The sequence below is a fragment of the Peromyscus maniculatus genome, chromosome 10 (genome assembly GCF_049852395.1).
Source record: "Peromyscus maniculatus bairdii isolate BWxNUB_F1_BW_parent chromosome 10, HU_Pman_BW_mat_3.1, whole genome shotgun sequence".
NCBI classification, from domain to species: Eukaryota; Metazoa; Chordata; class Mammalia; order Rodentia; family Cricetidae; genus Peromyscus; species Peromyscus maniculatus.
The window spans coordinates 24,835,598-24,907,445 of record NC_134861.1 but is presented as its reverse complement, the minus strand read 5'-3'; the positions used below and the strand labels follow the sequence as shown (position 1 = coordinate 24,907,445).

Sequence of the window (71,848 nt, the reverse complement as noted above, 5' to 3'; positions counted from 1 at the left end):
ATATCCATGGATTCTAGCTGTGGACCCAAAATGTTTTTAAAATTCAGTGTCTGAACTGAACATGTAAGACTTTATTCTTTTGTTCTTAGATTTATTTTATGTGTGTGAGTATTTTGTCTTCATGTCTGTCTGTGTATCATGTGCATCCTGAGAATGGAGGTTTGGATGGTTGTGAGCCACCATGGGGGTGCTTCAAATTGAACCCCGGTCCTCTGCAAGAACAAGTGCTCTTAACTACTGAGCAGTCCCTCCAAGGCTTTATTCTTATTTCTTAATTATGCAGTATAGAAACTTTACAGTACATGTATATTGTGTTAGAAATAATTATTGGGCACAATTCAAAGCATGTGAGAGGATTTTATAGATTATGCATAATGTTATGACTTATGATTAATTTTGTTGTTTCTGTTCTTTAGATTTTTGGGGGGACAGGATCTCACTATGTCACCCAGCCTGGCTGGATCTCAGACAGGAGAGAAGGACAGAGAATTAGGTCTGGAAGATTTTATACAAAGGCTGAAAATTATCAAGTGAGAAAAACCTGTTGGCAAACAGGAAGGCTAGGCACTTCCTACTGCTAGACACACACACACACACACACACACACACACACACACACACACATACACACAGACACACACACACACACACCCCTAGAACTGCCTGGAGCCACTGTGGCCCATTGACGCTCAACAGTGTTGGGAAATGACCTGTAACTCGTTGTAAAATACACACACCCCTGGGTAGTGATTTAAGATAGTAATGAGACATGAACGACATATAACAGACAGTGCATATGCAGAAAAGCCTGCACTATGCAAAGGACTCCCAAAGCCCCCAGATGTAACGTAAAAGCCACAGCTCATACAGCATCTGCTGTTTACTCAGGCAGGTTTCCTCCTTCGGAAGTGTGTCTCTGTTTCCTGACAAACTGCCCGTGTTTCTGTTATTCTCCACATGTTTCTGTTAGTCTCTACATATTTCTGTCCAAATCCTGTTCTGGGACATAAGAAACTGTCAGTCCCAGATGATTCCCACTGAGCCCTGATCTGCCCAGTGTCTTCAGGATCCCCCTGCCTCAGCCTGCTGAGAACGTCAGTTACCAGTATGCACCAACCACCACGTCCAGTTAGACCTTCTTTTCCTCACTTCAGCACCCAGGGCCTCAGTGCATGAAGAGACACTCTACCTTGCTGCCTGTTCATGTAAGGAACGTGAACATCCCTGCATTTTCACATCTTTGGGGGGCCTGGTGAGCTCTGTGCAGATGTCATCCAGGTCTTCTGTCGTGGACCAAAGGCACGGGCATTAACGCAGTGGTACGACACACTTGTAATCCCAGCACTGAGAGGTTGACGCAGAGGGATCACAAACTCACCCGGAGCCCGGATGACACAGCCAGACCCTGTCTCACAACAAACAACACAATATGAACAACAACACAGACCACACAGGTCACCTGGGGCTGAAGAGCAGTCTGCCCCAACTGTGTGACCCTAGGTCAGGCTCTTTGACCTCTCTAGGCCTGGCCTGTTCCTTGAGCTGAGTTGGAGAATAATTATAGCTAAATCATCATAGGCTCTATCAAGAATTAAGTGTACTGAAATATGTGTGTTGGGTAGGGTTTTTTCCTCCCAACTTGACACAGGCTGGAGGAGTTGTCTGGGAAGAGGGAGCCTCAACTGAGAAAAGGCCTTCATTGTTTTTATCTGTAGGCAAGCCTGGGGCCATTTCCTTGATTAAATACCCTGGGCAGGTGGTCCTGGGGTGTATAAGAAAGCAAATAGAGCAAGCCAGTAAGCAGCATCCCTCCATGGTCTCTGCTTCAGCTCCAGCTTCCGGGTTCCTGCCGGACTTCCCTTCATGACAGACTACAACTGTGAGCGAAAATAAACGCTTTGCTCTCTGAGTTGCTTTGGTCATGGTCACAATGGAGAGCGAACTAGGACAGAAATGTATGTGTAAGGGGTTTTGATTTGGGAGTTTGGGGGTATTTTGTTTTTGAGACAGAATTTTATGAAGCCCAGGCTAGCCTTGAACTTACTATGTAGTCATCAACGATCTTGAACCCTTGCTCCATTTTCTAAGTGTTGAGATATCAGCTGTGTCCTACCATGCCTGGCTCCAATATACGCCTGTAAGTTGACTTTAACAAGGCTCCTGTATTCCTTCATCTCCTTGTAATTCTGTGCTGTAGTTTAAGATTTTTCTTCCACCAATTGCCCAGATTGCTCATCCATGTTTCTCCTTTGTACATGAGCTCTGGGACACTTGATTTTGATTGTCAACTTAACTGGATTAAAAGCTACCAAGGGTCGGTAAGAATGTACCTCTGAGTGTATTTGTGGGATAACCTGTGGGGAGAGGCCTACTATGAATGTGGGTGGCATTGTCCAGTGGACTGGGAGTGGGGTGGAGGGACACATTTCTGCCCAGGAAGTGAGTCCATCACTGTTGCCATGGTCAACAGATGTTCAACTCCACCCTTTCGGGCTCAGCACCACCTACTCCCCGGGGAGCTTCCGGCCACCAGTGTTGTAGAGGGACTCCAAGGTGTTCTGCTGTTGTTGTTTTTTACTCTTTTGACTCTTTGGGGGCCTGTTACCCAGCTCCCAAATAAATCCACACAGAGGCTTATTCTTATTTATTAATGCCCAGCCTGAAACAGCTTGGTTTGTTTCTAGCCAGCTTTTCTTAACTTAACTTATCCTGTCTACCTTTTGTCTACCTCTGAGATTTTACCTTTTTCTACTTCTCTATGTCTTTTCTTTACTTCTTACTCCATGTCTGGCTGGGTGGCTGGTCCCTGGTGTCTTCCTCCTTCTTCTCTTGCTCCTCAATCTCCTCTCTTACGTTCTTCTCCTTCTATTTATTCTCTCTGCCTGCCAGCTCCACCCCATCCTTTCTCTGTCCCGCTATTGACTGATCAGCTCTTTATTAGACCATCAGGTATTTTAGACAGGCAAAGTAACACAGCTTCACAGAGTTAAACAAATGTAACATAAAAGAATGTAACACATCTTTGCATCATTAAACAAATGTTCCACAGCATAAACGAATGTAACACACCTTAAAATACTATTCTCCAACAGTGTTCAGCTTCTTGGACTGACCAGCTACGGGTTCTTTATCTCTCCAGCATGCACACTGTCCTTGTAGGACTATCCCACCCATATTGTGTAAGCCAATCCAATAAGGCTTTTTATAATATTCTACTCAATCTATTCCTCTAGAGAACTCTAATACAAGTTCTTTGAACTAATCTAAGTTTTTAAAATTAGATATCATGGTTTTGGTTCCAGGAAGAAAAAGGAAGCGTGGTTCTGGGATAAAAGCGGTCCTTCATGTATGCTTGGCAAGCTTTCTACCACAAACCACATCCCCAGCCTTAAACGTAATGGTTGTGAGGTGAACTTTAACATTGTCACCAATTACAAGAATTAGTCCTCAAGTCCTGTATGAGGAAAGTGCAGGACAGAACCAAACCCGAGATGTGCCTGAGAAATAAAGCTTGGCTTTTATAAGCACTGAACTTCAAGGGTTGGACTTGGACGTCACACAGTCCGAGGGAGCCAAGGGTGTAGCTCAGTTGGTAGACAGCTGGCCTAGTGTGCTTAAAGCCCTGGGTTCAGTCCACAGCTCTCCATAAAAGGGGTGCCACTGGGTCTGTGACCTGCAGCAGGCAGGAGGATCAGAAAGTTATCCTCGGGTGCTGTGGTGGTTTAAATAAAAATAACTCCCATAGGTTAATAGATTTGAATGTTTGGTCATCAGGAGTGGCGACACTTGAGGGATTAGGAGGGGCAGCCTTGACGGAGTAGGTGTGGCCAGGTTGCAGTAGGTGTGGCCTTATCGGAGGAAGTGTGTCACTGGGGTGGACTTGGGGGGCGGGTACAGCAACCTCAGCCACAACTCCAAACTCTCAAACCAAATCGTTTTTGTTGTTTGTTGTGAGACAGGGTCTGGCTGTGTCATCCGGGCTCATGATGAACTTGTGATCCCTCTGCTTCAGCCCCCAAGTGCTGGGATTACAAGTGCCCTACCACAGCTGGCTCCACTTTTCCTACTTGTCTCTTATTGACTTGGATTTTATGTATATGACTGTTTTGCCTGCATATATATATATATCACATCTGGCCTTTAGAGGCCGAAAGAGGACATAGGATTTCCTGAAACTGGAGGGGACAGACAGCTGTGGGACACCACGTGGATGCTGGGAGCCTAACCCTGGTCCTCTGGAAGGGCAGCAGGTGCTCTTAACCACTAGGCCATCTCTCCAGTCCCCCAATTTTTACTTTTTAATTCTTATGCCACTGTGCCCTGATGGAAGACCTAGAGGACAGGTCTGAGCACCTGGAGAGAGCAGGAATTCAAAAGGAAAAGAATGGTTAGGAAAGGGTAGAAATTCAATGGTCAAAGAAAATGGCTCTAAGGTTAAGAAGAATTTGCATCTGAAACTGACTCACTGAGTTCCAGGCCAGACAAGCAGAAAGGCCCACATCCAGGAGTACCCTATAAAAATCCTCAGCTGTCAGGCTAAAGAGAAATTTGTACAAGCTTCCAGACAAAAAGAACAGATGAATTATGCAGGCGCATTAGACAGCCACCCACCTTTGTAGAGGCTGCTGACCCCTCTCCCAAACCTAGCCAGGTCAGGTGGGAGAGGGATTGTGTGTGGATATGATATGGTTCTGGGAGTGCAGCGCACACTGTACAGGAAGGGCCTCCACCCGAGCAACAACATGAAGTGAGAGAAATCCTTATTTTTTTGTTTTGAGACAATGTTTCACTGTGTAGCCTTGGCTGGCCTGCAGCTCGTTATGTAGACCAGGCTGGCCTTGGCCTCACAGAGATCTGCCTGCCCTTGCCCTGTAAGGGCTGGGATTAAAGGCGAGCACTATGGCACCGAGCTAGAAAAATCTTAAGAGAGCAAAGAAGACGGAAAAGACTCAATGTGAGTGATAAGACTCTTTATACACCTGGATCTCAAGTGCTCTGATGGTAGACCCAGATCTAGCAGACAAAAAAAACATGTGATTTTCTTTTTCTTCTTCTTTTTTAACATGCTGAAAGTTAAGAAACTCAACCTTTTGTCAACAGGCTCGATAACAGTAACCCAACCAGGCGCCCTCTGGATAGAGACGGTAAGGAGCCTGTTCTTCCTGCAGGGGAAGATGGGCTCTACCATTTCACCGACACCAGGACCACCGCCCCGAAAACATTCTGCAGCCAGCTCACTGTCCTCCACATCAAGATGAACAGTAGCTCCCCTAGTCTGGAGCGCTGTCCCGGGTTTAAAATCCTTCTGAGTCTCGGGGAATTCTTTATACTGTGGCTATCACCTGATGTGCAAAGAGGGCAAGGTGGTGCCGTGGAGGGTGGGGTTTGAGGTGAGTTCTCAGCCGTGCCTGCTGCCGCGCCCCCCACTTTGACGGTGATGGATGCATAACTCTGGACCTGTCAGCCCCCAAAATAAAAAACCTTCCTTCTCTAAGTTCACAGCAAAAACAAAAACAAACAAACAAAAACCAAACCAAACCAAACAAACAAACAAACAAAAAACCCCTCAAACTACTCCCGGGGTGAAGACAAAGGGAGATGTAGTGAAGTGCATGGCCCAGGGTGTTCCTCCCTGGGAACCCTTCCTTCCCATTCTCAGGAGGAGTTCTTCCTCATTTTCCCGTAACAGAGCAGCATTCTCTTTGTCTGAAGCAGACAGACTGCCGAGGGGCACTGTGGGCAAATTCCCAGAGAGGGACGAGTGGCTGATGAAGACCAAAGCCTTCGACAGCAGTTGAGGGAAACGTTATTTGGTCCCATTGTGTGGGCCATTTCAGGGTGGGCAGATGTCTATCCACATCTGGATAGACAGGTGGATGCTCACTATGTTGTCAAGCAGTGCGTTTTACACTGCAGGGTTAGGATCCAGGCTTCCAGATGTTCCTGCCAAGATACCGTCTGTCACTAAGGGTCAAGCTCCAAGTAGCCACGGCATAGTTGTTAAAACGTGGGCATTCTGTTGTATTTTTGTCCTTTTGTCTCTACAGACCCTTCCCCCCCCCAATGGGGGGGAGTTTCCTCATTAATTCTGTTCTGAGAAGAGGGCTTTCGTTGTTGCTGTTTTTTGCTTTGTTTTTCTCTTTTGAGACAGAATCTTGCTATGTAGCCTAGTCCAGTCTCGAACTACGTGGTCCAGGCTAGCCTTAAACTCATGATGATTCTCCTGCCTCAGCCTTTTAAATGCTGTAGCTGAGGAGAGCTTTAAAAACTCTGAATTCAAGGAAAGGGTACTTGAGAACATGAGAAAGGTGATATGCCAGTCAGCTTCCTGTCACTATAATAAAATATCTAACATAATTAACATATGAAGAGAAAAGGCTTACTTTGAAAATTTTTAGTTTGTGTGTGTGTGTGTGTGTGTGTGTGCGCGCGCGCGCTCACATGAGCTCATGCCACAGTGTGCTTTTGGAGGTCAGAGGACAACTTTCGGGAGTCAGTTCTCCCCCTGTGGGCTCTAGGATCAGACTCAGGCTGCTCAGGTTGGCACAGCCATGTCTCAGCGGCCGAGGGGCTTGCTGTCACTCACAGGCTGTTGATTCAGTCTGAGGTCAGTTGGCCCCGATGCTATGGCTTGTGCTAAGGCAGCCGCGCTCCACAGCGGGCACGGGCCAGGAACCGCTCACCTCAGGGCAGCCGCAGAGAGCAAATGGGGGGTCCAGAGTCCTTAGTCCTCCTAGGGACCTCTGCCCTGGTGAGCGCTAACACAGGGCTGGTGAGGGGGGGGCATTGGCCCAAACCTCAGAGGGCGGGTCTAGAACCTAGAGATGTTAGAATGGGAGGTTCTTGCCCACCTCCGATTACTCGTCTCCTCTCAGGCTGGGGTACAAATCTGTGGCCCTTCTCTCCTCTCCCACCCTTTCCCATCACTTCTCCACTTCTCTTAAATTGTGCCGCTGTTGAGTGATGGCACGAAGAACCCGTGTCCTGGCAGCCTCACACTGAGGGCGGGGGGCTTCTGCAGCTCGGCCAACACCTCCAGCTTAGAGCATAATTAAGTGTGACTTTTAGCTCTGAAAAAGAGTCTGAATTTTAACAGTGAGCTTCTGAGTGAACAGTGTCCTTGACATTTGAGGGCTCAAACCTTATCTTGACACAGCCCTTGGGAGGCTGGTGGAAATGGTGAGAGCCATTTTGGAATCTACGTTCGTCTTATTTCTCATTCCTGCTTCTCTATTACACAGAAGCACAAAATGCAATTAGCATATAAGGTTGGTTTTTTGTTTTTAATCCAGAGAACCAAACTGAAGCTCAGGCAGCCACATTTTGCAGAGAGCACAGCAAAGTAACTCTTGTCCCACTCTTCTTGTGTTCATTTTCCCTTCCCTTTATTGATCAGCTGGAAACACAGCGAGGTAAAGCCTCCGTGCCCTCTGTCTTGCCTCACAGCTCCTCTGCCCTGCTGTGACCTTGAGGGCCTGCTTTTGCTGAGCTGGGTCTGCTTCTAGTCCTGCTGCACCCGTATTCTTTACAAGAGTGACCTCACCGTGAAGGGCAGTATTCTTTCCATTATAAAAATTATATAAATTCCAATAAAAATTTTTCCATTATAAAATTCCTCCAGGACTAGTGGGATGCCCAGAGGGTAGAGGCACTTGCTGCCAAGCCTGATTGATGGCTTGTGTTAGGTGCTTGGGAACCCACCCACCCCCATCATGGAAGGAAGGAACCAAATCCACAAGTCATCCTTTGTCATCTGCGCGTGTAGGTGACACTGCATGTGTGTGCATGCACACTAAAATAAACAAATAAAATAATTAAAAAATTACTCAGTTTTGGCACATTTACATAGACATTCTGTTTTTATTATAACTCACAGGTGCAAAGGTACCAGGTAAATATTTTACACACATTTCACCCTGTCCTTACACAATCATGTAATTATGATATTAAGTTTCTCAGATGGCACTCTGGTTACCTATTGCTGTGTAACAAGTCACCCTCAAACTTGGGTGGCTGAAAACAAGCATAATAATGCCGAGAGGTAGGTCAGTGGGCGAGGCTCTGAGCTCAGTCCTCAGCACCGCAACAGCTATGCTGACATCATGTTTCAGGTGTGGAAACTGGAACGGGGGAGGGCAGCCCAGCATCTGGATGACACAGCCCCAGCAGTATGTGTCCTCATATCCCAAGACACTGTGACTTACATCTGCTGCATCCCACTGGTTACTGTCTGCAGCCAATGTAATGGAGGAAGGAACTAGGAAAGGGATGTGAATGCTGGTGACAAGGCTGTGGGAGAGAGGTGGACAGCTTTGTAAGGTAGCATTCCAAGTAAGAAAATTGAGGTCCTAACAGCTTGCAGTGTGTCCAAGATTACACCGGCAAAAAGGCTGTATGTTTTATTATTTATTTATTTTTTAATTATGAGACAAGGAGGTCTCACTCTGTAGTCCATGATGACCTGGAAATCCTGATGTAGCTCAGACTGACCTTAAACTCAGAGATCTCCTGCCCTAACCTCCCAAGTGCTGGTATTTCAGATGTGAGCCACCACTCCCCAAAGAGCAAGTGGGTATATTGAGATATGAATGCAGGAAGTCTGTCTGTCTATCCCATCAAAGCTATGTTTTTTTTTCCTACGGACCATTTGGCTTCTTGTGATTGGTGATTTGGTTTACTTAGTTTCTGAAATATTACCTCTAAAATTTCCTTTTATATGGAAGCCCACAGAGGCTTCCTAGTAAGACCTTACTCAAGGTCAGAGAATCAGAGCTTGCTTTACCCAGCAGGGCAAGATAACTCCATGGGTGAAGGTGTCCACTACCAAGCCTGACGGCCTGAGTTCAATCCCTGAGATCCACCTGGTGAAAGGGGAGAACTGTGATTGTCCTCTGACCTCCACATGCACCCCCCTCAAAAAATGCAATGCTTTGGGGGGGGGCTACTTTGAGTCTATGAGAAAGCAATTAGCTAAAATGGCTGGTACACCCACCTAGACCTCTCCTTTGAGGCCACGATTGTAGAATGAGACAGGTGAGTCTCCTTCAAAGTTAAGGACACCTTATTAGCGGACACCTGCCTAATGGATACCAAGGGTCTCCTCTTTCATTTTGCCCCTTGACCATCCCTGAGGCAGATCACTAAATCCTGGTGAGCTGTCACCCGCTGAGACAATACTCAAGAGTACACAGGAGAGCCCAGTAAGGGATGGTATTAGTCAGGGTTCTCTAGAGTAACAGAACTTATAGAATAAATCTCTATATATGTATAAAAAGTGGATTTATTAGAATGACTTACAGACTATGGTCCAGCTGACTATGAATTAAAATTAAAAGAATCCAGAAGTTTAGTCTATAAGGCCAGATGTCTCAGCTGGCCTTCAGTGTACACTGGAATCCTGAAGAACTAGGCTCTGATGCCAGTGAAGGAATGGATTTGCTAGCAAGGTGAGGGAAAGCAGGCAGAGAGCAGAAGCTTCCTTCTTCCATGTCCTTATGTATGCTTCCACCAGAAGGTGGGGCCCAGATTAAAGCTGTGTCTTCCTACCTCAAAGATCTGGATTAGAAGTGGTTCTTCCTACTTCAAATAAAGCCAAAATCCCCCAACGGTGTGCCCTCTAATTTTGGATTTTAGTTAGTTCCAGATGTAGTCAAGTTAACAACCACAGGGACAGATCTGCATCTTTTGCTTGTGTCCTATAACCCAGGAGAGGCTGGGTCATCCTGAAGGAAAAAATAATCTCATGACCTTAAACTAAAATTCCCTTCTCATTCATAGGTCACGTTCACTGCAGAGTCACAGAGTGAACAAGGTATTTTGTAGCTGGACAAATGTACCAGACTTTCTTTTAGGCCACCAACCAGCTCCCAAATCATGACACAGAGACATCTTATTGGTTTTGAATGCTCAGCCTTAGCTTAGGCTTGTTTCTGGCTAACTCTTATAACGTAACCTGTTTCTCTTCGTCTACAGTTTGCCTCGGGGCTCCTTACCTCTCTTTCCTTCTGTGTGTGCTACTTTCACTGCTTCTCTGGCTGGCTGGCGGCTGCCTGGCTTCTGGCCCCAGGCATGTCCCTCTCTTTCTTCCTCTCTTTCTTCCTTGTTCCCTCCTCTCAGTCTTCTGGAGCCTAGATTGCTCCTCCTATTTATTCTCTCTGCCCTCCAGCCCTGCCTGTTCCTCTCCTGCCTAGCTATTGGCTGTTCAGCTTTTTACTACATCAATCAGGTGCCTTAGGCAGCAAGGTGAAACAAATGCAACACATCTTGACATCATTAACAAAGGCAGCAGAAACAAATGTAACTCATCTGTACATCATTAACAAAGGCAGCAGAAACAAACGTAACACACCTTCACACAGTTAAATATTCCACAGCATAAACAAATGTAACACATCCTTGCCTTGCTAAAATAATATTTCACATCAGACAAACATGAATGCACAGAGCGCCTCTAGGGCTTAGTTGTAGCATGTCCTTAAGCCGCATTTAGTACATGTGCCTGCTCCTGGCAAGGGTACATGCCCACTGCTGGCTCTAGGGAGGATCAGTATCATAAGTAGGGACTACCTGGATGCTAGTATTAGTCAATGATGTTTCCTATGAATCTATGTCTAAATTAAATCCAGCGGAGCATGAAATAGCCTCAGCCGGGAAGTGTGATCGCTGAGTCGAGGCAGGAATTCAAAGGCAGCTGTGTCATACTCTGGGGTAACTCCCTTTCAAGACGGGAAGCTTGAGGAAGCTGTGCCCAGTTTTTTCCATGTCCACATCTTGCTTCACCCAGGCCTTTCTTAGCTTTCTCAGCTTGGCCAAGTCTATCCCTGCTTTCTGCTCTGGGCAAGCCTACGGGCTTTTCCAGCTGCATACAGCTGCCTCTTTGATTCAGCTGTATGCAAAAACCCTGCCTTCCCCTTCAGTTGTATGTAAATAAACACTCTGAGTGGGGAGATGTAGCCAAAAGTTTCTCCAGTCCTACCCCCCCCCCCAGTTGGGACAAACCTCTCCCACCCGCATCCTGCAGCCACTTGGTCACAAGTAAACACACAGAGGTTTATATTATTGCAAACTGTATGGCCTATGGGTCAGGCTTCTTGTTAGCTAGCTCTTATAACTTAACTCAACCCATTTCTATTAACCTATATGTTGCCACATGGCATCTTCTTGCTCCATCGGTCGGTGGGCTGCCCTCTCCCCAGCTCCACCCTTTTTCCTCTCATCTTCAGTTTGAATGTCCTGTCTAACCTTATCCTGCCCTGCCATAGGCCAGTGCAGCTTTATCTATCAACCAATCAGAGCAACACACATTCACAGCCTACAGAAAGACATCCCACAGCAGAGAGGGGGTGGTGTGGGAGTTCAGGTTCCTCCACCAGGGAACCAGTCCACACAATCCCAGCTCTCTGTATATGTGCCTCTGTGTGTCTGTCTTTTCTTCATTCTCTCAATGCTCCAATCAGGTCAATCACTGGAGCCATGCAGGTTGTGGGACAACATCTGGTAATATTGGGGGAGGGGGGTCAGAATCTCACGGGGCTGAAACCGAGGTGCCGGCAGGACCGTGTCCTTCAGGAGGCTCATGCGTGTTCAGCTTCTGGATACCACAAACCTTGGCTGATCCAGTCCACTTCACACCTCATCCCTGGACACCCCTCCCCTTTCTGTTCTGCACTTAAGGACTCTAGTGATTACAGGATAATCCAGGATAATCTCCTATTTTAAGGTCAGTTGATTAGCAGTCTTAATTCTCAGGCAACCTTAATTCCCCTTGCTGTATTGTAACGCATTCACGGGTTCTCAGTTAGGACTTAGGCATTTGGGGTCAGGGGCTATTGTTCTGCTGGTTATGGACTTGAAGGCTATGGCGTGATAGCTGTGACCAGCGGCAATGAGGATCATAGCTAGGTGAGTCTTGCATAAACTTGCTTAAAGCTACAGGTCAGGGCCAGAGAGGTAGCTCCGTGAGTAAAACTGTGAAAGCCCAGGGACTGGCGTTCCACCCTGAAATTCATGGTGCAAGGCAAGAGTGGACTCCCAAAGTTGCCATCTGACCTCCACATGTTTACCATGGCATGCCTGCCTGCACTCACATATACATATCACACACAACAAACAACAACAAAAGTCAGATCTCTATGAGGTTAAGGCCACCCTGATCCATATGGCAAGCTGCAGGACAGCCAGGGCTACATAAAAGAGAGACTCGTTTCCAAGAAAATGAATTAAATTAAAAAATTTAAAGTTACGGGGTTTGCACCTTCCTAATTTTCTCTTTTAAAATTTGTTTTATCATTTTATTTGTATGAATGTTTTCCTGCATGCATGTCTGTGTATCATGTGTGTTTAGTGCCCATGGAGGCCAGAAGAGGGCATTTGATCTCCAGGACCTGGAGTTAAGTACCATTGTGAGCTGCCATGTGGGTGCTGGGAATTGAACCTGGTTCCTCTGGAAGAGCAGCCAGTGCTCTTAAATACTTAGGCATCTCTTCAGCCCCTGTTCACTTAAATATTCAAAGAAAACAGCCTGCCCTGAGCTCAGAAGTTTCAGCCTTTCTCAGATTTTACCAAGGAATCCTGGCGCATGTCCACCCCCATTGCTATGGTTTGAATGTGTCTCCCAGAAAGCATTTGTTGGAAACTTAATCCCCTGAGGACGGAATGGATGAATATGGGTTGTAAAAGGCCATGGGGCTGCTGATTCAGTCTTCGGGGCTGCTCTCTCTCTTCCCCTGACACTACTGCTATGTGGTGCCTTTGCTATGCCATGACACAGAAGGAACGTCCTGAGGGGTTGTGGCCTTTCACCTAGGACTTCTGTGGACTTTCAGCCTCCGGGGTCAAAAGCCAACTAGACTTCTCTTGATCATAAATAAGCCAGTCTCGGTACTGTTACAGCCAGGAAGAAAAGGGTGGCCCCGGCTAGGGGACGGTTCAGTGAAGAGTACTTGGTGTGCAAGGGTGAACACCTGATTGTGAATCCCTAGCACACACAGAAAAGCCGGGGAGTAGTGTCACACAAATAAAAAGTGGGTGTGAGTCGGAGAGTAGTGTCACATGCTTTAATTCTAGCACTTGGAGACAGAGGTGAGCAGATCTCTTTGAGTTTAACGACAACCTGATCTACATAGCAGTTCCTGGCCAGGCAGTGCTCCATAGTAAGACCATGTTTCTAAACAAACCAAAAACTAACTAACAAAAGGTCAACCATAACCCTGTGTGCCTTTAATGCCAGCATTACCGAAGCAGGTTGGGTGGGGGTGGGGATCTGGGGTGGAGACAGGTGAGTCCTGAGAACTCGCTGGCCAGCCAGCCCACCAAAAATGACGATCCTCCGCTTTAGTGGAGGACCCTATTCTCAAGGCAGTAAAGGAGAGATTGCCAGAGGAAGAAACCCCAGTGTTCTGCTCTAGCCTCTATATGTGCACGCACAGATACTTACTTACACTTGCACACTCACTTGAACATGTCACAAGCATATTACATACCAAACACCCCCCAATACAACCACACAAACAGACCCCCAAGCCCCCCAAAACAAAAGGCTCCCGTGAGTGGACATTTGAGTCTGCGCAGCAAACCTTGCCGTGTTCACCGTGAGCCCCTGGGTCTCCTTCACAACCCTGTCTCTTGAACACCCGAGATCCTTGTTTCCTGGAGGTGCTGTGGAAGCAGAAGTCCCAGCCTCTCCATTCTTTTCTAAACGTTTCCCATGTACTCTGCATCTTCTTTCGTCTTCGTTATTAACTTTTACCATGATCTACTAAGGAAAATCGAGAAAGAACTAAAATTTGAGATCATCTTTCCATAGAGCTCAGGCTGGCCTTGAACTTGGGATCCTTGTATCTCAGCATCCCGAGAGCAGGAATTGTAGACCTAAACTACCACATTAGACATGAGTGTGTGTAGTGATCACTGCCTGGGTGGGTGACCTGTAACTATAGTCACGTCTACCCTGGAGGCAAAAGCAAGAGAAGGCTTGAGCTTAGAAGATGGACAGCCTGAATAATAGGCTTGAAGTTGTAAAAAAAAAAAAAAAAAAGCGTGTGTTTGTGTGTGTGTGTCTGTGTGTGTCTGTCTCTGTGTCTGTGTGTCTGTGTGTCTGTGTGTGTCTGTGTGTGTGTGTATGATCCCAGCACTGGGGTGACAGAGGTAGGCAGATCTCTGAGAGTATGAGGCCCACCTGGTCTACACAGTGAGTTCCAGGACAGCCAGGACTACATAGACTCTATTTCAAAACAATAATAACAAAATAACAAAATAAATAAATAAATAAATAAACCACCCCCTCCAAAAAAGGTATATATATAGGTGTGTGTGTGTGTGTGTGTGTGTGTGTGTGTGTGTGTGTGTGTATGTGGGGGTGTGAGTGAGCCAGAAGTCAGCCTCAGGTGTTTTTCCTCAGGTGTCCTCCTCTTTTGCTATTCGCTTTGCTATACAGCCTCTCACTGGCCTGAAATTCAAATGATCTGGGCTGGCTGGCCGGTGAACCCCAAGGATCCTGTCTCCACCCTCTCCACATTCCCCAGGACTGGGGCCACAAGTGTATACCACCATGCCTGACTTAATTTCTTCTTCTTCTTCTTTTAATCTAGAAACTTCTGGGTTATTCTGTTGTTGTTGTTGTTTTTCTTAGGACTGGGGACCCAGCTGAGACCAGTACAGGCGTTGGTTTTGCCTTTTTTCTTTTCCTTCCCTGTGCCCACTGACGTTCCTCACCCACTCATGGCTGCTGCTGCTGGCTGGTGAGCTGCACCCCGAAAACACGGCCCTATGCGGAACACCTGGTCTCTTTCCTATGGGCCTAAGATGAGTATTTATTTGTGTAATGCCTTAATGCCTGCAAAGCAGGTTTGAAAGCATTCATTATCCTGCTTAATCCTTATGCAATCCCCAAATGGAAGTACGGACTGCCTCTCTATGGAAGGGTGAAGGCCTTTAGGAAATGCCATCCCCAAATATGCCGGTCTGGTGTGCTGAGTCCCTTGAACTGGGGCATTTAGGAGTCAGGATGCAGGCAGGGACTTTGTGTGAGCCGCTCTTATCTGCCTAGAGAGGGAGCCACCACAAGGAAGACTGTTGTGAATCCCCTCCTGGGACTCTTCACCACCAAGGAAGATTAACTAGGACAACAGGAGAGGGGACCTGAACTTGACACCAGCCCAGACAATTAATCACCCATTCTGAGAGCTACTGGAGATACCTTTTATTGCCAGCGATAACAAGACAACCTTTATACATGACAGAGTTCCTCCTCTCCTCCCTTAGTCTGGGTCATTGCCTTGGTTTGGCTCAGGAGGCTGTGTAAATTTCAGGCAACCCTTCTGTGAGTCCCGTATTTTGTGGGACTCCTGTGCATATAAGCATAATGAAATACACGGTTTCCCTTGTCAGTCTGTTTTGTGTTCATTTAATTTGCAGCCGGGGTAAAAAACCTGGGAGAGGGGAAGGACACCACTCTGCACCCTGCTCTCTGGGAAAACAAAGTGCCAGTGTAGAGTGGCTGGGTCCACCGTGTAGGCAGGAAGGGAAGAAAGAGACGGGGTGCAGACCCCCGAATTGAAACACAGGGCACTTTGACCAGAACCTGGCCCCTAGCCCCACATTGTCAACACCCTCTCTGCTACAGGCTAGCTTAATCAAGATGAAGTGAGCTCTTCTTGTGTCTTCTGGATTAATGTGCTCATAAATTCTTAGCATTCTTCCCTATGTGGAATGGCTGTCTCCACTCTTTTCCAGCACACGTGGCTTGGTGGAGGCGAAAAAGTCTTTGTGTTGCCATAATTTTTGGGTTATTTGTTATCTCAGACAGAACTAGCAAGCTAGGATTGACCACTTTGTGGGACCTTGCCGGAGTCCAGCTCCAACCTGTAGAAGGGCTCTTGGGGGAGGAGAGAGGAATGAGGAAGTATTAGATAGAAATAGAGACAGAGAGAAAGATAAAAACACAGGACAGCTTCCAGAGGGCCCTGGGTCAATACCCAGTCGCCTGGAGATTCATTCCAAAGGACTTTTTATATACTAGCAAGGGGAGAGGCAAAAGACCTCCCCCTTTCAAGATCAAAGCACAATGTACAGCCAAGTGTAGACCCTTCAAAACACCTGGTAGCCACGCCTTTGGCCAAATCATCCCATTATGCAGCACTGCTGGGTAAAGCAAGCTCAGACTTTCTGACCTTGAGTAAGGCCTTACTGGGGAGTCCCTGTGGGCCCCACACCACTTGTCTCCAATAAGTCAACTAAAGACACTAGTAAAAGTGAAACTCAGAGAAGGGGATTTATTCATGGCGGCCACCCTGGGAAGAAGACCCAAGAAGGGGGTCCAGTGATCCCACAGTCTCATGTTCGGGGGCTAACAAAGATTCAGACTTAAACAGAGGGCAAGAAGTATGCATCACTGAGGAGTCCTGGCCAACAAGTGGTTCCATTCATCACTGACCCATCACTGTCTTGGCTCCAGTCTCTCTTGCAAGGTGGTCTGATAAGTTGGACCTGTAAAATTTCTTCCCGGGTGTTATGAGCGACTGTCCTCCCAGCCAAGCAGCCAACGTCTTGGGGGAGTTCAACTTCAATTCTTTGCCAAATCATCCCAGCTGGGCTTGTTGACTGTTTACACCTCCTCTCAGAAGGGTGGGGAGGGTCAGGGGACCCTCACCTGAGTGTCCATCCATTCTCTACCCGTTGTGTGAAAGTCTGCCTTTACTGCATGTCGCCCTGGGGAGGGCAAGAGTATATCGGCTGGGGGATTCTAGGGAGGGGACCCCTGTGCGGCTATGGAGGCCTCATCCCTGCTGGTTTAGGCTTCTCAGCTTCAGCCTATTGTGGGAGGTGCACCCACACCTGAGTTCTGTAAAGAAGCCCAATAAACTCATTGGTTCTCCAGAGTGAACTTTGCTTTGTTGTTGGGACCTTAGGAGAAGGGGTAGACATGGCTTACATGTCACCCCAGGGAGGAATTTTAGCAAACAGAGGGAGGCAGGTTCCTCCTCGGCCTGGCCCCACGATTCAGCCATTTCCTTCTTCAGCATGAGATTCCTGGGGAAATCTTAATTGCTTTGGGGCCCGCTGTTTCAATAGTCTGGTGGCCAAAGGGGAGGACACGCCTGTCTCTATCCTGTCTCTTCTCTCCCAGTCAGTCAGTCCTGTTTGCAAGGTCCAAGGTGCATCTGCTAGGAGGGCTGGCGGAGCTGGGTAGATCATTAGCAGGTACCTGATGCACCTGTGCACAAGACCAGAAGTCCCATGTGCTGCTTTTAGTCTTCACGGTGTTGGCCTGGGTGTTGGATGCCGCCTCTAGCTGGGAAGGTGGGCCCTGCCCTGGGCTGAAGGTAGAAGAGGCTTGGCTTATGTTGTCTTATGAAGCAAAGCATCATAAACTGAGTGGCTTATAAACAACAGAAGTATATTTCTTACAGTAATGGAGGCTGAGCAGTGTAAGATCAGGGTTGGGGCAGAACCAGTGTGTGGTGGGAGACCGCTTCCTGGTCTGTGGATGATCCTCCCTGCTGTGTTCTCACGGGTTGGAAGGGGCAAGCTACTTGATGAGACCCCTTTCATTAGAACACTAATCTCAGTCACCACGGCTCTGTCATCGCCATGACTGTCCTGATGAGAGTGAACTCCCCAAAGCCTGGTTCTTACAGTTAGTCCTCCTGCCCACTATCAGGCTGCTGGAACAGTGGACCCCCAGATCCTGAGAAGGAAAAGGCTGAGGTCCTGGCATAAGCCACAGGGGGAGCTTGTCTCTCAGGAAGAGAGTCCACACAGCTCTGACTTGTCAGGCCAAATTACAGGAGAGACTGGAGCTAAAGGAAGGGTCAGGGAGAGGCAGGACCACCCCTCGACAGGACTGCCTGGTTATGCGTACCTCTTGCCCTCTATTTAAACCTCCAATACCCTGAAGATGGCCGTGGAGGGTGTGATGGTTCCATATTGATTGTAAACGTCATGAGATGTAGACTCAGGCAGGAGACAGGCCCGTGGGCATGCCGGTGAGGGATTATCTTGACTGTTCACTGAGGTGAGACGACCCACTCAACTGTGGACATCACCATCCGGTGGACCGGAGTCCTGGACTGAATAAAAAGCAGTAAGAGAACATTGCTAAACTCATCACTCTCTGCTTCCTCACTGTGGATGCACCCCGACTCGCTGCCTCTAGCTCCACCATCATGGGTTGTACCCTGAACTGTGAAGCAAAATAAACCTTTGTCCTCTCAAGTTCTTTTTGTCAGGGTATTATGTCTCAGTAATGGGAAAAGTAACTAAAACAGGGTCCCTGAACCTCTAGTTCCTCTTTCTACTGTGGTCACATTGAATAAACCTCTCCTTCCACTTTACTAGTCTATTGAGGATGAGTGGACCAGCCTGGCTTGTTAGAACACCAGGGCTCAGGCTTTGATTCTAACAAACTCAGTGACATCACCTTCCAAAGGTCCCATCTCATAACACCTTTGCCTTGGGGATTGTATTTCATAGGGGTGGTCTTTGACTCTATAAGAAAGCAGGCTGAGCAATCCATGAGGAGCAAGCCAGGAAGCAGCTCCCTCCACGGCCTCTACATCAGCTCCCTCCATGACCTCTGCATCAGCTCCTTCCATGACCTCTGCATCAGCTCCTCCATAACCTCTGCATCAGCTCCTCCATGACCTCTGCATCAGCTCTCTCCATGACCTCTGCATCAGCTCCCTCCATGACCTCTGCATCAGCTCCCTTCACGACCTCTGCGTCAGCTCCCTCCATGACCTCTGCATCAGCTCCCCCATGACCTCTGCATCAGCTCCCTCCATGACCTCTGCATCAGCTCCCTCCATGACCTCTGCATCAGCTCCTTCCATGACCTCTGCATCAGCTCCCTCCATGACCTCTGCATCAGCTCCCTCCATGACCTCTGCATCAGCTCCCTCCATGACCTCTGCATCAGCTCCTTCCATGACCTCTGCATCAGCTCCCTCCATGACCTCTGCATCAGCTCCCTCCATGACCTCTGCATCAGCTCCTCCATGACCTCTGCATCAGCTCCCTCTATGACCTCTGCATCAGCTCCTCCATGACCTCTGCATCAGCTCCCTCCATGACCTCTGCATCAGCTCCCTCCATGACCTCTGCATCAGCTCCTCCATGACCTCTGCATCAGCTCCCTCCATGACCTCTGCATCAGCTCCCTCCATGACCTCTGCATCAGCTCCTCCATGACCTCTGCATCAGCTCCCTCTATGACCTCTGCATCAGCTCCTTCCATGACCTCTGCATCAGCTCCCTCCATGACCTCTGCATCAGCTCCCTCCATGACTTCTGCATCAGCTCCCTCCATGACCTCTGCATCAGCTCCCTCCATGACCTCTGCATCAGCTCCCTCCATGACCTCTGCATCAGCTCCCTCCACAGCCTCTGCATCAGCTCCTCCATGACCTCTGCATCAGCTCCCCTCTGTGACCTCTGCTCCTGACTCCTGGTTCCTGTCCTGTTTGACTTCTCTCAGTGATGACTAGTGATGACCAAGCATAAGGCAAATACACCCCTTTCTCCCCAAATGGCTTTGGTCATGGTGTTTTGTCACAGCAATGGCAACCCTGACTATGAGATTCTATTATGTTTTACTAAGTTTAGCAGAGACTATGTTCTTTTTTTGTTGTTGTTGTTGTTGTTGTTGTTTTGTTTTTTCGAGACAGGGTTTCTCTGTGTCGTTTTGGTGCCTGTCCTGGATCTCACTCTGTAGACCAGGCTGGCCTCGAACTCACAGAGATCCGCCTGGCTCTGCCTCCCGAGTGCTGGGATTAAAGGCGTGCGCTGCTGCTGCTGCTGCTGCTGCTGCTGCCGCCGCCGCCGCCGCCGCCGCCGCCGCCGCCGCCGCCACCACCACCACCACCACCTGAGACTATGTTCTTAACACTAGATTTGGGTAAATATTGACCAAAAAGTAAATACTGAAACAGGGATTCTTTAATAACAAGGCTGTGAGATTAAAACAATAACAACAGCAACAGGCAATCTTATAAAATTTTATTAGTAACTATATAATAACATGTTAATAACAAAAACTAGAAATAGAAGACCATCAGTAAACAAGGTTATATTACATTTATTTTAGACCAGCAACATAGGTTAACTCAAGTAACACAATTTTAAGGGGTTGCTTAATACATATTCTGATTTATATTCTGAAAACCAGGAAATTATTTTAATAATTTTCATGTATTTATATGATACTTTCAAAACTAATTGGCTCTTTAGTAATTAGGTTACAAAAAAACAAATTACAAAAGGAATAGAGACATCATTCTCTACTCATAATCTAATAGAAAGCTTGGTAGAGCAGTTATAACTCTCTCTTACTATTGAACTAGGCAGGAAGAGGAAAAGCAGGGTAGAGTATATGAGTGAAAAGAAACAGAACATGCTGTTCCCAATCATTCCACTTTGGATTAAGGAATTTTAAAATTTAATTTTATCTATTAGTGTGTGTAGGGGGCATGGGGGTTTTATCACAGCGCATGGATGGAGGTCAGAGGATGACTTGTGGGAGTCTGTCCTTCCACTGTGGGCTCCAGGGGTCTAGTGCAGGCTTGCTTGTACTTGCTGGGTCATCTCATGTGCCTAAGGATTAAGGAAAGTCTCTCCCAGGGATGGACTGACCTGAAATCGTGCCACAGGCTCATGTTTTGGACATTGGTTCGAAGCTTCGGGCACATTTGAAGGCCTTGGAGCTTGGCTAAAGGAAGATCTTACTTGGGGCCGGCCTGCTTCTGGTCTCAGCCTGCATTCTTTGCATCCCAGGTCAATATTGGTTCAGCCCAGAGGTCTCTTGATCAGGTTTGTTTCCTGCAAATTAAAGAATTAAAAGGCAGCAGTGGTGGAATCTCAAACCCTGAAAAGGGGAACAGACAGAATCAGCAATGGAAGAGAGGCATTTATCAGGGATGAGGAAAACACACATGCAGAGACGAGGGGAAGCCAACAATTCAGTCTCTTCTCACACTTTCCTGAAGACCTTTCCGTCTCCTAATATAGGGCCAGTCAGTTTGAAGAGCAATAGGATGGTTGATCGGCCCACAGTTATTGTATAACATGTTGTGATGGTTTGAAAGAAAATGGCCCCCAGAGGGAGTGGCACTATTAGGAGGTGTGGCTTTGTTAGGGTAGGTGTGGTCTTGTTGGAGGAAGTGTGTCACTGTGGGGGCGGGCTTTGAGGTCTTCTGTGCTCAAGTTATACCCAGTGTCACAGACTCCTGCTGCCTTCAAATCAAGTTGTAGAACTCTCAGCTCCTTCTCCAGCACCAAGTCTGCCTGCACACCTCCATGTCCCACCATGATGATAATGGACTGAACCTCTGAAACTGTAAGCCACCCCAGTTAAATGTTTTTCTTTATAAGAGTTGCAATGGTCATGGTGTCTCATCACAGCAATAGAAACCCTAACTAAGGCACATATCCGATCCAGGCTCAGAAGGGACATACCGGCAGGAGAAAGAAACCCCACAGGGCCTTTGTTTTAAGCTAGCTGCCAGGCTTTTTGCCTCATGTCAGGAGGATGAGGAAGGAGCTGGCCGTCTTGGAAGTTTGGTACCTTCTTTACTCGGCATGGCCCTTTTTCCTGTCTGTCTGCCCTTCTTTGTCAGGTATTCTGTCATGGTTTGGAACTAACTTTTGAAGACACGGGGATAAGGAAACAGGTGCCTACAGTGTTGTTATGTTTCCTGTCAGAACAAAATACTTGACAGAAGAGAGCCTGGGAAGATTGCCTAGGCTCGCAGGTTCACAGTGGGAAAGGCATGTCCATGATCATGGCAGCAGCAGATGCTCCTGTCTGCAGCTGGACTCCCAGCTATTCAGACCAAGAACGGGAAAGTTCAGGCCAGAACAGGGTTGAGCTGTGATACTCTTGGCCATGTCTTTCTGGTCTTGCATCTGCCAGTGAGGCCACATATCCAAAATGGCACCACTAGCCAGAGACAAACTGTTTAAAATATGTGAGCCTGTGGAGGACATGAGATATTCAAACAATAACATCCTGTGTTCTGCAGGACTGGCTGAGTCCAACACCAGCCATCTTGAGGAGTTCATCTGTGTCTGCTTGCAAATGGTCATTCCATCTGTGCTTATCAACTGCCAGCATCCCCTCACAGAGGGGTGTAGGGGGAAGTTTCTTGGTCCTGGCTTACCCCACAGTCCGGACAAATCTCTCCCATCTGAGCTGTCACAGCCACTTATAAAATAATCACTCAGAGGCTTATATTAATTACAAACTGTATGGCCTATGGCTCAGGATGCTTGCTAGCTAGCTCTTATGCTACATGCCATAGAAATATGAAGCAGGAATTCAGCTGATTATAGAAAAAGCTAATACCTCAATATAAGCCAAGCCTCAATATAAAGAACTTATAACAGTATATTTTATCTGAGTTACCTCTTAAACATCCAAAGACAAACAGCAGACAGAATAAACATTCCAGATCACCTGCTAATCTGAAATTAAGGTAAATATCTATACGGAGACACCACCTAGGCCAGGCAGATGTTAGGTACATAGCTTTGTATCTTGTGCAAATTAAGCTCAGGCCCTCCTTTCTTCCTCTGGCCAACAATTAGCTCAGAATAAAGGGGCTTTTTCCTTACCAGGTGCATTCAAGCTATGACACAGGTTTCTGAGTTACTGGGCAGACTCACTCCACCCGACCAGAAAGTGGAGGGCATTGCTTTGCTGATGGTGTGTGTGTTGACACGGGTCACAGGAAGAAGAGAGAAAGGAACGAAGATGATGGAGATGAGAACGAGATGGAAAGAACTTAGAACTGTGAGAGGACAGGCGGAGAAGGGCAGAGAGGAGCTAAGTATGAGAACAGAATTGAAGCTGTGTAGATAGAATTTTGTCTTAGAAGAATAAGGTGACTGGACTAAAGAGTTCATGTAAGTAGATTCATTTGATGTCCCTCAGATTAGTATCCCTGCTGCTTATAGAGTCTTCCCCAGGACTCTGGGAGAAATCTCCTCAGGGCAGGCACCTGAGGGGGTTTTGATACTCTTATATCTTAACTCAACCCATTCCTACTAATCTGTGTATTGCCATGTTGCTGTGGCAATACTGGTCTGCTGGCATCTTGCTTCTTGGGTGGCTGGATGGTGTCTACCTCGACTCTGCCCTTCTTTCTCCCTGTATTCAGTTTGGCCTTCCCATCTAGCTATATTCTGCTCTGCCATAGGCCAAAGCAACTTTATTCATCAACCAATAAAAGCAACCCATGTTCACAGTGTACAGAGGGACATCCCACATCAGAGGGGCAGGGAGGGTCACAGCACACTTACCTGAGTATCCAGGCATCCCATGTTACCTGCTGTGTGCAGTTCTGCCCTGACTGAATGTGGCCTTGGGGAAAAGAGGACTAAGGGAATGTGTGGAAAAGGGATATGAGGCTGGCTTCTCCGTGTTGGAATCCTAGTTAGCTAATAAATTGGATGAATGAAAAGGGTAAACAGAGGTGGTGGCCTGCCTTTTTTCTGTTGCTAGGGGACCAAAATAGGGAGAGGGCCTGTAAGACTCAAAAGTTAACCTATAAGTCCCACCTGCCCAAGGACCAGGTAACTTCCTGGGATGTTGGGAGTTGTAGTTTTTGGAAAATAATAGCCAAGCTACATGGGAAAATGCAGTGGCCATATGGGTTTGTCTTTAAAAGTCTCTACAATACATATCTCAGGGCCACTCAGCTTGGAATTCCAGCACATGGTTCTGGCCAAAGTCCATTCTGGTCAGTATTCAATTAAAGCTTGTTTCAAATTTGGCTCAAAATTGTGGAACTGGTTTTTCTCTTGCAAATTTCAGGATTAACATTTGGAGGCCCCAGTGAGATAAGAAAGGCCATTCCACCCCAAAATTCTGGAGCTAGACTCTTCACTCCAGCTCTGCCTGCCCCGCCCCCACAGTGAACAGCCATTCTTGAAAAGAGAGATAGCACACATTTTTTAGTGAAGCTTCTCTTTGGTAAATCATGGAAACCTTTTAAAGCTAACTTCCTATGACACTTTCTGCCTGGTTTCTGGATTCTGGTGATGGGGTGCCCTTACTGGGGTTGGGGAGGATCTGATGAGGTCTGTGCACCCTGCTCAGGGCAAAAGGAGATGTCCCATGGCCCACTGGTTATTTCTGGTTAGTTGGGAGATCAGCCAGAGATACCTGCCTTGGAACTCTGAGGACACTCTAGTGACACTCGGGAGCTATGTTAAGAAAAAAACCACCAAAAAACCAAAACCCCAAAACCTCACAGAGACCCGGTGCCTTGGCACCTGTCATCAGCAGGTGTCAACTGTGTCAACACCTGCACAACAAAGCCATAACAAACCCAGGACACTGAAGACCATACGGAGAGGCTCAGTGTAGGGACATCAGGTGGTCCAGGGGTCGTGCAAGGAGATACCTAAAACAGCCCCCTGTCAAATTCTCCTGGTCAGACTGGCGAAACCTCTGTGTGATACCAACTGCTACCGTCGCTGTCTCTTTTTTCATTTTACTTTTATTTTGTCATTTTTATTTTTGCTCTGTGTCTTGTCTTGTATCTGGTCTGTCTTTGTGAGTTGTGACTTGGGGTGACTGAGGGAGATGAACCGAAAGACAAGACTGAGAAGCTGGCACCACTTTTGGAGAGGTCCCTCCTGAAACAGGGCAGATTTGGGGGCGTGGGATTCGATGGTACCATGTGTCGGGTGCAGAATGCAATGCTTGGGCTGTTGGGCAGCTTTGAAGGAAAGCCCCCAGCAGCACCAATGTGCATGTGTGCCTGGGGTTGCAGCTGCAGCACCAATGTGCATGTGTGCCTGGGGCTGCAGCTGCAGCACCAATGTGCATGTGTGCCTGGGGCTGCAGCTGCAGCACCAATGTGCATGTGTGCCTGGGGCTGCAGCATCACTTCCTGTAACCCCTTCTATGGCAGCTACCGGGGCAGCTCTCCCTTGACATCACAGCATTGGAGGAGCTAAGGAAAGTTTTGTCTGTCTCTTTTGTAATGTATGAATGCATGGTGGCCACTGCATGTTTGTTTCTGGTCTTGAGTGTGTAAGCTTGATGTGCTGTTTGTGTGAAGGCAATACAGACCCCATCTTAGGGTAGGGCCACCATCCTAGACCACCTGCTGTACTCAGTTCCAAGAAGGACCTAAGGAGTGTGCCATGACAAGTCGAACAGTATGCTCCTGCAGACATCCTCTCTGTGGTTTATGGCCCTTGAAGATATCTAGATAATCCTGCTGAGCAGCCAGATAATCCTGTTCAGTGAGTTGTGGTTCCCTACCAAAAGTCTAACCCAATGGTTTCAAATGTGGTTTTGCACCAAAAGTCTAGACCAATAGTTTCAAAATATCACCTTGCCCCATATCCCTTCTACCCAATTCCAAGCATGTAATTCCCGGCTTGTGGTTTTTCCCTATAAAAACTTTCTACACCTGGGCTCGTGGCTGCTGCCACATTTCCTTCCATCTGCCGTGCGGTGGCCCAGGTTGAACCTGAATAAAAGGACCCTTATGTGCTTGCATCGGAAACCGGCTCCTTGGTGGTCTCTGGGGGTTTTGAGAACCGGGTACAACAGTTTCTCCTGCCACCAGCCACCCAGGCTCAGGGGTTATCTCTGGGCTTTCTGGCCACTGGACGTAATGTAATAGGGATTCAAATGTCATTTGGGTATGGATAATATTAAAGTTGTTTTATGTTATTCTACTGTATTAAAAAGCTAGCTCTGAAATTGGGTTATGACTCACCCTTTTTAAGACCCAGGCATACTTTTAAAGTCTCTATGTCTGAAGTAAAAAACTGACAGGGAGAAAAAAAAAGCAGAACAGCTAAAGGAAGTTTATTGGGTATGGTTAAAACTCCGTGCTATCTATAACAAAAAGTTAATTTAAAACTCATAACATGGGGTTGACAGCTAAAAGTCTCTGCATAGGCCATCTTAAAGGAACCATGTGGCATGATTCTACTTTGGGATACAAGCAACACAGGACTTCCTACCAACTTTAGGCAGCCACCTGTCTGGCAGCCACCTTTGCTGGGGTTGGAGAGGGTGGATGTCATGTGACTTCACCACCGTCTTTGGGCAGCCATGTGTCTGGCAGACATCTTTGCTAGGGTTGGAGAAGATGGATGTTATGTGGCTTCACTGCCATCATGGTTAAGGGCACCCATGTGGTATAGGACAGTCAAAGGAGACAATAGGGTCTCCAAAGACACTTTTAAATTGGAATGGACTTCTGTAGGATAAGTCCTGTCCTGTGTTGAAAGGAAAATTGGTAAAGGATGGGATTCAAATACAATGCTCGTTTAATGAGGTATTAAAGCTGCACCTTCATGCATTCATATACAAGGATGTACCTTGCTGGCAGCCAAACTTTATACTGTAAGAGTCACCCAGATGGTATTGGTTTTAGAGCCATTGAATTGTTTGCACTGTTGGAACTTGGTTTTGCCTTCTGCAAATTATGGTTGTGACCTGTGTCTTCACTCTTAAAATAAAAAGTTACTTTATTTTGATATTGCAGGGACACACAGTTAAAAGATTTTAAGTGTCTTTAAAAGGAAATTTTGGAGTTTTACAGAAAAATTAAATTAAAAAAAGGATTTTTTTTAAGAAACAGCTTTTAAAATGTTTAAGTTTATAAGGCTATGGGGCATTTTACATTTATAAAATATTTTATTATAATGTCTTTATCAATATGTGATCCTGACAAATAGGTAAATAAAAGGCTAAAAATTAGGGCCACAGCTATGAGCAGCAGACATTAAACACCAGAGACACAGGTATTCCTATATTATGATGAAGCAAAACAGTGACCTGAAAGTCCTTACCTAAAGTCTATTCAGGCTAACAAAGACTGATTTAAGAATGGATGTATAACCTCCTTGTTTTTGCTAACATTGTTAAGCTATAGCTATTTTGGTAAACTTAGTCATAAAAACTGTTATATTCTATAATGATACACTATGGACCAGGAAAATAAAGTTGCCAATCTCTATGGACTGCATTCATGAGAAGAGCTTTCAAAACAGTTAAAGATGATTAATCTTTAATATGTTCAGAACTATACTTGTAGTCATGCTAAGTACTAATGTAGCTAAGTACAGGAAAAAGATTTGTTTAGCCTCCTGTATATGTTTTTAGGGTATAGCCTAAACAAGTAACTAAAAAGAAGCAGGGATTGTTTATCTCAGATATACTAAATAGATAATGTTCCTCTGAGATTTGCTGAATATGGCATTCAAGATGTTTAAGCTTTCTATGACCGAGAGGCCCCAGCTCCTAGTAGTAGTGATCCCCCAGGGTCTCCAAGAAGATAATGAGGCATAACAATGACTCCACCTGGGTAAAAATGCCGCACCTGCTGCCAGGACCCAGCCCAAATTGTGGACAAGCAGGACACTGGAGAGCTGATTGTCCTACTTTGCCTAGACAGAGTAAGGTCAGTCCCCCATGTTCCTCCACAGGAAAGCCTCTCGTCTTCTGGGCCTGGCAGCTGAAGACGAATGCCATGCTGGTACCTCTGCCCACAATGCAACAGAGATGTGGAGCCTGGGATGACCCTCTGGGTAATGGACTGGTCTCTGTCACTTTAATTGATACATGGGCCATTTAGATTATACTTCCTATTATAATTTGTCCTTCTCAGATCTCTGATGGTATTGATGGCTAGACTAACTGTAGCTTTGTCAGCTTGGCAGCAGCAGGCAACCAGCTCCTTACCCCGAGGCTAAGTCACCTTATTAGTTCATCTAAAGCTACTAGGTCTCACCTTATTAGGTCATCTAAAGCTACTAGGTCTCTTGTTAAGAAAAGGCAGACATGTTTGCCTTACAAACAGGCCTCATATTAAAGGACAAACAGGTTTCTGTTGTGGGATGGTCTGTATGGCAAATTGCTCTGATTGGTCAATAAATAAAGCACTGATTGGCCAGTGGCCAGGCAGGAAGTAGGTGGGACAAGGAGAGAGGAGAATTCTGGGAAGCGGAAGGCTGAGGGGGGGAGACACAGCCAGCCGCCGCCATGACCAGCAGCATGTGAAGACGCCGGTAAGCCACCAGCCACGTGGCAAGGTATAGATTTATAGAAATGGGTTGATTTAAGATAAAAGAACAGTTAGCAAGAAGTCTGCCACGGCCATACAGTTTATAAGTGATATAAGCGTCTGAGTGATTATTCTATACGTGGATTGTGGGACTGCGGGGCTTGGGGAACCTGGAGAGAAGCCCTCCGGCAACAGGTTTCAGCTGTAACTTTCCACTAATGGCACATACTTTGCAAGCGCTGGCCTCAGTAATAATTACTTATGCTTCTGGTAAATGATTAGATGGGAAAAAAGGTTTAAAGTCCATACAAGTTCTGAGAGTCTAAGAAAATGTTCTAAGATATATAAAGGTCTGATGATATAAAAGCTTAAGTTCTGAGAGTCTCAGAAAATTATTTAATATATATAAATGTAAGTTGTAAATGTAAAAAAAATGATTTTAAGAATATAAAAATGAAAAAATGTTTTAGATTTCTCCCCTTCTGTGCTATTATTACACGGATATTTCAAAGGTTCAGAGTTTTAACATAGATCAGTGGAGTTCTGATAAGCTGGTGGAGCATTGACTGCTCAAGATTTTAAATTTCCTTTGGTTGTATTCTAAATGTAAACTTAAAGATATTTCTCATTGGTCTAAAAACATAATCCAGCTCTCTGGACAGAGGAAAAATGTTCATGCTTTTAACCCAAAGCTACAGTTTTTGATGGTACTCACAGATATGAGTCTACCCCAGCCATTTTACAGTGTAGATTTCAATCCAATTAACGCTAATCTATCTGGATATTTTACCTCTTTTTGTAAACTAAAAATTTATGTAAGCTTCAGTGAGTCAAAGAAGTCATAAGACTTGGATCCACCTGTCATAGGCCAGACTCCAGATAAGTACAGCCTAAGTTTCCCCACCCACCTTCCTAAAAATGGGGTCTCTCCCCTGGTCTTGAGGCTCCTCCCCTTCCCCAATTACTAGACTGTGGGCCTGAAAGTTCTAAATGTGAGATTTTCCTTTAAGTTCCTACATTTTAACTTCTGCCCCTAGTCTATATTTGTCTCAGCAGATATCCACTTGGCTGACAGACACCATCCAGGGATTATCGAAGGAAGTGAGGCAGGATAAAACAGGACAGGCACCTGGAGGCAGGAGCTGATGCAGAGGCTGTGGAGGGGTGTTGCTTACTGGCTTGCTCAGTCTGATTTCTTATAGAACCCAGGACCACCAGCCCAGGGACGGCCCCACCTATAATGGGCTGGGCCTTCTCACATCAACCACTAATTAAGGAAATGCCCTGCAGGCCTGCCTGCAGCCCAGTCTTATGGAGGCATTTTCTCTACTGAGGCTCCCCGCTCTGCAACGACTCAAGCTCATGTCAAGTTGACATAAAACCGGCCAGCTCAGATGGAAAGGCACAAGAGGCCTTTGAATAAGCCAAGGTACTCATAGAACAAGCTAAACAGCTGTGTGCCCCAGGACCCCAGGGTCCCTTGCTACTGGAAGTCATAAGAAAACCTGAGGATGATGGTTGGGGCCAAGGACAATGACAACTGGCAGAGAGAGTCATGATAGGGTTTTGGTCCAGGTCATGGAAGGGTGTGGAATCAAGAAGAGCTGCTGGCTTTATAGAAGACACTAGGACAGAAGGAGTCCATTACTGTCCCCACACCAGTTTCCACGAGACCGTGTGCCCCACAAAGGGAGTGGGCCAAAGGCCGTTGGGCCAACCCTCATTCTGGGGTGGTACAAACCCAAATGCTACCAAAGTGGCATGTGTATTTACAGCGGGGTGGGGGCGGGGGCGGGGGCGGGGGCGGGGGATGGTGTCAACAGGCTCTGTCCCCAGTGCCATGCAGAAGTCCTAGAGCCAATGTCATTCCAGGCCACAGAGCCTCTCCTTTCTCCTCCTGTAACTGATCCGTCAGCCAAACCTGGCTGTGGTGGTTTGAATGAGAATAACCCCCGCACCCCCACGCTCATAGACATGAATGTTTGGTTCCCAGTTGGTGGACTGTTTAGGAAGGATTAGGAGGTGTGGCCTTGTTGGAGGGGGTGTGTCACTGGAGTGGGCTTGGAGGTTTCACTAGTCCACACTAGACCTTCTGCAGATACCTCTATCAACCATCCTGCAGGCCAGGACGTGAGCTCTCAGCCACTTCCCAGTGTCATGCCTGCTCGCCTGCCACTGTGCTGCCCACCGTGGTAATCCTGGACTAACCCTCTGAAACTGTAAGCAAGCCCCCAGTTAAATGCATGGAAGGCCCCTTGGCATTAAATGCTTTCTTCTGTACGAAGCCTCAGTCAAAATGCCTCTTCACAGCAAGAGAACAGTAACTAAGATACTAAGTGCAAGAAGGGATGCCCCCAATCCCTGCTGGGACCACACACAAGGGTATGTGGATGGTACCAGCAGGGCCACCAAACAAGAACAGGTCATGGAGCCAGGAGTGGTGGTGCCAGTGTTCCATCCCAGCACTCGGGAGGCAGGGGCAGGTGGATTTCTGAGTTCGCGGCCAGCCTGGTCTACAGAATAATTCCAGCACAGCCAGGGCTACACAGAAAACCTGTGTCAAAAAAGAAAGAAAGAAAAAGAATAAAAAGAATGGGTAATGGTGGCAATATGAATGAACAAGGACACTGTGCAGCTGGAAAGAGAAGGAGACTGTAGACAGTGGGCGGAGTTAAGAGCTGAATGGATAATAGCACAGAGCCTTGGCTCATGACAATTGATACCGACAGCTGGGTGGTATTCAAGGTCCTGACTTTGTGGCTGGCCCAGTGGAATAAGGAAAGTTGTCAGGTGATGGGAGAGGCACTGTGGGACAACGGACATGGAAGAAGAAAATATACAGCAAGGTAGAGCAGGAACCTGAAGTTTGCCATGTGGCAGCCTGCCTGCCTTCTGAGACCCACAGGGGAATCAGGAAGTGGATGCCTTCATTAAGGTAAGGGCCATCTGCCTGCCCCCAAATGTCCCCAAAGCGGCTTGCTGGCTTTATATAAATGTGGCCACAGCTTGAAAAGTCAGCATAAAAAATAGTAAAAGCTACTGGTGTTCCAGCAAATACTCTGGCGGATGCTGTCCAGCCCATGGACCTCTTGCTGGCTACATCCTCAATGGGTGGATACTATGATGGGACACGTGCCTAAGTCAACCTCTGCCTGGTAGGGGACAGGCAAGTAGATTATATAGAGAGCCCTACCAGTCAGTGAAGTGGGACAGTGTGCTCTCACTTGAACAGAGGCCAGGCTGTCATCGAGGGTCTTACCCAATTCAGGGTCATGCGTGGTGGCCCACAGAGAACTGGCAGCGATAGGACACTCTTCCAGGGCACTGATGTGCAAACCCGGGCAGAGGGCAGCCAGGCACACAGCCTGAGGGGATGGGGTTAACTGAGAGAAAGTGGGTTGTTGGCGCCACAGTTGAAAGCCTTGAGTGTAGATGAACCCTGTGTGGGTGGAAGAAGGCCCTCCTAGAAGCCATACAGTTGCTAAATGAGAATCTCAGAGGCTCCCAAACAACAAGGGCTGTTGCTTCTGCTGTGGATTCCTTGTTACAGCTGGATACTAAGATCCTAGCTGCTAGAGACACATGGGCTGTGAGCTCAGGGAAGGGGGAGATCAAGCTGGGGTTAAGCTGGAGGCTGTCCCATTGACCGGTCTTCATAGGGCTAGAAGATGCTATGCGGACCCTGGGGAGAACTGTTGCCACAGACCTGCTCAACGATGGACCTCTCGGTGCTGCGCCACCAGCATGCCAAGCAGGATGTGCCTGCTGGCATAACAGTGGCCCGGCTAGTCTGTGTACCACCGCCATCCCAGCTGGGGTGCAGGCCCGCTCTGTGGGGAGGGGAAGACGCGCGTCTGGGACCGCAGGCCAGGCCAGCTTCTGTTGTTGAGGGCAGTGATGGCCGCAGTGGAGAAGTCGCTGCAACTGTCTTGTTGGATGGGTTTGATGCCAAGGTGCCTTCCAAGCATCTGGGTTTACACCTGTAAGTTAAGCCTGCAGTCGGGGGCTGTTTGGATAGTTTCCTGCTTTTCTATTTTCTCTCCTTTCGTTTGTGTTTGGTAGTAGAGGGGATACCATTGAGACTTGCTGACAGTCGTGTTCTAGAGATAGAGGAATGAACAAGAGGGCATGAGGATTCGGTCCCTCTTGCTGGGGCGGGGGGAAAATAGACACATATCTACGTCACCCCTCCAAGGCTCTGGGGTCCTAGTGGGAAAGGGGGATGGAATGAATGTAAGACCTGGAGGAGGGGTCAGGGTGCTGTACAGGACTATCTGAGCCAAACAACTGCCATCTGTGGAGTTCAGCTGTGCCTGTTTGCAAAAGATCATTCTAGCTGGCCTCGTTGACTGTTGACATCCTCTCATAGAAGGAGGGTCAGGGAGGGTCACAGGACCTCAGCTGAGTATTTAGCCCCTCCATATCCCCTGTTGTGTGCAATTCTACCCTAATTGCACATGGCTTTGGGGAGGGGCTAGAGCATCTAGGCCCAGGAGACGAGGGGAGGGCTCTATTTATGTGATTGTGGGGAAGCCATCACCCTGCTGGGTAACGACTTTCCAGCACAGCCCATTGGGCAGGAGAAAAGCACCTCACCAGTGCTCTGTAAGTAAGTCCAACAACTCATGACCGCCCAGGGTGAACTTTGGTGAACAAAACAAATACCTTTGTTTGTTGTTGGGATCTTAGGGAGGTGGATAAGGAATTTTAGCAACACCCTGACAATGATGTCACAAGTTTACCATCACTTGGGCAGATTATAACCCCCACCCTCAACTCAAGAAATGTGAGGTCTATGAAGAGGCATACCATATAATCAACTAGCAACATACCCCCCCCCCCCATAAACATCCCCACTACCAACCAGTTATGAGGAGAGCTGTGCTTACAGGTCTTGCCTCTTTAGTCAGCCACACAATCAACATTTCTTTTCACAAAAACCTCAGTCTCGTGGCACCGGCTGTTATGTGTGTCTGGCCAAAGTCCTCACTCAATGACAGTTTCTGGCTACTCAAGTAGGACTTTGAGTCTTCTGGCTGCCTGTGATTCTGGTCCCTAGGTGGGACCACCTGTACTGCTGTGAGGCCGGAAGACTGCCCCCCCCCCCCGACTCAGTGCTGTGGGACACCTGTGCCAACTTCCTTTTTGAGAAAAAGAAATATGCCTGCTCTGGGAACAAAGTGTCTGGTCTCTAGGCCAGTGAGCCTGCAAGGGCAGCTGTGGCTCTCTGGTTCAAGGAGAGATGCAAGCCCTCTCCCTATCCAGACAGTGGGGTGGGGTGGGGAGGGTAGAAAGATACGTGAAATCACTAAACTGTAAATGATTCCAGTCTCTGGTATCTGACTTAGAAGCAGAATAATCAGGGCTGTTTAATGCATTATTTTGTCGGCTCTGAGATTGTTGGCTTTGTCAATAGCTTAAACCCAGAAGTCATTGGCTGCCTGCTGTCCTGTCATCCGATGTCACTTGTTTGTTAAAGCCAGCTGCTCATAACCTCTGCCATCAAGTTATCACACACTCTTAGTAAGGGCTTGGTCAGGTCCAGATGCCATGTTCATACATTCATAAGTCACGGGACCTTGGGCTAATTGTGATCTCATTAAAGTGATAAAAACACACCCACTGGTACTCAAATGAGGAAAGAGGTGGGCCCCTGGCCCCTGGCAATTCTCCTTTCATGAGAGAGGCTATGATGGCAGCTGGCACACCACACCCCCTTACAGCCTTGCTGGTCAGATAGAAGGTGTCTTTTGCCCTGGGCTCCTCTGTCTATCCTCTGGGATAAATAAGATTTCTTACCTGTTTCTGGAACTATTGGGTTATTTGTGAAAGGCGTGGCAGATTTGGGGAGCATCTTGAGGGAGGCTAAGAGATTGGTGGATGTAGTGATTTTCCTACTGGAGGGTCCTTAGACTCAAGAAAAGAGACAGATGTCCCCTCTAGCCCATCCTGCGTGCCTGTGGGCCACCAGTGTCTTCAGATGGGTGACTTACTCATGTTAGGAAGCAGTTTTACAGGGAGCCTCCTCAGAAGAACATACCCTCCTCCTGGGCTGAAGGAACTCTAACAGCGCACTGGAAAGCGCAGTAAGGGAGTGGTCATCTGCACCTTGAACCACCCTGCATATGCTGTGTTGGGGTTTTCTAAAACACAGAAAGAGTGATTCTGCAGACATTGCTTGTACACCTCCTGCTCTGGTCGTCAGAAAAGCCTCTCACAGAAATGGGCCCTAGAGATGACACCAAACAGAAGCTAGTCAGAAACCATCAAGACAAACTGCTCCTGGACGTCCCAGGGACAGTTTAGGCAGATGTCCCATCAGCCAGTTTCCCCTTAGGCAGGGTTCCTCATTCACTTTTGAAATTTAAAGCATATTATGTTTTGGGTAATAGCTTGTGGTCTTTTTTGGTAAACTTATTTTAGTTTCTTCATATCTGGTTAAATATTTTATTTGATTGACATGACAAATTTAAAAGTTTCTTGTAACATCAATTGCAAGTAAGTTGCAAAAAAGGTTCAGCATACCTACCTAGTCATGGGGAAATGCAAGCTAAAACTACTTTGAGGTACCACCTTGCCCTAGTTAGAAGGCTGTCGAGCAATCTCTCTGTGGTGGTTTGAATGACAATGGCCCCCATAGGCTCATGGGCAGTGGCACTACTAGGAGGTGTGGCCTTGTTGGAGTGGGTGTGGCCTTGTTGGAGTAGGTGTGGCCTTGTTGGAGTGGGTGTGGCCTTGTTGGAGTAGGTGTGGCCTTGTTGGAGAAAGTGTGTCAGTGGGAGTGGGCTTTGCAGTTTCAGATGCTCAAGTTGGGTCCAGTGGCTCACTGTCTCTTCCTGCTGCCTGCCGATCCCGATGTAGAACTCTGGGTTCCTCCAGCACCATGTCTGCCTGTGCACCTCCATGATGACAGTGGACTAAACCTCTTAACTGCAAGCCTCTGCCCCCCTGCCCCACTCCCCAGTTAAATGCTTTCCTTTACAAGAGTTGCTATAGTCATGGTGTCTCTTCACAGTAATAGAAACCCTAAGACACCAACAAAAGGACCAATTGTAAGTTAGAGTCAACATGTAATGACTTTCAGGTTCCTGAGTAAATTCCTTTCTCTGCTTTTAACAATAAATAAAATTTGAGACAGGGTCTCATGTATCCCTGGCTGGCCTTGAACTCAATGAACTCTGTTTCCAGGATGCACATGGTAGGAAGAAAGAACCAAGTCCTCCAAGTTGTCCTCTACTTCCTCATGCGTGACACTGGTGCCCCACACCCCAGCCTACACAAAGTCCATAAGTAAATGTAATAAAGTTATTTTTTAAAACCAAAACTAATAATTGGATATTATTGATGGGTGGAAATAACCAAAAGTCCAAATAGAATAACTAAAATGTAACGCACAGTGGAAAGCGAGTTACCACTAAACAGGAATGGGGTGCTGAGCCATGCTACAGTGTGGATACACCTTGAAAACATGCTACATGAAAGAGCCAGGCACACAAGAGTGTAGGTTGGCTACTACATTCATGCGGTGTCAGGATAGGTAAATCTGTGCAAGCAGAAAACAGAGGAGTGTCTGCCGAGGTCTGGATGGTATGTATGTGCTGGGTTTTGATGTGTATGACATGTGTTGAGGTTTGGGCTGGCACAGTTCACCTGTTTTGTTGGGTATGTTTCTAGAAACAAGGTGTTTGCTGAGGGAAGCAGCGGGCACCAAGCTGAGCCTGCCCAAGAGAGGTCACGTGTGCTACAAGCGACAACCCTGAGGGCTAGTTGTACCCGTGGCTCTCGGAGTACAGATGATGCCATTGTAAGCTGCAGATGCTGGGCGTGGAGCCGCAGGGCTTGGATTTTGCTGCTGAGCTCTTGTCTTGCTGCGGTCTGATCTTTGCTTTCCTTCTGACCTCCATTTTGAATGGTAATGTTACTCTATGCCGTTGTGTGTTGGAAGTGTGGAACTTGGTGGGTTTCATTGTTGCTCATTGGTGGATTATTGGGGGAGGTACAATTAGGAGATTGCTTGAGTCTCAGCAGGCACTTTTGAACAGTGCTGGCCTAGAGGACTATGGGGACTTTTGAAATTGGGCTGATTATATTTTGCATTATTAGATAATCATGAGACTCTAAGGAAGGGTGGAACGATGTCTAAAGGGATGTGTTTCAGTGTCACGTTGACAAGGGTTCACCGTGTGGTGGTTACTTTTGATTGTCAGCTTGGTTGGATTAAGAAATGCCTAGTGAGGCACACTTTTGGGTCTGCCTTAGGTGTGTCCTGGAAGGATTAACTGAGGGGAGCACCAGCCACGGATGTGGGCAGCAGCATGCTGGGGGGAGGGTGGAAATGGCGGTCCCTGGCTGAAGGAAAAGGGCAAAGGGAGAGAGCCTACCCAATGCCACTTTCTCTCTGCTGCCTGGTCCACTCACGTGTGAGTAAGCAGCTGCCGCATCCTCCTGCCGCCACGCCCTGCCACTGTGGTGGACTGTATCTCCATCATAAGTTGTCTCTTGACAAAGCACAGCAGCAGGAAAACAACTCGTATAATTCGCACTCTACAGCACACCCCCGAGAACTCTTCCCTGGGCTGGGGCCATGGCGGCTGCTTTGGTCATATCAAGCGCTAGCCTGTTATGTGGGATGCTCCCTCTCATTCAATATTACACTCGGATCTGTGTATAGCACACTTCAGCACTTCGGGCCTTGCCAAGTCTTTCTCTCACCATTGTCGGGGAAGAAAATAATGTTCTCTTTAACTCTCATAGAATCTTAGGTGGAGCAGAGTTTCCTAACAATAGATTAGCAAAATCCAGAAGTTTATTAACGTGTGTTAACATGTATCTCATATGCACATGGGAGACACCCACAAGATGAGAAGTTTGGACAGGTGGCTTTGAACTCCATCCTGTGCACATCTTCCCCAAAGAACAGTTCCTCAGGATTAGTTACAAAGACAAAGAAGGGATTTTGGGCCTCCAGGGCAAACGGCTTGGAAAAGCAAATAAAAAGCAGACAGAGAGAGGCCGGCTGGCAGAGCGGGATGGTGGGGATTCCTCTGGTGCCATCTCCAGGCCAGCAGGAACCAAGGTTGTCTTTTCCCTCTGCCTGGAGGGAGGAGCAGAATATCTATCCCTTTTTGTGAATCTGTGCTCTTCCTTTGGGTCAACAGAGGGAAGGCAGCGAGTGCTCCCATCTGCTGCCCCTCAACTGTCTTCAACTGAACAAACCTTCATGTGTGGGGGCATCCACTCAGGAGTGGGGTCCCTTCCCACACTGGAGAAAGCTGCAGGAGACCCCAGTCCTTGGCCTGCCTTTCTCCATAGCACCCACCACACATCCCCGTGTTTACTCTTTGGGTTATTCCCACAGAAACACACAACTCCAGGACAGGGAGAGATTTTGTTCTCTGCTAGTTCCAATGGCCAGCAGTGCCTGGCACATACTAGATGCTCAGCGGGCATAACTATTGTGATACCTCAGTAAAACCCCCCACTCTACCCCTTACAGACAAGGAGAAGCTTAAACCAGGATTCCTAAGTGTAGATAAGAACTTAGACCCCTTTTCCCCAGGTGGCTGTATCTGCTACAGGGACTTTGGAAAACACAGTCAGGATATTCGACCAAAAGACTAAAAAGGGAGGCGGGTTAAAATAAATTATATGGTCTGTGCCTTTAAGAACTAGCCTCACAAAGAAAGGGGAGTGCTCCTTCCAACCTCCCTGCTGTGAGTGAGAGATTTGGAAGAGCCTCCCTGGAGGCTTGTAAACTTAGAATACACCTTACTTTTGCCTTCTGTACCTAAAGTCTAGGCACAACAAGACCCTCACTCTATTGTCTCAAAAAGGGGGCCTTAGACAAAGATATCTCAATGTAGATAGACCCAGGCCAGTTTCAAGTCCCCAGAAATGATGGCGCCAGCCCCAGGAACTCAAAAGAACAGAGTCAGGATGTCTGATGGTAACCAATTAACCACGAGATACCCCTCTCCGGAGATAACATGACCAGACCCCGGAGAGGAGTTGTAAAACTCCTGACAGGGCAAACAGATAAGCTAGAATAAGATAAAGTCCAGGCCCGGAAAAAACTGGACCAATCAAGGATGGACCCATACTAACCCCCTCCCCTCTAAGAAATTTTATGGGTTTTGCCTATAAAAACTAACTTCCCCAAGAAAGAGTAACTCTTCCCTGCCTCACTTGAGATGGCTTGAGATGAGTTCCCTGTCATGACTTGTAACAGATAAACCTTGCTTTTGCATTCTGGTATGCTCGTCCTTGGTGGTCTCTCTGGGGGTTACGATCTGGGCACAACAACTATGTTAAGTGAAAAAGTAAGGTACTGAGCAACGGTTTCCAATCTTTGTCTCTCTCTCTCAGCAGGGCTTCATGTACTCCTGGCTGGCCTAGAATCCACTCTGTAGACCAGGCTGGCCTCAGACTCCTGGAGATCCACCTGAGTGCTGGGACTGTTAGTTTTTAGGGGAGGAAGAGGCTGTGTATGAACGGCTCATGTGTGCATAAGATAGCTTAAAAAATGTTACAGGAAAACTAGGTCACATTGATTGCCTACAGCAAGGTGAATTTGGTGACTAGGAATCAGCATGGGGTGGGAGGGAGGGAGGAAGGAAGAGAGAGAGAGAGATCATTAATTCACTATATTCTATTTATAGATGACTAACTTTCCAAACAATTCTTCAATTTAAAAATAAAAAGGAAGCTCTAATATTGCTTACTTTTTTTTTTCCAGTTGTAAACACTATATTACAAATTGCCCATCAGCCCTTTTGAAGTGGACAGATATTTCTAAATGTTTGCTGTTAGAAATAGCCTGGATACGTACTTTGTATGTAAATACCTGATTTGGTCTTTTTAGGCTCCTTCACTTTGGTTATAAATTTTCGCAAAATAAAATGTAGCCAACACCCCAAACTAAACAGGAGTTTCCTATGTTATGTAGAGCTGTATTTGACAGCTGTGAGTGGGGATGCTGGGAAAGGCAGAATTTAATCGCCTTCGTGTAACACTTTTATAATCTCATTGGCAAGCTCACCCAGTCCTTGGCCTGCTGACACTCTGATTTTTCCAGGACAAGGCTCTCAAAGGGGAGATTGAGACGGGGCTACACGGTCCCTTTAAGATGTGAGCACAGCCTGGGTACTCCTAAGTCATGCAATGGGAAACTATTTGAACCGGAAACGAAGAATCCTGTTCTGCTCAGGGCTGTATACCTGGATGAAATCACCCCCTTCTCTGGCCGGGGCCTCCCTCACCTCCCTCACGGGATGATGCCTGTCCCTCTCTGTCCTGCAGTGAAGAGGCAGCTGCCAGGCCCGACAGACAGGGGCGGTGTTCAGGCCGAGGTTGTTTCTGTAGGTGAAAAGGACTCTGTGCTGGGGGAGCAAACAGAAAGCCCTTGTCTGCCTTTCTAGAAGCAGTTCCAACAGCCGGCACCTCCTCAGGTTAACGAGCTAGCAAAAGCCTGCGGGCTCCAGTGTGCAGCCAGGACTTGGCCTCAGGCATGACCCTGGGGCGCTGTGAGGACAGAGCTCTCTCTGGGGCTCTTTCCTAGCGCCCAAGGGCTAGGGTGTACTAGGAGACACCCACACCCACCCCGACACCGCCAGCGGCGCTTTACAGTCTGACAGGTTTCCCTGAATGCCTCCACCCTGTTCGCCTCCTTCCTGGGCTCAGATGATGGCTTACACCCCCCCCCCCCCCAGTGCTGGCTCAGGAGTGTGTTTATCCTCTGGGGCTGCAGTCCAGAGTTCGATTCAGAAAGCACATGGCAGGGCAGGATTGCTTCCGGTGATTAACAGGAGTATGCTCTTATCATCAGTTTCCATCAGTAATTAAGACTTCATTCCAAAACTATTTGCGAGGCTCTTAGCTCACAGATTCTACAGGGGACCTGCTCAATAGAAGCTTGCAGGCTTTCTAGATACAGATTTGTAAGCCTGGGGTGGAGACATGGCTAATGGTTAAGAACACTGGCTGCTCTCCAGAGGACCGGAGTTCGATTCTCAGCACCCAAGTATCAGCTCACAATCATCTGTAACTCTAGCTCCAAGGGATCTGACATTGAGACCACCAGCTTCTGGTCTCAGTGGGCACTAGGTACACACGTGGAGCACAGATACATATTTACTCCTGTTTTATGTGTAGGCCTGTTTTGCTTATGGGTGTATCTGTGTACCACGTGTGTACCTAGTGACCACAGAGATCAGAAAAGGGTGTTGGATCTCCTGGATTTGGAGTTACAGATGGTTGTGAGCTACCATGTTCGTTCTGGAAATCAAACCCAGGTCCTCTGCAGGAGCAGCCAAGTGTTTTCTTGTTTGTTTGTTTGTTTTTCGAGACAGAGTTTCTCTGTGTAGCCCTGCCTGTCCTGGAACTCATCTGTAGACCAGGCTGGCCTCGAACTCAGAGACCCACCTGCCTCTGCCTTCCGAGTGCTGGGACTAAAGGAGTGTGCCACCACTGCCCAGTCTAACAGTAGGTGTTCTTAATTACTAAGCCATCTCTCCAGCCCCCAGGTAAATAAGTCTTTTTAAAAAAAGATAAATAAAAGTTTGAATACATGGCTTCAGAATACTGTCCCCCTAGAGGGTATTGTTATCTGATCTCCACTGTCTTATCTAAATTGATTCCAATTCAATGTGTACCCATCATTAATGATCAAGGAGTTTGCATAATAAAGTTGTTCTGTTCAAAATTATTGACACTACACAGCAAAACACACAATTTAATTAATAAACCTGAACTTTAAAACTGGTTACTTGAATAAAGCTGAATGACTTTTAAATTTTAATATTTTTAAAACTCACATACTAAGTGCCTTTTATTTTTTAAAAGATTTATTTTTAATTATGTGTATGCATTGTATCTGTGTAGGTATGTGCACATGCCCGCCTCGGTTTGTGGGCTGGAGTTAGAGGTGGAGGTGCTGGGAAGTGAACTCAAACCCTCTGCAGGAGCGGCGTGCACTCTGAGCTGCTGCTGAGCCCTCTCACCGTTTCAGACTTTCTCCAAGGCCCCCCCCCCACCCCCCCCCCCCACCCCCCCCGGCTCCAAGCCAGACCCCTTAAAGTGTCCACCTCCATCTTTATGTCCTCTTCTTATTTTTTATAGTTCCCTGAGTCCAAGGAACGCGGCCAGCATGCCTGTGGGTGTGGGGCCGTCCAATGGAGCCTGGTCAGCCCACCAGCCCTCCCACCAGGAAGAAAAGCTGCTCCAGAGCTAAGGGTGGAGGTCATGAGCCCCTCCCCCATCAGTGCTGGAATGCTGATTGGCCTGCTTGTGTGCCGGTCTTGTGTGGGTCACCATGGCTGCAGTGAGGTCCTGAGAGAGTAAGCTGTCTCCTGAAGAGATGCTCCTCTCATCCTTCGCTCTTGCTTCTTTCCATCTGCCCTACTGTGGTGTTTGCCAAGTCTCTGGGGCTTGATACTGAGTTTCCACTTAGAGCTGCGCACTCCATCACGTATTCTTAGGACTTTAACCAGTTATGAGTTATTGTTATCAATAAACTGATATGTATGTGCATGTGTGTGTACGTGTGTATGTATGTATATGTATGAGTGTGTGTGTGTGTGAGTGTGTGAGTGTATGTGGGGGGGTGGGGGGGTGTAGGGAGCTGCCATTCAAAGATGGCGCTGGCTTCCTGGTAGCCTAGCTGTAAACAACTCCATATTTGGCTATGATGCACGAATATGGTAATTGGCCTTATGTCCTCAGCCTATCCCGTGGCTCCCTGTGCTAGCATTCTGGCGGGACCCAATCACAGTACGGCACGTTTGCCTGATTCCCTATATAAGCAGCTACAGTTTAGTCCTCGGGGCCGCCCCTCACCTCCCGCTCTCCCTTAATCAAGAGGCGCTCCAATAAAGTGTGATCTGAGAAGAATCCTCAGTGGTGGTCGTTCTTCCTCGCTGGCCGAGGAGCGCGCCGCAGCTGGTGCCGAAACCCGGGAAGGAAACTTCGGACACCAGGTGAGGGGTCGAAGAGGATTCAGAACTCAGCACATGGAGCGGTGACGTCGGTAAGTTCGCCAGGAACGACGACGTCGGTAAGTTCTCCAGGTATGCTGATTACTGGGATTAATCCGCAGCCCTTCGCTCAGACATGGTAAACGGGTATCGGTAATGCGGGCATTACCGCGACAGGGGGGATGGGGGTGGTGGTGGTGGTGGTGGTGGTGGTGTTTTTGGACAGTCTCACAGCTCTAGCTGGCCTGGAAAAAAGAGACCAGGCTGGCCATAAACTCAGAGGTCTGCCTGCCTCTGCCTCCCAAATGCTGGGATTAAATGCAAATGCCACATCCCAGCACTATTCTAATTTTGGTTGTTTTGTGCCTCCCCCACCCCGATAAGTGGCGAACAGCTGGTTTTAGGCTCCCAGAATCCTCGGAGAGCTGGTGGGACCAACCCCTCTGGTTCTTTCTCATCTTGGCTTGCCTCCTTGTCTGCTTTCTACTGGAGTATAATTCCTTAGCATCCGGGGCTGCACCTCCCTGGTTGACTGAAGGCGGGGGCTGCTGCCCAGTGCTCTGTGTACACCAGGTGCTGCTGCCTGGAGCCTCTAGCCTGGGCTCCTGTGTTCAGCAACTGGTGAAGGTCAACAGTCACTCCCCGAGAGCCTGCTGAGGGCCCCAGAATGAGGAGGAACACCCCCCCCCCCTCCACACACACACACACACACACACACACTGAATGCTCCAGGGATAAGCTAACAAATGCTAAAAAGGAAAAGAGGCATATAAATTAGCATGCAAATTGGTATTATGGCCTGGGCTTGTGGAATGTCACAGGCAGTACAACTGCCTGCTAAGCCCAAATGATTCACAAGCCTGTGCCCCCATTTGTGGTAGGTGAGGGCAGACTAAGGGCTTATCGACATTTTGGGGGGGCGGTGATTATTGGGAGAAATGGATGTTTCCCACAGAGAAGTGCTTGTAAAGAATTCTCTTTGTTGGGTGTGGCGACACCTGCAGTCCCAGCACTCAGAGGTAAGGTCAGTCCGTGCTGTACCAGCCTGTCTCCAAACAACAAATGGAAACAAATCCCCTGGCGGATTTGCATGAGCCCCAGTAGCAGGTGTCTGGTAAGGGAGGTTCTGCCAGCTGTGGCTGCTTCGTCCTTCTGCTCTGCTGTAGGTCGCCAGTGGGGTTTCGAGAAGATGGGGATGGAGACGGGCAATGTCCCTTTACAGGCAGTCAGCTCGCTCGCTCGCTCGCTCTCAAAGAGAGAAGCGCGCCTGCTCCTTCGCGGTGTGGTTGGTAGGAACGGCACATGCTTTCTTTAGCTTTGCCAAATGCTATACTTTGGGAGTACTGGGCTCAATGTTAAGACCCACATACGTTCCCTTCACATGCTCCAGGGCATTATGGGAAATGAACACACATTCTGGGCCCTTTGGGGGCCAAAGGAGGAGGCTTGTTTACTGAGGCTGGGGATCTGGAAGAGAAGGAGCTTGGGGTTTTGGACATGAATAAGGCAGATGTTAAACTCCTCCTGGCTTTGTTTAAGGAATGATGGTGTCTTGCTAATTGCAAAGTTCTGAGACTAGCAGGGTTAGATGGAATGACGTTTTTGCTTTGTCTAGGTAACTGCATGAGGACCCCCCACTCCAACAGCATGGGAACCTACTGCAGGGGTCCATACCTACCTGGCCGCTTATTAAATGACGGGCCCAGCACCTGGCACTGTCGTGTAGCCCCTAAAAGTCCCTGTAAGGCGCCTCCCTGCCTCGGTTTGGGCCTCTTCAGCCTGAAGTTAACTCTTGTTCTGCAGAGAGCAGCTTCCTTACTGGGAGGCTATTCTGAAAGTATCTCAATGCACAGAAATTCAAAAGAACCCAAATCTTCAGGCTAGGCCTAATGATTTTGGAGACTGGCCCTGGTTTCTCAGATTCCCAGATCTCAGTGCCCTGGCTCCCTCACTTCCTGGGTTGGCCCTCATGTCCCAGTGTTACCTGGGTTGTGATTTTCAGCTTCTAGGGCTGATGTACATATGTGGATACAATCAGCCCCTTGCTGATTTGTGGCTGTAGAGATGCTTGGAGGTTAAGAACACTGGCCTCCTTGAACATCAGGCACACAAGTGGTCCACAGGAATACATGCAGGCAAAATACCCATACAATAAAATAAAAATAAAATCAGAAGCAAGACACAAGTCTTGTGACAGTTAACACTGGTTGTCAGCATGGCTGGGTTGAGGGATGCTGGGAAATGGTACACTGGAGAGCTGGCCCAGGTTTTGAAGGGGAGGCAAGGGAAACCAGAGGCTGTGATGGCAATGGACAGGACAGATGACTGTTCAGGCCTGGCTCCTCATTGTCCCCACTGGAGGATGTCATCATCACTTCTGAGGAACCCTGGGTAACCCTGGGCATTATGGGTAAGCAAATTCATCTTCTTACAGAATTTGTCTTATTCGATTCTAAATACATTTGAGATTAAACCATCCTGTAAGTCCACAGTTGTTCCTGGAATGGAAGGTCAAAATAGATGCAGTTAATGTTCCTACACACATAGAGTGAAGGTACGAGATGAAAAGTTGGTATTGCCATGGAATGGAAGGGCAGTGGAAGCTACAAGGGTTTTCACTTGAGATGGTGCCGCAGTGGCTCTTAAGGGCTTTTTAAAGGAGAAGGACGGGAACATTGTAAATTCTGTGTCAGGCCTGTGCAGTGTGTATGGTCAACAGCCCAGGACCTAAACTTTCTGTTTAACTCTGCTCAGGGGCAAGGCACTTGCCCAGGGGAGGACTGACAGTCAGATGTCACCCACATGCCAGTCTGCTCAGGGTGGAAGCCTCTGGTAGTGCTAATAGACGCCTTGGGGGTAGGTGGAGGCTTTCCCCTCAGAACCGAGAAAGCTACAGAAGTAACGAGGATTTATTAAAGGAATTATCTCTCGACTTGAGTCGCCTCAGTCACTACAAATGAAAATGAATTCCTTTACTTCACAAATAACCCAAGAAGTGACTAAGGTATTAGATATTAGATCTCATTTACATTCTGCCTGGAGGCCTCAGTTCCCTGAAAAAGTAGAAAGAGCCAATCAAACCTTGCAGGATGTCTCAGCCAAACTTTGCCAAGACATTTCAGAGAAATTGCCACCCATACCCCCATCTCCCCTACAGGGATGTGAAATACCCTGAGAACAAAAATGAAAACGACCCCTGGGAAAGGCTTTATGGGAGACTATTTTATAGGATGACTTGATAGCAGACCCGGAGACAGGGCAGATCTTACTAATTTGGGGCATTTCAAAGGTCAATTAGGGGATTTGTCTTTCTCTACTCCAGAATATAGCCCTGTTATGTTAATCTCAAGATCAAACCTGCAGAACAGGTCCTAATACCTCTGTAGAAAGGCTCCTTATCAGACCAACTTACTCCAAAAATGGAAGGGCCCCTACACCGTCATCTGGGCGACTCCAATGGCAATAAAGGTCGTTGGAAGTGTACAGCCAGATTCATCTTTTCAGAGAGAGAATTTCTTTTAATAAATCCCGCCGGTCCCACTGACTCCAGAACGTGCAGGTGAACTAACTGTAGAGGAGTGCTCTTCCAAACACAGCCTGAAGGGAAGGGGAACACCTGCTTATTACTTTGGCTCCGACCAGGCCCCGCCCACAGCCATGTTCCTGGGCGTCCTGCTCTGTTCTCTGGTGGAAACAGCTGCTGCCGGGGAGCCTGGTGCCTAGTCTCTGAGTCACTGAACCACGTCTGTCTCGAACTTCTCCAAGCCCTGCTGGTTATGCCTTTCCACCCGTGAAGGGCTTGTGTGCAGCTAGCCCTGACGCAGCCTGAACCCTAACAGAAGCAGTGGCAACCAGCCAGGAGGAGGAGCTTGGAAAACCCAGATGCCCCGGTCCTGTCCTGAATTAACTCAGAACTGCGCACCTCCCCTCCTGCCTGGCCTTTACTCACACAGCTAAGCTGGGACTCAACTCTTTTTTTTCCTTTCCTTCCAGACAGGGTTTCTCTGTGTAGCTTTGCACCTTTCCTGGAACTCACTCTGTAGACCAGGCTGGCCTTGAACTCACAGAGATCGGCCTGGCTCTGCCTCCCGAGTGCTGGGATTAAAGACGTGCGCCACCACTGCCCGGCTGTGACTCAACTCTTAAATTACCTTTTTGCTACTTGGTGAGACGGCTCAGGCCTACACGGGGTGGAAGCCTGCCCCACAGTCACACTAGGTCCACCTTCCTTGCAGAAGCTCGGAGCTGGTTAATCATCAATCATCGGCAGGAACGACCCTACATCCTCTCAAGAGCGTCCCTTTTCCCTTGTTCTCTGCTCCTGTTACTCCTCCTGCCCTCTCCATCCCCCCTCCCCTGACTTAGGTTATGGACAGCTCGTCTTAGGTTTTTCTGAGGGAGCCCTGCCTCTAGATCAATTCAAGTAATTGATACATATATGTAATAACAAGTGTTCTTGGCTCCCAAGGGTTTTTAAAAGAGGAACTTTATACCTTCAAAGGCTAAGCCAATCAAACCCAGCCCAAATAACCCAGGATCTCCCCGTTGGTTGGTGCCAGTCTGGCAGCACAGGGAAGGCTGACTGTACAGGCCAAGCCTGGGCAATGTACCCTGAGATAACTCAGTTGCTAACCGGCCTGAAAAGCGTTGACCACATACAGACCTCAGATGACCACACGCTGCCCTTCACACCCTCAAGTGTCAAGCTGCTGGATTCAAAAGGTCTCTATTGGATTCATGGGCAACAGGCCTTCTTGACATTTCCCATTGTTAGAGACACTTGCGCTCTGGGCGGCGTAACCGCAGACAGTCCCATGGTCTGTGAAACTCCTCCCGTCACGTAAAGCATCCATGCTCACACATTCCTCTGGCAATCACAGGCAGGCTTGCTTGGGGCCGATGGCCTAGTAGCTGGGACTCAGTCTACGTCTAACAAGAGTTTATCTGCCAGAACTGGAAAAGAAATTGCAGAGTGTAGCCCGAGTTCAAGAGTAACTGAGCTCCCTAGCAGGGATGGTCTGAGAGCTGCAGACTACTCACTGTGGGTCAAGCGGGAACTTGCTTGTACCTCCAGGAAGAATGGCCCTTTTATGTTAATAAATCAAAAAGATACAACAAAATAGCAATAATAATCTATAAGGAGCAGATGCAAATGAAATCCAGGCGGCAGTCCTGACCCTAGGCTGGCACAGCTGGGTGATGACCCCAGGCTGGCACAGCTGGGTGATGACCCCAGGCTGGCACAGCTGGGTGATGACCCCAGCTGGCACAGTAGGGTGATGACCCCAGGCTGGCACAGCGGGGTGCTCCCGGCCCCCTTCCCTTACAGTGCCCCTCCTTTCTCTGATTATCTTACCTACCCTTGACTCTCTCCTTCTCAAGAAACAGTTTATTTCTTCCAGAATCCAATTGGCTGCCTTACAGATGCCTCCTTCCCCCAACAACTAACGCCACTAGAAACAACAAAGGACACACATATGACCACGGCTGGAGGACGCTCTGCTCAGCCAGAACCAACAGCCGAAACAATTTTGTGTATGTGCTTTGCTGGGGACCCAGGGGTCATAACAGCATCAGGGACAGACGAGGAGGGCAGTTCCTGCCCTGCCCAGCTCTGCATCTGTCCCCTATCGAAGCAGTCACAGCTCCCCTAACGAATTGGGGGGTCTCTCGGGGAGAAGTCCAGGCAGGTAAGCACAGGAGGCAGTTTAGCTCAGTACCTCGTCTGCTTTCGGGTTTGCACACACTCCCTGCGTCTTAACAGCGCAGTGGTTAGCTTAATTCCTTCACCCGCGTGTGCCGTGCACACGTACCCCCATACACCTCCATGTCCCCAGCCACCTCTGAACTCTCCACTGCCCGACTGATCAGGCTATGTGTACTCTCCTGTCTTTGAAAATTAGGATAGTTTCTCCACTCCAAGGATCAAGGGACCAGCATGGTGGAAGTGAATACATGACCTAATCTGTCCCTCAAAACAGAGAGCTGTGCCGTTAGTACCCAGACTCCCCTTCCTTTAGATCGCCGCATGAAGAGACCTGGCTGTGTGGCCTGCAGCCCTTGGGTGCCTCCACCCCTGTGGCCACTGCCGTCTTGGGAGCACTGCCCTCTATAACGTGCACTACTGCCTCTCTGAATGATGTTGTTCCGCCTTTTCTGGAAATCCGCATGAGCCCTTATTCATAGGAGGCCATGAATCTGGAAATATCCTGCATGGACCTCAACCACTGGAATTGAACCCCTGGCCTCCTGCATGCTAAGCAGGCGTACTACTTCTACACCTCCTCTTTTTATAGCCTTAATATTAATTCGATAATTAATGGCAACTCCCTTAATCTTTTTTTTAAGTTAGTTTTTGGATTCTTTGAAATTTTCATGCTGGTACGAATGTACGTCAATCACATCACCTCTCACAGCTACATAAAGAGCCTGTCATGTTTTTCTGTGGAGTAAGCCGGTCCCCCCAATTTCCCTGGGACTTGCCTGCCTGCAATGTGGAAGTTCTGTGTCCTGAGAAAGTCTTCCACACTGGGAACCCGGGCCGCCATTCCTCCCACTTTCTGCTGGAGTGTTGGGAGTGCTTGAGTTCCTCTTTTTCTTTTGCTTGCTTTTGAAAGGTTCTTTCAGGCAGCCGTGAAGCTTGTCAGGCTCCTGCCTCAGCCTCCTAAGTGCTGGGATTTGAGCAGTAGGTGCTCCTGTGCCTGGCTTAAAAGCTAGTTTTATAATAGTCATTTACAACCTTGGAGTCACCGTCAAGAGCTTTAAAAAAAAGTCCCAATGCCTGGCGCCCACTCTCGAGGTTCTCGTTAGTCAGTCTGGGAATGAAGTGGGGGCAGCCAGGGTTTTAGGGTTGTCTTGTAGTGGTGGTTGTTGTTCTGTTGGTTTGTTTGGAGGTACTGGGCATTGAAGCCAGGCCTTCGCCCATTCTGGCAGATGCCTTACATGGAGTCCAGTACAGGTCATCTAAAGTTCAGCCATGTTTTCCATTGAACCACCTGTGTGTAAGTAGGTGGAACCACCTCCAAGGCGTGCTAAGTGCAGACAGGTGTGCGCGCTGAGCCACCACCCTGGAACCTGGAAGAGAACCAGGAGCTATTGTGTACCGCCTTGTCTATGAATCACTTCTGTGAGGACAGGGGGGCCTGCCAGGGCTCTGGTGCTGGCTGAGGAAGAAACTGTGGCTGCTTGTGTGCTTGTTTGGTTTGGTTTTGTGAGACTGGGTTGGGAGCTCACTGTGGAGGCTGGCCTTGAACTTCCGTCTGTCCTCCTGCCTGTAACTCCCAAATGACAGGATTACAGACAAGTACTACAGCATATATCACTGCGTTTTCCTCATCTCTCTCCCTCTGACCCTATGAATCTAGTTTTTTTTTTTTTTTTAAGTTATTTTCATTAGACCAGAATTGGCTGAGGTGATGGAAAAGTGAAACAGAAGACTGACCTCAGAGCAGGTTGTCTTTTATTAGAACAGTGAAGGGCAGTGCTTTCTCCCAGAAATGAGACTCTGCAAAGACACAGTGGGCTTGAGAGGTTTATAGGGCAGAAAAGAGAACTTGAGGGGTAGAAAGTGTCATCTGTAGATTTATTTCCTGCAGTCTCAGGTCGGTAACTGCTCACTGATGTTCCTCAGTGTGATGACTATTCTTGGTTGTCAAGTTGACTATGTCTAGAATTAACTAAAATTCCAAAATGGAGGGTGCATCTATGAGGAATTTCTGCTTAATTTGAAGTGGGAAGATCTACTTCTAATCCTCTGAGGTGAGAATACACACCTTTAATCCAATCCAGATCTATTGAGCTGGGAAAACCCACCTCTAATGTGGCCACACCTCCTGCTGGAAGCCTATAAAGGTCGTGGAAGAAGGAAGCTTTTGCTCTTTGCCTGCTTGCTCTGCCTCATTGGCAAGTCTGTTCCTTCACTGGCATCAGAGCCTGCTTTTTCAGGATTCCAGCATATACTGAAGACCAGATGAGACATCCAGCCTCATGCACTGAACAACTACTGGATTCTTGGACTTTCTGTTCATAGGCAGCCATTGTTGGACTAGCTGGACCGCAGCCTATAAGTCATTCTAATACTTTCCCTTTCTATACATAGAGAGATTCATTCTCTAAGTTCTGCTACACTAGAGAACCCTAACTAACACGATCAGTATGTTTCCTTCCTTGTCAAGAGATGTTGACTCATCTGAGGCTCTTTGCTTTAGGTCATTAACCCTTCATTGCAAACCCAGAGGACAGATGTGGGGGGAGGTTCTTGTCTTGAGCTACTTTTTGCTGTGTGTGTGTGTGTGTGTGTGTGTGTGTGTGTGTGTGTGTGGTGGGGAGCAGTGAGGGAGCTCAGGAGATGTCCCCAGGACTTAAAGGGGCACGGGCAAGGCTAAGCTTTTGGAGTAGGAACGCAGTTTTTACTTGGTCTTGAGTGGTCACCCAGATTATGGAGTTAAGGCTGTTGTGTAAAAAACAAACAAGACGATTAAGAACACAAGGTCCAGTGCAAAGGTCCTGAAGGAGGAGGAGGAGGAGGATAGACTCAGAAAAGGCATCAGTCAGAGGAGGGGGTGTGGCTTAGGGAATAAGAAGTATTGCCAACTTTCAGGAACCCCAGAGTTTTATTTCAGTATGTCAATAATTTGGATTTTTAAATTTTTGACTCGATTTTCTTCTACTATCCCTGATTAGTTGATGTACAGTATGTTTCCCTTTTGTCTCTTTCAGATGCCGTGAGGACACCGGTGGCCTTTGGCTTTGGAGGACTATCATAGCTAAGGAGTCTTTTGTTGTGTCTCAGTTGCCTTAACTGTGGCCTTCCAGGACTTATGGACCGTAATGCTGAGATTTAAGATTGATCTCTCAAGCATGGGAATCCTGACCAATGACAAGGTTTTCTAAGATGGGGTAATCATGCCTATGTCCTCCTCAGCCACTCCCCAATTCTGATCCCTTTTATCCTTGAGCTTGCTTTAGGAATGAGTCTATGTTGGGGATTACTCAAGATTAACATGTCTGAGGCCCTCTTTTGTAGGACAACTGAACACAGCAGCTACCCATGCATTGGCCAACCCTTGCACCCACACTTTGGTATACGAAGTGTCCAAACAAAGATTTTGTGAGGCTATGGCCAGGTCCCAGGCATCCATGTCTTATCCCCAGTCTGCATCCCTGAAAGGGGACCACACATAAAGGAGAGAAGTTGGGGCCAGAGGTGTGAGTATGAGGTGGTGTAGGAGGACAGGCCGGTAGGGTCAAGGAAATTGGCTCAGACCAGTTGTCAAGGCATGCATGTAACATACTCCTTAAGAGCCACCCTGGAGTCTGAGGGCCTAGCAACAGGAGCTGTCTGAGTCCCTACTCACTGTCTGAGTCCCTGGTTGGTGTCAGAGTTCCTGATTGTGCCGAGTCTGCCTGAGGACCTAGCAGCAGTTGTGTCAGCGTTGCTAATCAATGTCAGAGTTCTTGATTGTGCCCAGCCAATGAGGGATGACCACACAGACTGGGTGCTGGGAGGAGGGTATATAAAGCCTTCCCTGTTATTGAATAAATGAGTTGGTTATTTGCCTTCAATGGACTCCCGGTGTCTGTGTCGTTAACGCCACGCCTTCTCACCTCCTTCGTTAGAATCCAAGCAACAAGGTGGATATTGTGGAAGGAGCTGTGGGACATGAGTCGCCAGGGTATCGCACAGAAGCAGGTCTGCCCCAGCACTACAGGGCACGTCACACATTCCAGAGCTGTGACTCAGGCTGATGAACTGACAGTGGCCAGCAGCTTCTCAGAGGATCCCAGTGACACTGGTGGTTATGTCTTTGGAAACTGTCTTCCCTTGGCTAGGCGGTGGTGGCGCACACTTTTAATCCCAGCACTTGGGAGGCAGAGGCAGGCGGATCTCTGGGAGTTCGAGGCCAGCCTGGTCTACAGAGTGAGTTCCAGGACAGCCAGGACTACACACAGAGAAACTGTCTTGGAAAAAAAATGTCTTCCCTTGTGTGTGTATACAGCCCATGGGTTGTGTGTAACCAATGAAAGCAGGCAAAGGGAGTGGAATACCATTTCTATGATTAGGACATGCAAAACAGATTTGTCTCTGGCTGGCAGACCCTTCCTCTCTGGGCTGGGAAAACAAGTGGCCGTGTTGGAGAGGCCCATGTCACAACTGACTGAAGGCGGTGCCAGGCCAACCGGCAGCAAAGACCCGAGCGCTCTCCCCTTTAACAAAGTCTACAGCTGTATGAGCTGGGACGCAGATCACTTCCCTGCTGAGCCTTCAGATGAGATCGTAGCCCTGGAGAGCACCTAAAGACCTACAGACCCTGCCCAGACTCCTGATCACAGAAACCGAGGTAAGTGTGGGCCTTAAGTTTACAGTAGCGTGTTACACAGCAGTGGATAGCTAATGTGATGGAATTGCTGGAAGACTAGGACTTCAGCCTTGTCCCCTGTGACTGGACTGCCCATCTCTTCTCACCTGTTCTTCATCCTGAACCCCAAAGACCGCCTGCTCGTCTCTGCGATCCCCTCCCCCAGCTTTCTTGCCAGCGCTGCCCCCCCATACTCTCAGACACTGGTCTAGGGGGTGCAAGCACTCTATGCCAGTGAGAGCATCACTGCCCTTGGGAGCTGGGCTGGGGGTGACCTCACACAGCTGAAGGTTTCCACAATTGTTCACCGAGCAAGCAAGCATCCTAAGAACTCAGAGCTCGGATTCCTCTACCCCATGGGAGGCAAGGAACCAGATCAGCTTCACCAGCTGAGCCTGCTTCCTTAAGTTTCCACTTCAGTAAGTAGCAGGCATCCCCCTGCCCCAAACCTCTTCCCGATCTGTGGTACAAGTGCCACTATATCCTGATTTTACAGATGAGAAAAACGAGACTCAAAGAATAGGAAGTTGGCCAGATGTGGTGGCTTCAGTCCATAATGCTAGCATTTGGGACACTGAGAGAAGGGTTGTCTCTGGTTAAAATCAGGATGTCGTGGCACTGGTACCACAGACTGGGCAAAGATTTGAGCCAGGGGAATGCCTGCTACTTACCGGGAGGTGGAAACTGTTAAGGAAGCAGGCCCAGCGCTGGTAAAGCTGATCTGGTTACTTGCTTCCCATAGGGGAGAGGAGCAGCTGGAGTTCTGAGTTCTCAGGATGCTTGTTTGCTGGGCGAACAATTATGGAAACTTTCAGAGCATTATCTAACCCCCCCCCCCCATCCTCCCTCAAACTCCCCAAGGACACTGTGGTGCCATGAGAGGTGCTAGTGGAGTGTGGAGACCTGGGCATGATGGTGTCTGCAGTGAGTGGAACCGTCAAGGTGGCTTAGGCAGGCAAGGGGTGAGGAGAGAGTGCCACTGTGTGATGCGCCTCAGCCCGGGCCTCTGTGTCCTCTTGGGGGGCAGTAGCTCTTGGAGTGTGGGCCGCAGATGGCAGTGTTGGGACACATGGGACACAGGGCATGTTAGAGCACCTCCCCACCTGCCTCCAATTCTGGGTCTGGGCTCTGCGGATTTGCCTTTATAATGTGTAACGTTTACAGGTGAGTGCTGGGCTTGCTGAGGTTGGGAATAGCTAAGAATGCTGGCCTCAGCCAGAGCAGCTCTGCTTTAATAGGCACCCGTGGGAATGATGCTCCCAGCTCGCCCATTAGTTCAGAAACTGCTGGGCTCAGGGAGAGCCTGCTTTCTGCCCAGCGGGGTCCAGTGCAAAACGAAACTGAAGCAAGCGCTTCAGTTCAAAGCGCAGGAGAAACCTTTTCCCGTTTTTTCTCTTGCCTGCCTTGTGACCTGTCTGTCGCTTTGTTTGTTTTTGTTTGTTTAATGTGCAGCTTAGGATCATTCCTCTGCTAGGAACTGAGACCTGAACAAGGTGAGTACAGACCCCAGCCAGCTTCTGGGACCTTCTCTGCACTGCATCCAGACTCCCACCTCCAGCCTGCAGCTCACAGGGGACCTTTGAGCTGTGCCTGGAGCGTGAGTGCTTTCCGCAGTCAGGGGCACAGACAGGCATTCTGAGCCATTAATGACCGTTTCTTCCCTTCTGGCTCCAGCCTGCACCTGAGCTGTGGTCCATGTGGTGGTGCCTCTCTGTCTAATTTCTTTTGACACATGGGGCAAACCCACAGGGCTAACCCAATTACAGAAACAGCCCTTGCTCCCTGCAGACCTGTGAACACAAGGGCTCTATGGTGTGCTGGGACCAGCAGACCTCCAGCACAGACAGTGCTCGCTGGCTCCAGCATCCTGGGGTCCTTTTATTTCCTGACAAGTGGTGTCTGTCATTCCTGGGCTGTGTCAATTAGGGTGATGTGAAGGGAAGAAATGTGTGGGGGCAGGAGCCGCGAGGAGGGGTCGGGACACTGGCGGCTGTATCCTCTCTCCTGTTGTGGCCTTGAGTAGAACATCCAGCCCCTCGGGGCCTCCTCCTGCTCTTCTGTATCATAAAGAGATCCCACTCTGTTGTCCCTCAGCCACGCTTCCCATTTAATGCCCCTTGTGGGTAGGACTTAAAAGAGATAGTTTAGCCTGAACTGTTAATTTTACAGGAAAGGCGGTAAGAATACAGAGCGAGGGCATACAGGATGCCTTGTGCTTACATCACGAAAGGCTAAGATAGCAGTTAAAGAGTCTCTCTGTGGGGAACAGGGATCTGTGGATGGCCTCTAAGACAGGAGGGGCTTGCAGACAAACTCAGCAGTTAGTATCTGTTGCTCTTGCAGAGGGCCCAGGTTCTGTTCCCCACACTCACACCAGGCAGCCCATAACTGCCGTAACCACAGTTCTAGGAAATCTAACGCCCTCTTTTGGCCTCCGACGGCACCTGGACACATGTGGTACACAGTCGAGCAGACATCTACACATTCATGTACATTTTCTTTTCTTTTCTTTTTTTTTTTTTTGGTTTTTCGAGACAGGGTTTCTCTGTGCGCTTTTCCTGGAACTCACTTGGTAGCCCAGGCTGGTCTCGAACTCACAGAGATCCGCCTGCCTCTGCCTCCCGAGTACTGGGATTAAAGGCGTGCACTACCACCACCCGGCTCATGTACATTTCCTTAAAAGGCGTGTTCAGAGCTGGACCTTAGAAGATGGTCTGGAAGGGCATGCCTGCAAAGGACTGAGGAGGACCAGGTTGGCTGCCCTGCCTTGCCCTGAGCAGGCAGCGCCTGGCTGTCTTCCCGGACTCTCACTTAACACAGGCTGCAGCTGGGAGAGTTGTTTCTTCAGGGGCTGTGTCAGACTTTTACAGTTTTGCCCGTGACACAGGTGGGAATCACTATGTCATGCAGTGTTAACCAGTGTTCCTCTGGCCAGCAATTAGACATTTTTTGAAGTTTTGTTGGATTTTTTTTCCCGCCTGTGAGTTTCCTGTTCATTCTTGCTATTGTTTCTGTGTTTTGGTTGTTCTTACAGGCTCTCAATATGTAGAGCCCTGTTAAAGGCATGCACCACCACATCCAGCCCCCAGCTTTTCTTTAATTCCTTTTCACAAGTTGGAAACTTAGCTGGGTCTTGCTCTGAGGTCACCACTCCCTTCAATCCATTTAGCATCAGGCTTTTCTTTAATCTACTTATCTCCTTGAACACAGGGTGTAGCTCCATCACACCTCTAGGTGCCCTTTCCCCCCTCAAACTATACATTTTGTATTTTTCCTTTCTCAGCTTGTTCCCTTTCATTATTGATCTGCAAAGACTGACCACGAATAACAATATGACACACAATACTAGACTGTTTTGAAGTCTCCCTTGCCAATGCTGTTAGTACAAAACCCTTCAGTTTAGCCTCAGGCAGATTTTTTTTTTTTTTTTTTTTGATAAGGGCAGAAAGCGGCCACATTCTTCACCAAAATATTACAAGAATGATCTCTAGGTCGTTTGCTAATGTCTTCCCCTCTGAAACCTCTTGAGCTGGGCCGTCATAACTACATTGCTCTCAGCACCACTGTCTTTCCTGCTCCTACTGGTGTGGCCCATTAAACCCCACTTAGTTCAAGGCCAGCCTGATCTACAGAGGGAGTTCCAGGACAGCTAAGCTTGGGTAATGAAGGAAACCATTGAAAACAGAAATTTGGTGAAAATGTAATTGAATGAGAGTAGCTGTGGTCATGGCGTCTCTTCACAGCAGTAGAGACCCTAACTAAGACAGAGTCTTTTAAAGAAAAGTCTTTCCAGACTGAGCATGGTGGTAACACCTATAATCCCAGCACCCAGGAAGAGGAGGCAGGAGGATTAGGAGTTGAAGGTCATTCTCAACTACACAGCAAGTTTGAGGCCAGGCTGGAATACATGAAACACTGTCTCAAAAACAGACAAACAGAAAGCCATTATTCTATATTTTCTAGAAGCTTTAATATTTTTCCTTTTACTTTTAAGTCTTTGATCCACAGTCAGATGTGTGTGTGTGTGTGTGTGTGCTTTTCCCAGATGGATACCTAGTTGTCCCAGGACCATGTGTTAAACAGTTCATGGCTTTGTTCTGCTGCCCAGGGCCAGGATTAGGGTGGGGCAGGCAAAGCACCAGTTCATGGCTAACTAAGCATGGGTATCTTCCTAAATTTAAATTCTGTCCCACCCTGTGGGAGCTGTCCTCTTCTTGAGCTCCACCCATCATGGGAAGGTTCTTTTTGCCCCAGATAACCCCCAACACACAGGCAACTTTTGGTCTTCTGCCCAGGAATGTGGGTTTCTGTCACAGTCTTTGTGAAAGAGGAGGCTGCTGGAATCTCCTTCCAGCTCTGACTCTAGAAGAAAGAGTGCATTCATCTCGAGAGGCCCGAGAGATGCCTCTAGAGACGGGACCTGGGGCCCTAGTGGTGCTGGGAGAGGCCTCCCAGGATTGGAAGGCTCCCGTGATGGGCAAGCGGCTGGAGCATGCTGCTGTCATGGTGGAGCCCTCAGGGCCTGGCACTTTCGGGTTCTGTCCCCTTCTTTCTTCACAGAATGTGAGAGGTGCTTAGGGCCACCCAGAAAGTTTAAGCCTCTCGCAGATATGGAATTGGATAATACAGAAAAATTTAGCTATTTAATTCTTGCAACTGACTGGGGCTTGCAGATGCATCTGGGTGAAAATAAAAACTGTAAAGTGCTCTTCCCCCTTAATATTGCTCGTCATCCCCTTCAATGCCCAAGGACTCTCACCTCAGGTTCTGAAGCCTTGGGGAACTCTGGTGTGTAACTATTGTGCTTGTATGAGGGGATTACCTTCTATTCTGGCAAGTCAGGACAGTTAACTATCAATGATGCCAGCAGAATATTTCCTTTTTAACTCATTTGCCTTGTATGCAAAAGTCACATGTAGGAATGGTGATTTTTTTTCTTATCATTTTTTGAGTCGCTTAACATTTTTATTTTTTACAATGAACATGTTAGTTATGTAACCAGGGTTGTTTTTGTTATAGATGAAGATAAATACACATATACATATCTATAGGAACATTAAGTGAATAATAATACAATTATATATTTGGCAGTATCTTGACCAAAGTTAGGAAACTCGACTCAAAGACTGATACCTTAGTGGGATGCAGGGTTTTATATTTGGGGACCTGTGAGGAACGGGGTGGAGCCTGATGAACCCCCACATGGGACATGGGAAGCTGAAGAACTGACTTCATGTTCTGGGGAATTCTGGCAACCCTGCCCAGAGGTGGGCTCTGTTTCAGTGTCGTCCAGAAGACTCATTTTAGAGTTGGGGTTTGTTTGTTTGTTTTGTTTTAACTGGGGTCGCCCGAGGAACATTGCTGAGGCTGCAACTAGTTTCTGTGACACAAGGTCTTTGTGTTGCTTTCATTTCACTGGCCCAGGATGAGTAGGCAGCAGGGGACTTCCCAGGATCTGGACATCATCTCTGACTGGGAGTTCTGTGATTGCTCTGCTATCTGTGCCCGGGCAGCCAGGGACAGCCTCCTCCCTGCTGAGCTGCTTCTTGTCCCAGAGAACCATTGGTAGGTACCAAGTTCATGGTGTTGACTGTACCATGGGAGGGCATAATTTGACAGGAGTCTTGTGGGGAAAGATCCCTGGTATGCAAGAACCCTGTGCTCACCACTCTCAGAAGAAGACTTCTTCAGATCATACTCGCTACCTGTTAGCTGTAATAGGACCAACCAACATTATCAAGATTCGAGTAGACACGTAATCATCTCCTTCCTTCAGGACTCATCTACCGCGCTTCATACTCTGATTCCCGTCTTGGTTGCAGCAGTAGACTGGACAACAGTGTCTACCCATCATGCATCACTAGAGACTATGGGAGGACCAAGAGCCACAGTCCTGCTCCTAAGAAGTGACAGCCTGTGAGGCAGCAAGTACAAAGAGGGATGTATGGAGGGTCAGTCAGGCTCAGCAGCACACAGCAGCCAGCCTTGGAGGGCAGGGGGCAGAACAAGGGGTAAGCAGGAAACATCCACACAAGGAAACCAATTCTGGGTGACAAGAAGTGGAGAGGAAGAAATCATGCAGAAACCTTGAGGTGGAGGGACAGTGTGTTCTGCTGAGCCATGCCTCATCATTCAGCCCTCAGGTAGCTGAAGAGGAGGGCACAGGATGGGGCAGTGTCCCAGAACAGAGGATCTTAGTTGAGTACATTCCTGTCCTCTAGGGATGTTTGGCAGATTGTCATAAGGATGTGCGGGGTGAGGGAAGGTCACGCTAAGGAAGCTCTGAAAGTCCCGGCAATGCACAGGACAACCCTTGGCCATAAAGAATGAGCTGGCCCAGAGTGTCATCAGGGCTGAGGTCAAAAAACCCTTCTTCTAGGACCACTTCAGGACTTTCTGTGTTCCCTTTTCTAAAGCCTGGGGGAGTTGCAAAGGGGCTTTACAGGGAGAGGGAGGGCCAGGGTTAGATTTATAGTCACAGCCAAGCCTGGCTGCTCTGAGGAAGGTCTCAGCTATCCGTTCAGTCACTTCCTTTCATGGTTCCGAAGCAGGTCTCCAGATGGGGGTTTCCAGCTGTGAACTCCCACCACCGGCATTCACCCTTTGGCTGGTCTATGGCCATCCTGGTCTCCCCAGGGTGGAGACCCGATTCAGAGCTAAGCTGTACAGGGCTTTTCCCCGAGTTATAAGAGTCACAGCACTGAGACCCGCCAAGTACTTCAGCATCTGTAGCAAGCAGAAAAATACCTCGGAGATGTCCGTGGCCCTAACTGTCAGACCTGCAGATTACATCGTGTTACACACAAAGGAGGATTTAGATGTGACTAGTTACAGATTCTGAGATGTGAGGAGATTGTGCTGGATTTTGTGGTCAGACTCGATGTCATCAAAAGGGTCCTTATGAGAGGAAGGCAGGAGGATCAGATTCAGACATGCGATGATGGAAACAGACCAGAGACAGATCTGAAAATGCTATGTAGCCAGCTTTGAGGATGAGGGGACCGTCACTGTGAGCCTATGTTGACCCCTGGCCATAAAAACTGCATTCTAAAGAGAGGCATTTGCTACCTCTCCTTCAACTGTCAAAATGTTGAAACAGTTGACCCCAAAGAATAAAATTTCTCCAGGAAACCCGTGCTGGTAAGAGTTAAAGCTCCTGGGCCAGGCAGGGGAGAGGAGAGTCCACACAATCCTGAGGCAGACCTCACAGCTGAGTCAGTGTGAGTATGTGTCTAGTTTTTGTTTAGTCCTTTCTCTAAAATTGTAACAAAGGCAGGGGAGACCAGGAGTCTTTGTCCATTGTTTGGCCAAACTGTAAATAAGTTCATTTTCATTTTTCAATTTGTTTCTTAATTTATTCTGAAATACAGAAAACTTTGGGGCTGGGGACATGGTTGATTGCTTAAGAGCATTGGATATTTTCCCAGAGGATTGGGATCTAATTTCCAGCACCTACATGGTGGCTCACAATCACCTCTAACTCCAGTTCAAGGATCCACTGTAACCGGATGTTTCCTGTCCCGACTGCCCAGTCCCAAGTAACTGACTCAGAGGCTGAATATGAATATAAATGCCTGGTTGATAGCTCAGACTTGTTACTAGCTAACTCTCACACTTAAATTAACCCATAATTCTTATCTATGTTTAGCCACGTGACTTGGTACCTTTTCTCAGTATGGTATTCTCATCTTGCTTCTCTGTGTTTGTCTGACTCTCTGACTCCACCCTTCCTCTTCCCAAAATTCTAGTCTGGCTCTCAAGCTCAATCTCTTCCTGCCCAGCTATTGGCTAATCAGCTTTTCATTAGCAAATGAGAGTAATACATATTCATAGTGTAGAAAAAGATTGTTCCACAGCAATCCACCCTATTCTGGCCTATGTGGGTACCAGGCATGCTCATGGTGCACAGACATACATGCAGGCAAAACAATTTATACATAAAAAATTAAATACATTTTTAAATTAAAATACATAAATGTGTGCAGCAGGTTTGTGAACCTACTTGCTCCATCACGGGACCACAGTTACAAGATGATAAATCAATGTAGCACTAACTTTGGGCATCTTGTTATCCAACAAGAACCTAACCTCAGAGGAAAACTGCAAAGTAGAGGTTAATGTATGCTGTTTATTTTTAAGCATGTTTTTTTAATCATATTTAATAAGTACAAAAATATGAAGACTAAAACAGCCAGGTGTGGTGGTGCATACCTGTAATCCCTACTTATAAGGGGCTGAGACAGGGGGATCATGAGTTTATGCTCAACCTGGCAGCATAGAGAGATCATGTTTTGTTTTGTGTTTTAAGAATGAATTGGGTGTGGTGACACATGACTTTAGTCCCAGCATTTGAGAGGCAAAGGCAGGTGGATCTCTGAGTTCGAGGCCAGCCTGGTCTACAGAGAGTTCCAGGACAGCCAGGGCTGTTACACAAAGAAATCCTGTCTCAAATCCCACACCCCCTAAAAAGAGACGGCCATACAGTTTATAAGTAATATACGTCTCTGTGTGTTTTCTTGGGCCTGAGTGGCTGCGGGCCCCAGCAGGACTGGAGAAATCTCCAGCTACAGAAGAATGAATAAATGTAACACACAACCAATATAGCCTTCCAATCCAAACACTAGAGCTCGATCTTCTTTTTCTTTTTGCTCTGTTGGATGGAACCTCAGGTCATGAATGTACTGGGCAAATACTCTGCCACTGAACCCCATCCCCAGCCTAAAGCTGAAGACCTCTTGCAGACCTGTTCCTGATTCAGGAAGGTGTCAGCTCCCTTGGAAACTGGAGTTATAGGCAGTTGTAAGTACCTAATGTGGGTGCTGGGAACTGAACTGGGGTCCTCTGGAAGAGCAGCAAGTTCTCTAACCACTGAGCCAACTCTGCAGTCCTCTCCTGTATTATGTTACATGTCTCTTCAAACATTCTGTGGCATAGTGCTCTTTAACTTACAATGGTGAGCATTCAGTGAACCCTCCATAGGTTAAAAATGCCACAAGTTGAAAGTGCATTTAATGGATTTAACCTAACAAATAGGATAGCTTAATCTCATTTATCAAAATAGGCTCAGAACACTTACATCAGCTGAATAAAAGCGTTGAATACAAGCTTGTTTCATAATAACGTGTTAAATATCTGGATGCAAAGCATTCTGGCAACACAGTGTCCTATGGGCTCCGTTCAGCCTCATGATAACGTGGCTTTGCGGCATGACTGCCTAGCTACAGCACTAAAGTCACCAGCCTGAGAAAAGGCGCATGTTTGCAGTTTGAAGTATTATATTATTCTGCCTCAGCCTTCTGAGTGCTGAGGTATGAGCATATACTGCCAGGCCCAGCTGTTGGGGTGTGGTTTTCTTAAATGTATGCTGCGTTTGCACTATTGTGAAGCCAAAGCATTGTACACTGAACCACTGTGAGCCATGGGCCATGTGCATCGCTCTGCGTTATAGAATCTATCTGTCATTTGAGTGTGTTTTCTTATGTAGCTTACTTTTTGTGCATAATGTGCTTCGTGAATCCTTCCTGCTGACTCCGTGACAGCTCTTTGTCAGCCTTGTATATGAGCATATCACACTTTGTTCCGCTGATGGAGGCTTAGGTGCTCTCAATTTGGGGCTATTACAAACAATGTGGCCGAAAACCACATTTTGTATCTTTTCATGAATTGTCATCTCTTTGAACTCTTTTCTATAGGATTAGTATTCTGTTTCTTATTGGTTTATACAAGTCTTTGTATTATACTCCTTTATATCTGCACATGTTATAAACCTTTGTGACTTGCCTTCTCATGAAGATATGGTGTGCTGGTCAGATTTCTGTCATTATAACTAAATATCCAGCAAAGGTATATTTTGGGTCATGAATTCACAGGTTTCAGTACATTGTGGTTTTTCCCCAAGGACCAGGGACTGCATATGGTCCTTGGGGAAAAGCTGAAATCATCACGAAGGTAGGGAATGTTGTTGGGATAAAATGCACATTCTCAATGACCCACTTCCTCCACGTAGGCTCTGCCTTCTAAGCTCTCCAGCACTGTAACAGTCATGGAAGAATTCAGATACTCTAGAGACACCTGTGCTCTCCCTTTGGCTCTTGAACTATTGCAACAACAGATCCCAGGAATCTCACACTGCGAGAAGGAAGAGGCATGGAGCCTGCCCCTAAAGAGAGGGGAGTTTGCCTCCCAGAAAGAGATTTCACACTGTTTTGACAAATTGTCACATCACCTGGAAGGAGAGGCTGGAGCTGAGACGGTGGCAGATGGGGCCACACTTTAACAGGGACTGCTTAGCTGTGAAAGTCTTGAACCATCTATTTAAACTAAGACCTCATGTTAGGAACATGGAGGAGCTGGGCTGGGCATGTCATGGGGCCTCTTTGTTCTTCTTCTTGACTTGTCTCTTTCTGTTTTCACTGTTGTTTGTGTCTTTAATTGTGCTATTGAGGACAGATACCTGAGACTAGGTTGTTAGGGCTGCCAGGGTCCAGGCTCTGACCACAACAATTCCATTATCCAAAAAAGCCTACTAAGTTATGAATTCATAAGTGGACTACTTGATACAATCACCTCCCTGAAGACCTATATCTCAACACTACTGCACTGGGATCCAAGACTTCAGTCCATCCATTTTTGTGAGATACCTAAGATTCAAACAAAAGCATTCCACTCAATCCCCAAAGGCCAAATTTGTCCAGTCATCTCCAAAAGTTCCCAGTGTCTTAAGAGTTTCAGCATAGCATCGAAGTCCATGTCCAAAGCTTAGTGTGAGACTCACAGAAAATTCAACACCAAAAACCAAGTTGCATGTTTCCAAGATATAGATGGTATATAGTAAATTCCAGGAATATGGCAAGGAAAAACCAACCAAGCTGAGACTGACACCCTAAAACAAGCACTAAGTCATAGAGCTGTGTCCCCTGGTGGGACACACAGAGTTTCTACAGGCATGGGTAGTCTCACCCATGTAGCCTTGATGGCTGAAGCTTATATGATCACTCTTTTGGCCACAGGTAACTGTCCTTGTTACCTGTGGCATTTCTCAGCAGACCTTATATGGTCCTGGCATGTCCACTTTCCCAGGGTCTCCATTTTAGCTTTGGTTTCACTTGCATTGTTTCAGGTATTATTTTCTTGGTGACTCCTTGCAGGGACTCTGATCTTGCTGCACAGTGATTGGCCTCCCAGGCTTTCTTTTGAAATATTGGGATGCCTCTGTGGCCCTACATGTCTTATGGAAGCCTGCAAAGTCAACATCACATGGATGACATCAAGGTCTGTCACCAGTAGGAGCAGCATCTGGACTCCTCCTTGGATTATGACTACAATAACTTATGAATCTCTGAATGTGGTGGAGCAAATTCCAGGGAAACAACTTCCAGCAGAATGCAAATGAAGGATTTAGACCTTCATGCTTTGAGGCCACAGCAGTAAAGTCCTGCTGATGTCTGTAAGTCTACTGTGTCTTGTGTTGCCAAGGCCGGCCTCAAACTCATATAGCTGAGTATGACCTTGAACTATAATCTCGAATTTCCTTCCTTCACTTCCAGAGTGCTAGGGTTACAGGCATGTGTTATTATGCCTGATTTATGTAGTGCTGGGGATCAAACCCAGGGCCTCATGCATACTCAACAAATACTCTACCAACTGAGTAGTCTTTTTAATGACATTAATCACTTTCACTACTACATCCACTTTGGTCCTAATTTTACATGCATTGCTTCTCTGGGCAAAATTTTCAAATCTTTCCATTTTGGTTTTTGTTTCTGATTCCCATTGTAAATTGAGTAAAAGCATCCAGTGGTACTCATGTCATAGCCCAAATGTTATTCTGCTTGAGATTTTCTCCACCAAATGAAGTACACTGCGGAGGGGGGGCAATCCCACTCCCACATTTCTCCAGAGTATTCTTGAGTAGAAGCAGCAGGAAATATTAGGTAGAAGGATAGAGGAGAGATAAAAAGATAGAAAATACAGGATAGCCTCGAGAGGACCTGGATCCTAATCCATCAGGCCCTGACTGTCTCTCCCTAGGTTTTTTAAAGGAATGCCAAGAGGTGGAGCAAAAGGCCTTCCCCCACCAGCACAGTCAAGTGCAGACCATCTCAGATACCTGATACTTGGGCCCATAGTCCAATCATCCTCTTTATGCAGACCTTTTCGGTAAAGCCTAAGTGGGCTCCAACAGGTCCCTTCTTCTTAATATATAAAATAACAACTATTCATTAAGAGCTCACAGCAATCTCCATAGTTGTCACACCTCCCAGTATAGGAGTAAAGGATGATAAAGATGACATTTCTTTTTTGGAATGGGTCTAAGGTGACTACAGCAGTCTTAGCTGCATCAAGCCCTTTCTAAATCAAAAACTCTTGATACAACTGCATCAAACTTAAAGACTTCCTTAGCTTCATCATTAACATTAACAGGTTAACATAATTCTGACATAAATATTGCTATACATAGTACAATTCTCTCAATCTTACAACTTAAAGCAAACTCTTAATAGAACCATTTGAATTTCTTGCTAACAAAGCATAGGATAAACTTCTGATGTATTCACATCAAACTTAAACACTTCCTTAACTTCACCAAACCATGGTGCATCAATATCAATAGGTTAACATAGTAACGCTAATATAAACATTACTATACACCATTATAATTCCTACAAATGTACATTCAACCTTAATCACTCATAATTCTCTCTTTTCTTTATAATTTTTTAAACTAACTCTCAAACATAATTAGAAAAAAACCCAATCTTCTATATTTAAACTGTTCCATTTTTAAGCAATTCCATTTTTACATAAACAGTTCCATAAATCATCAGTGTCGATATATATATTGCATTGTAATGAAATCACTACTGTCCATTTCATTTCTTAAGTTCAAAAGTTAAAAAAAAGTTCTGGTACCATTCCTAAAAGTTCCTCTCAGTGCTCCAAATCAGGGCCTGGCTTGTCAGCTGCCCTTAAGTCGTTGTATAGCTGTCAGAGTCATAATGACTCTGAAGCAAACAGTTCTAAATATGAAGAGTCCCATAACTGAAACTTTTTTTTTCAGTTTAAGCAAGCTTCTCTGAAACTTTTGTTCAGGCTTTTACAGTTATTACAGTCCTAGTCTCTTGGTGCCTCCCATAAGTGGGCTGCTCCCAGACTAGGCTAGAGAGCTTTCAGTCACCTCATAGCCACATGGGTTCAAGGCTTCTTCAGCTGCTATGAGCTGAACCATGGCCCTCCCACAGCAACCATGGCTCTGAGAGGGTCCCGTTACCTGCTTCATCATCAGTCCAGTGCACAGCGCCCCCCCTCCATCCCCAGGATCCTCCCTATGCTGTCCTGTATATATCTGCAGAATGTAGCCCTAGGGCAACTCTACACACCTTGCTGCTGGGAGCTTGGCTGCGTCTTAGCAGCTCCTACAGAGACCCTGTTTGGCTGTTCAGCCTGGAGCACAGTTCTCACCTCCACAGCTGTTCATCTGGCACGGACACCACTTCTCTGCCCTCGGCCTCCGCCATGGTGCCTCTGCCAAGTCACTTGCTTGGCTTTCTACCTCTCCTGTGGCATTGTAGGCTTTGGTTGCCAGCACTCCAGGAAACAGACCTGCTTTGGCAGCTGGGGTCCGAAGTCTTTGCTGCACACCGTTGCTTGCCATTCACCTTTCTCTTGGCATGTCATCTCTGCTGGGCTTTCTAGGCTGCTGCCCGCCATTTGCCTTTCTCATAGCTTAGTGTGTCTGCTCCTCACCACAGCTTCCTTTTGGTAGAAAGCTTGCAGACCTTCCTGCATCTGCCGCCTGCACTGTGTTGATGTTCCATGGGTCTCCGCAGCTCATGCCTGCTGCCACTTTCTGAAGCTGGCAGCCTCTGAAGCTGATTCTTACTGTTATTGGTGGCTCTTGGGACTCCCAAGTGTGCAGTCTGCTATGGATGCTGTTTCCTACATTCCTGGTTTCTATTCTATTCTAAATTTTTTATTATAATCCCTCTATTAAACCTTCACCATAACCCTAGACCTAAAGCCTATATCCTACCTTATTATAGCTAAATCTTACTTAAGTCTACACAATATCTTTATGCCTAAAGCTTATTCCACTCCAAATATATAAACCTACATTTTTATGATTTACTTTATTTACACTTCTTATTTAAACTTACATTTACAACTAGCATGGCCATTTACTACATGTCTTTACATTTACTTATTTATATTTCTTACAAACTTATATTCTTAAAGGAATTCTATAGGATTACTTTAGCAAATATACTTATATTCAGACAAGCTTATAGTCTTAAAGAAATTCTATAGGACTACCTTAGTAAATATACTTCTTATAGTCTTAAAGAAATTCTATAGGACCACCTTAGCAAATATACTTCTTATATTCATAAAGAAACTCTAGAGATCTATTTTATAAACTTATATTCATAAGGACTATTAAGCAAACTCTCTAGAGGGCTACCATTAGCAACTACATAACTTAGCAAACACCTAAAATATTTTTTAACACCTTGAAGAGTTTTTAAAAATATTTCTTAACATTTAGAAGAGATGTTACATCATCTTCCAATAAGATAGAGAGTAATTTTCTCTGGACTTCATTTAGGAAACAGAAATAAAAGTAGACTGTTAGTTATCAAACCCAAAAAGAGAGTGAAAAGAAAAACCTTCTAAGTGGCATAATGTATTTCTAAGTGACTTCACTGCCCTTGTAGCTAGCTCTTTATTATCCAACTGCCATTAAAAACACTGCACAGCTCTTAGGCAATATAAGGCATTTTCTCAAAGGAGCCTGAATAGCCCAAAGCGGCACAGCTCCGAGCCCCATATCCTTTCACTTTTTCCTTGGAGCTGACATTTGACAAACTCTCAGACAATTTTCCTCCTTCTTAATTTTTTAAAAGCTGTTTTTTAAGTTTGCTATGAGGGTTTTAGAATGGTATCACTGTTTCTCTGGAATCTTAAACACAACACAGTCTCATAAACTTTTTTCATTTTGATTATCTCCTGTGAGGCAAGCTGTTTGTTTGCTCTCACTCAGATTTTTGGGAAGTAAATCTAAGCTTTCTAGCAATGCTTAGGAAAGAAACTTCATTTCAAGCTGGAAAAAACAAAACAAAACAAAAAACAACAGCTTTTCCAGGCAGTATCACCATCTTTAGTGGAAAAACGACCTTTCTCAGAAAGCCTTTCTTCATAGTGCCATGCTATTACTACATTTCCCAAGCTATTTTTTTCCCAAAAGATACATTTCCCATCATGCCTTTCAATTATACCAGCAAACTTCCTGTTTCTGTTTATGGGTCTGTGTGGTTTGTGTTTATTCTGAAACCAAGCTTCTGCTTTTTTGTCAAGGGAGGTCTTTGTTTTCCTTAAGCTTGCATTAGGACACCCGCGCCACCGCCACCGCTTAACAGGTGCACTGCTCCAGTTAGATCTTTCACCTGAACTCGTTCCCAAGCAGTTTGCATCCATTTGTCCAAGCGCTCAGACTATGGCTTATTACTGGAGGCAAAAACCCTTCAGTGCTTGAAACAAAGCTTTTCAGAAAGGTCTTTTCCCTGATGGAAAAGAGAGCTTTTCTCCTGGATAGTTCCCCGTCCTCTGCTGGCTCTGCTCCTCCCCCAGATCGCGCCCCTGACCTGTAGTGCAGCTGCAAATGGAGCTCAGCCTTACTGCTTCCTCTGCCTGCACCTCTCCAGGTCTATGGCCAGGTTCTAGTGCAGAGGAACTTCTGGCTGCTGTTTTTCCTGGCTTGAGAGAAAGACAGAACTTAGCAGAGAGGTTTTGCCCTGTTCTAAGAGGTTTGTTGTTGTTGGTTTTTTTCCTTAGAGCAAACCACAGGTGATTTCCCATACTAATATGTCCAGATGATTCTTATTTTTGCACTTACAGAAAGAGTATCTGAGAGAGAAAACTTTGAAAGGCTTTTAGTTTTTTAGAGAGAGATTAAGTTTTTCCAAGAAAGCCTTTAGTTTTTGAGAGAGAGAGAGAGAGAGAGACCACCAAGTTTTCCCAAGGCTTCTGTTCTCTAAACTCTGGCTTCAGTGACCGAGAGGAACTAACTCTGTTTGTACTCTGTTGTGAAAGTGCTCTCAGGCACCTGGAGGAGCAGAGGGTCTTGTTTCCCGAGTCCGCCTCAGGGACAATTCTTATCCTGCTGCTTGGGACCAAAAGCTTCCCATGGGAATCTTCCTCCCATCAAGCTCTTCTTTTATAGATATCTCCTCTGATTCTTCCCCCAAGATTTTGTGTTCATAGCCCCATAGTTAGAAAATTAAAGACCTAGTTTCTCTGTCTTGTAGCTTAACATAGTCTACGTTTTCTTTATGCTTTTCCCTTCCTTCCTACTCTACCTTACTCTTCTAAGTTTTTCCTACATGATATTTCTATTTCCTACTTTCCTTATGTTTCATAAATAGAAATTAAGAGAGACAGAAAGAGAGAAATCTTGATAGAGAAGATTCTATGCTGCAGCCTTCCTTATATTTGGACAACCTTCTAGTCCTTTTTTTTCTCCTGAAGATAGAACCCCCTGCCTAATTTAAGTTTTTTCACTAAAAATCTGGACCAGTCTAACTGCTGTCAAGGCCTAAACTTCTACTTTCTCCAAGTACTCTGGACACACACACACACACACACACACACACACACACACACCTTTTCTTTTTGTCTTAGTTCCTGTTCACTGGTGCCATCTGTGGGGGGCTATCCCCACCCCCACATTTCCCCAGAGTTCTCTTGAATAGAAGCAGCAGGAAATATAGATAGAAGGATAGAGGGGAGAGAAAAAGATAGAAAATACAAGGTAGCCTCGAGAGGGCCTGGATCCTAATCCATTGGGCCCAACTGTCTCTGCCCTATGGTATTTAAAGGAATGCCAAGAGGTGGAGCAAAAGACACCCCCACCCCAGCACAGCCAAGTGTAGACCATCTTAGATACCTGGTACTTGGCCCGTAGTCCATTCATCCTCTTTATGCAGAACTGCTGGGTAAAGCCTAAATGGGCTCTAACAGTAGACCGTCACTTTTAAACTTGACCTTGCACACTCTCAAGGGAATGGACATAATGCAAACAAGTTCTGTGCTGGCTAATTTTTGTCAACTTGAAACAGACCTAGACATATCTGGGAAGAAAGAATTTTAATTGAAAAAAAAAATGCCTCTGTAAGATTGGTTATAGGCAAGTCTATGGGACTTCTTGATCAATGACTGATATGGAAGGGCCCAGTCCACTGTGAGCAGTACCACCCTTAGGAAGGTGTTCCCGAGGTGTATAAGAAAACAGACTAAGCAAGCCAGGGGGAGCAAGCCAGTTGGCAGTGTTTGTCCATGGCCTCTGCTTCAGCTCCCACCAACAGGTTCCTGCCTTAGCTTCCTCGATGGACATGTGAACCAAATAAACCCTTTCCTCCCCAAATTGCCTTTGATCACCGTGTTTTATCACAAGCGACAGAAACTCTAATCAGGACAAGGTCTTTGCCGGAATATGAATGGCCTCCAGTTCGCTTCCCATGCTCTTCATTTCTCTCTGGAGCTTCACTGGCCCGGCCTGTGTTGCCTGTGTTCTTGCCAGCATCCAGTCTTCTCAAATCTCACTAGAGCTGCCCACTAAGCTTTGCTTACGGCTGTTACATTTTTCTACTTTGCTTCTCCAAACTTTTCTAACTCTTCTGCGTGCTCGTTCTCACAGCTTCCGTGCGGGTCAGGTGCAGTCACAACCTCGCTTCTCGGTGCCGGGTTTCCCTGTTAGGCACCTTTCTGTCACTGTGACAAAATGCTGCAGATAAACAACTTAAAAGAAGAAAGCTTTATTTGCCGCATGGTCTCATTCCTTAGGATCTTGGCCCCATTGTTATCCCTGGGGTGAGGCAGAATATCACAGTGGGGAGAATATGGCAGAAGAGCTACTTTATCTCATGTGACAGAGAAGCACTAAAGGAAAAAGCATTGGGGAAAAAATATATCCTTTATAGTCAATCTCCAATGACCTACTTTATCCAAGGCCCCGCCTCCTAAGGTTTCTATGAATCCAAAGGTCCCGCCCATGAGCACTGATGCATTGGATACCACGCTTCAACACATGAGCCTTAGGGGAACATCTAAGTTCTAAACCATGACACACGCTATTTTACTGTTGTGTTGTTATTGTTTTGTTGCTGTTTGTTTAAAAAGAAACTCTCAGTACATATCCAGGATGACTCTGAATGTATTGTGCAGCCAGGGATGGCCTCAAATTCTCCATCCTCTTGCCTCAATCTCTTGAGTTTGGGATTATAAGAATATGCCTCGGGGCTGGAGAGATGGCACAGAGGTTAAGAACACTGACTGCTCTTCCAGAGGTCCTGAGTTCAATTCCCAGCACCCATATGGTGGCTCACAACCATCTGTAATGAGATCTTGCTTCCTCTTCTGGACTGCAAGGATACATGCAAACAGAACACTGTATACATAATAAATAAATAAATCTTAAAAAAAAAAAAAAAGAATATGCCTCCATGCCCAGCTTTACCATCTATCTATATGCTCAACGATGGCAGCTAGCACAAAATCACAAAAGCCATCCACGGTGGCTGTTGCCAGTCCTGGGTCATCTCTATGTTATGTAGTTGGTGCTCTGCTGATTAATATGCTATGTATCAGAAATGGATTTTTTCTAGTGTAATTTGGCTTTGTGATTAACATGATAATAATAAAAATGACTCTCACGGCTGGAGTTAAAGACAGTTGATATATGTGGATGGGCATAATATTTGGGAATGCACATTTGAGCAGTACAGTAGAGCCTATTGAGAGCTGAGTATAGTGACTCAATCCAATGATCCCAGCACTAGAGAGACTGAGACAGGAGAATGGTGAGTTCAAGGCCAGCCTGGAACACACAGAGAGACTTGGTTTCAAAAAATGTTTTTAAAAAAGAGAAATGAAGTGCCAGGCAGTGGTGGCACACACCTGTAATCCCAGCACTCAGGAGGGAGAGGCAGGTGGAGTTCTGTGAGTTTAAGGCCAGCCTGGTCTACAGAGTGAGTTCCAGGACAGTCAGGGCTACACAGTGAAACCCTGTCTCCAAAAACCAAAAGAGAGGGGTAAGGGGGAGAAAGAAATAAAAAGAAAGAAAGGAGGGAAGGGAGGAAGGAAGGAAGAAAGGAAGGGAGGGAGGAAGAAAGAAAGAAAGAAAGAAAGAAAGAAAGAAAGAAAGAAAGAAAGAAAGAAAGAAAGAAAGAAAGAAAGAAAGAGGGAGGGAGGGAGGGAGGGAAGGAGGGAGGGAGGGAAGGGAGGGAGGAAGGAAGGGTTATGGCATGAACTTGCAAAAAATGGTTATGTTACTTTTGACCCCAAATCCAGCTGTTGTCTGGGTGCTGCGTCCATAGGGTTTCTGGTGCTATGACTGATATGTTTGGACGTGTCCTCTAAGATTACATGTGTGTAGCTATCTGTGTAGCAATTTAAAAAATTTAGATTTTTTTAAATGTGAATGGGTGTTGTGTAT

The 71,848-nt window shown here is 47.1% G+C and overlaps 2 long non-coding RNA genes across 2 annotated transcripts; both read left to right on the top strand.

Annotated features, from left to right (window-relative positions):
* Window positions 1–27,873: 27,873 nt before the first annotated feature.
* LOC121832547 (uncharacterized) lies at window positions 27,874–41,558 on the top strand. Its single transcript, XR_013042646.1, has 2 exons — window positions 27,874–28,059; window positions 41,148–41,558. It is a non-coding gene; the product is annotated as an uncharacterized LOC121832547 (long non-coding RNA).
* Window positions 41,559–42,189: 631 nt separating this feature from the next.
* On the top strand, window positions 42,190–51,565 carry LOC143267577 (uncharacterized). Its single transcript, XR_013042844.1, has 2 exons — window positions 42,190–47,536; window positions 50,720–51,565. It is a non-coding gene; the product is annotated as an uncharacterized LOC143267577 (long non-coding RNA).
* Window positions 51,566–71,848: the final 20,283 nt, after the last annotated feature.